This window comes from Pongo pygmaeus, chromosome 13, assembly GCF_028885625.2.
Source record: "Pongo pygmaeus isolate AG05252 chromosome 13, NHGRI_mPonPyg2-v2.0_pri, whole genome shotgun sequence".
Classification (NCBI taxonomy): domain Eukaryota; kingdom Metazoa; phylum Chordata; class Mammalia; order Primates; family Hominidae; genus Pongo; species Pongo pygmaeus.
In genome coordinates this window covers 120,094,578-120,163,028 of record NC_072386.2, presented here as the reverse complement: position 1 = coordinate 120,163,028, position 68,451 = coordinate 120,094,578, and the positions used below count along the sequence as shown (strand labels likewise).

At 54.4% G+C, this 68,451-nt stretch overlaps 1 long non-coding RNA gene across 1 annotated transcript; it reads right to left on the bottom strand.

Annotated features, from left to right (window-relative positions):
* Positions 1-29,255: 29,255 nt before the first annotated feature.
* LOC134737977 (uncharacterized) lies at positions 29,256-39,534 on the bottom strand. The gene is made up of 3 exons (XR_010123454.1): positions 38,016-39,534; positions 37,806-37,906; positions 29,256-30,036 (listed from the first exon to the last, which is right to left on the bottom strand). It is a non-coding gene; the product is annotated as an uncharacterized LOC134737977 (long non-coding RNA).
* Positions 39,535-68,451: the final 28,917 nt, after the last annotated feature.

Sequence of the window (68,451 nt, the reverse complement as noted above, 5' to 3'; positions counted from 1 at the left end):
TTTCAGTGAGCTGAGATCATGCCACTGCACTCCAGCCTGGGTGACAGAGCCAGAAGCTGTCTCAAAAACAACAACAGCAACAACAACAACAACAACAACAACAACAAAAAAAAAAAGAAAGGAAAGGAGAGGGAGAGGGAGAGGAAAAAGGAAAGAAAGGCTATATTCTAAGTGCTTATGTGTATAAATATCTATAATGGACATGGCAGTCCTATGAGAAGGGTGTTTATTTGTGCTATCACTCTTGTTTTAGAGATGAGGACACTGAGGCTCAGAGGGCCGACATGCCAAGCCCCAGGGCACAGGAAGGCAGGCCTCTGCTTCCACCTCACATCCCCCAGTGCCTCTGGAAACCGCAGCCTGTGGAGGGCCTGAGGTCGCTCATCACCTGTCTCTGCAGCTCATCCCTCAGCAAAGACTGAGGGTCCTTGACGCTGTCCCCATCCTTATGCCAGGTCTCATCTCAGAGGCAGGCTCAGGAAGGGAGCTGGGAGATGCTGGCAGAGGGCCCAGGAGAGGCACGCTGCCCACCAGCTAGGAGCTGCTTCTGACCTCAATGGCCGATGGCCGGGGACCCTGGTCCCGCCCAACCCCAGGGACACAAAGCAGAAGATCCCGGAATGGGGTGGGGAGAGAGGACCATCTTGTTCAACTTCCTCATTCTATACCAGGAAAACAGGCATCGGAGAAGGGAAGAGATACCTCAAGGTCAACGCCAAGTCCAAGCAGCTGCTGCTCTCCTGAGTCTTCCACATGGACTTCTTCTGCGTTCTCACATCTCATTCCTCCAATTTTTTTTTTTTAATTGGTAGTAGTAGCATAATACTAAGAAAGCACTATTCAAAGGAACAAGAAGACACACCGTGTGTGGAACGGTCACTGTGCACCAGGCAACGTGACCCGCAATTTTCTCTACTGTAAAATGGGGATGAGAACAGGGCCTCCCCTGCTGACTCACGGGAAGGGGTTAAGATCAAAAGTGACAGTGGACATGAATCAGCATTTTATAAACCACAAGACATTGTCACCATAGCTATCTTTGGTTTTTATTATTTATTTTTTAATTTTTTTAATTTTTATTTTTTGAAAGCAGGGTCTCACTCTGTTACCCAGGCTGCAGTGCAGTGGCGCAATCATGGCTCTCTGCAGGCTCAAATCCTGGGCTCAAGCAATCCTCCCCTCAGCCTCTTGAGTAGGTGGGACTATAGGTGTGTGCCACCTTGCTATTAAATTACCTGCCTATGGCCAGGCACAGTGGCTCACACCTGTAATCCCAACATTTTGGGAGGCTGAGGCGAGTAGATCACTTGAGGTCAGGAGTTCAAGACCAGCCTGGCCAACATGGCAAAACCCCGTCTCTACTGAAAATGCAAAAATTAGCTGGGCACAGTGGCGCATGCCTGTAATCTCAGCTACTAGAGAGGCTGAGGCACAAGAATCGCTTGAATTCGGGAGGCGGAGGTTGCAGTGGGTCGAGACTGCCCCACTGCACTCCAGCCTGGGTGACAGAGCGAGACCCTGTCTCCAAAACAAAAAATAAAATAAATAAATAACCTAGTTAACTGAAAAATTTTTTTTGTAAAGACAGGGTCTCAGCCAGGTGTGGTGGTTCATGCCTGTAATCCCAGCACTTTGGGAGGCTGAGGCGGGCGGATCACCTGATGTCAGGAGTTCGAGCCAGCCTGACCAACATGGTGAAACCCCGTCACTACTAAAAATACAAAAATTAGCTGGGCGTGGTGGCGGGTGCCTGTAATCGCAGCTACTTGAGAGGCTGAGGCAGGATAATCACTTGAACCCTGGAGGCTGAGGTTGCAGCCAAGATCGCACCTCTGCACTCCAGCCTGGGCAACAAAAGTGAAACTCTGTCTCCAAAAAAAAGACAGGGTCTCAAGTATGTTGCTCAGGCTGGTCTTGAACTCAAGCAATCTGGCTTGGCCTCCCAAAGTGCTCGGATTACAGGCATGAGCCACCTTGCCCAGCCCCGTGGTTAGCTTTGAATCCTGGGCATAGAAGCTAGAAGTAAGCTCCTACCAGGGAAACTAGGTGGCATTTAGGGCCCAGAAACAATCAGTTCTTCCAGGTTAGATCCTCCCTGGGAAAGCACGTAGGGCCATTTACTCATTTGCTCATGGTCCACCTGAAAATCCTGCGTACAGCACCTGCTATGTGCAGCAGCTCAGCCCTGAGGCTTTGAGTGTGGGTTCTGGACTGAGCCCTCTCAGGGTTGGGTTCAAGTCTTGGCTTTACCACTTCCCAGCTAACCACAGTCTTCCTTCTTGAAGGCTCAGGGTCTGGGTTAGGATGCTGGCCCAGCTGCTGTAGCAGAACCTGAGTAACAGTGGCTACAGGAGAGAGGAGCTGATTGTTCTCATTTCAGAGGTTTTCCTCCTTTCAGTCTAGGGGATGGGAGGCTGCCCTGGGAGCTGGTCCAGGGCCCAGACTCCTTCTATCTCTCTCATCCCTGGAGGATTGCTTCTGTCCACAAGCTTGAAGATGGCTGCCTCTCCCCCTCCCCATTCTCTGTGTGTGTGTGTTTGGGGAACCAAAGGGGTGGAAGCTACCAATTTATTTTACTGGCTGGCAGGAAGGTGCATGGCTCATTGCTTGTGTTTCATTGGCCAGAGCTGATCACATGACCACACCTAGCTGCAAGGGAGGCTGGGAAAGGTAGTACTTAGCCTGGCAGTCATGTGCCTCATTACAACCTGGGAGAGGGCCATTCTGTTACCAAAGGGGAGGTGGCAAAATGGGTACTGGGCAACAGCCAGCAGCACAGCATGTGTCCCACAGGATTCATGGGGATCTTTTGGGAAGCACCTAGCACAGGCCAGGTGCGTGGAGGGTGCTCAGGGAATAGGAGGTGGTGTTGATGTTGCAGGTGAGTGCCTGCACTTTCCCAAAGGAGGCTGCAAGCCAAGCCCTGGGACTGCTCTGGCTGCTTTTTTGGGGGGTCTCCACCCCGCGCCCCACACCCTCTAGGTGGTGAGGAGAAGCACCAAGAAACAGCAACTCCCAGCCCATTCCTTCGGGGCCTCACAGCCCAGTCTAGTGAAGACCTCAGAGCTCTGCCCTCCTTTCAAAGAAAGAACAAGAAAGCAGCCTTGTCTTCAGGGCTTGTAGTCCAGGAAGAGACAAGAGTGATATTGGGGGCCTTGCACCCCCACCCCACGGCTGCCTCCAGGGACCATGGCAACTTCTGCCTCCAGTGGGGAGTGGTGGGGTTCTGCCTAGAGGCTCAGGCAGGCGTCTGTGTTCCAACCCTTCCTAAGGCAGTGCCAGCCAATTTGGGCTCAGAGATATTCCCTCTCTAAATTTTCCCCTCTGCACCTGAAGCTCCCACAGTCCAAGGAGAACTGGTGGGTGACAGGACGGGGAAGCATGACCTCCAGTGCACACAGTGTCCCAGCAGGGCCAGCTCACCCAGGAGCTGAGAGGGAGGGTCTCTCTGCTCTGTAGACACTGGGTTCAGGATCAGGAGATGAGACCCCAGATCAGATAGACCTAGACCCTGGCTCTTCCTCTTAGCAGCTGTGTGAGTCTACGTCTCTCCAGTTGTAGTGGGAATGATATGGGGAACCACGTCTCCATCTTATTGTAAAGATTTATAAAATAACCCGTGCAAGGTACTTGTGGGGAGAAATGGCTCAAAGGACGGTGCCTGCTCCAATCACGACTATGACTATTGTTTTTCTAATCCGTGCCACAGACCTTGACGTTCTGCCTCCCACACACACCTCCCAGCAGGCAACGCCCTCCCTTCTGGCAGTTTACACTCTAGGCCTTTTCTGAGCCCCTAAAACTGGGCGGGTCCCCTATGCACTCTGGCTTTCTCCTTCCCAACACTTTCCAAAATCATGATGAATTCATTATTTGGCTGCAGTGCTGCCCTCCAGGCGAGGAATCTCGTGACAGCAGGGACTGCGATTATTTCATTCGTTGCCATAGAACTCGTGCCCGGTGAAGGGTGGCGTGGTGTGGCGAGGATTCACGGTGAATGCTGCAGAATGGGTCCTTCATTCGCTTAGCCATTCATTCATTTACTCAGGGCTAGATGAATTTGACTCTCCACCTCCGTCATTTACTTTCTGGGTGACCTAGAGAAGCATCCTTCTCTTAGCCTCAGTTGCCTCATCTGTAAAATGGGGCTAGCGCGGCCCTCATAGAGAATGGCAAGGAGTCATTGAGATAATGGGGCTATGACACACAGATATTTTGAGCATCTGGCATCTAGCAGTTGTTCAATAGCCACTGGCTGTAGTAAGAGTCTTATTTTGGCAATTGTTACTGTTATTGTTCTCCCTGAAACTACAACAGGAGTTTGCTGTGCCCTGTCATGTCAAAATCCACTGGACTGAACCACACTCCTGACTACTGGAAAGGCCAGGAATGGCTGATAAAAGTTCTTTCCTTCCTCCCTTCCTCCTTTTGCTTTCTTTCTTTCTTTTTTTTTTTTTTTTTTGAGAGAGTTTTGCTCTGTCGCCCAGGCTGGAGTGCAATGGTGTGATCCGGCTCACTGCAACCTCCACCTCTCAGGTTCAAGCAATTCTCCTGCCTCAGCCTCCCGAGTAGCTGGGATTACAGGCATTCGCCACAACACCCAGCTAATTTTTTCTATTTAGTAGAGATGGGGTTTCACCATGTTGGTCAGGCTGGTCTCGAACGCTTGACCTCGGGTGATCCACGCGCCTTGGTCTCTGAAAATGCTGGGATTATAGGCGTGAGCCACTGTGCCCAGCCAGGCTAATATATTTTTTAAAATGTTTTGTAGAGGCAGGGGTCTTGCTATGTTGTCCAGGCTGGCCTTGAAATCCTGGCCTCAGGCAGTCCTCCCAAAGTGCTGAGATTCAGCATGAGCCACTGAATCATTCATTCATTCATTCATGCACACAGTGAATCCACATTTTCCGAGTGCCCCCCAGAGGTTGGGCCCAGGACTAGGTGTTGGTGGTTAGAGGCAGAAATGAGGGTCCTGGACTGAGGGGAAGCCATCAGTTTATCCTCTGTGCAAAGGGAAGTAGCTGAGCCCTCTGCCTGCATCCTGTCACCCCCATCCCCCCATTGGCTGGTCCATCTGTGTCCTTTTCCTGAACCACTTTTATCCTGGTCTGGGCAGGGGGCTTGTCACCCCCACCCCACCCTGCAGCCATTTCCTGCCCTCCTGTCATCTGCTTCCTTCGATCCTTTTGTCAGAAGACTTTTGGAAGCCTCTGAGCCGTTGGCAACCCCGTCTGCTGGGCTGGGGCTGGTGACCCCACAGGGACTGTGCCCGAAGTGGCTTCTCTTGGGATCCTGCTCTGGGAGGCAGATGGATTCTGACCACATTTGTTCATTCACTCATTCATTTATTCATTCACAGGTTCCAGGCTCTGTGCTGGGCCCAGGGGCCACAAAGTAAGCAAGACAGCCATGGTCCCTGCCCTCATGGAGCTCCAGCCCAAGGGACAGCAGTTCATCCCACGCCAAGAGGCTCCTCTCAAAATTCCCACAGCAGTAGTGATCTAAAGGACCTGGGCAGGGGCACTGGACTTCAAGTCCCAGCCTCTGGCGAGTGTCTTTACTCTCGATCCCCAGTTCCATACGTGGGTGCTTGTGTAGGGACTGGACCCCATATTCCCTAAGGCCTTCCAAACTCAAAGACTGTGAGGAGATGCAGTGTGGCCAGGACACTGCTAGAGTGAGCTTCCTGGATGCAGGAAGGGGGCTCTGGGCCCAGCAGAGAGGCAGGGCGAGGAGGCCAGAAGTGTAGGGGTCCCAGTTTGACGGGAGATGGAATACACATTGTCATTTTGATTTTTTTCTTTTTTATTTAATACTGTTGATGCAACAGTAAGAATACACATTGTTGATCAGAAAGTGAATAGAGCCTTATCCCCAAATACAACAAGCCTCTTCTCTTTATCTTGTATGGGGCCTCCACAGCCGGCTCAGGACAGGAGTTCAGTCCTTGCTGGGAAGGGGCTACCATTTATTGAGCACTTACTATGTGCTAGGGATGCTGGGCTGAGCTCTTCATGTCAGGCATGAATCCATGGAATCCCCACTCTGGTCCTATGAAGCAGGTGCAATCATTCTTCCCATTTTACAGATGAGAACAGGGAGGCACGGAGAGATGAAGATTGCCCAGAGTCCCACAGCTTGCAGATGCCACAGCTGGGTTTTGAACGCTGTTTGCCTGGCTTCAGCCCCCACACTGTTCTGTTGCCTGGTGACTGAATGGAGGGACCTCCAGGCATCAGGATGCTGGGCTACACAAGGTAGCAGACTTGCCCTTTCTGGGGCCTGCCTCAGTAGTTCCAGCCGGGTGGCTGGGTTGTTCACCCCCTTTCCCCCAGGGGGTAGAAAACAGTCAGAGAAGACAGCAGGAGGCCCACCTGCCACAGGAAGTCCTTCAGAGGACAGCAGTAGGGACTCCTAGAATGGCTTCCCCACCCACCCTCCAGGGCTCCTGGAGTCCCAGCAAGGCTGGCACCAGCTCCCTCAAGCCCTTTTAGGAATTGCCAGTGGCTGAGCTTCTCCCAGTTCTTGGTGTGATGGACTCCTATAGAGCCCTCAACACCCTGCTCAGGTGCCCCTCAACTTCCCTAGGAGGACTCAATCCCTCCTCTCTCAATGCCCTCCTCTGCATCTGATACCCTTTCCTACACACACGGCGACTCGTACTGTGGAAACCTGCAAACGTGTGCTCGTTGTTGACAGTACAGCAATACCAGCCTCTTCAGACAGCGTTTTTTCTGTGTCAGGCCCCATGCCATGTGCACAACCCTCACCAGCACCTGGGACTGTTCTTACCCCCACTTTACAGATAAGCAAGTTAAGGCACAAAAAACACTTAGGTGTCTTATCCAGTGATCCAGGGAGGCCAGGCACTGTGGCTCACACCTGTAATCCCAGCACTTTGGGAGGCTGACAAGGGCCAATTGCTTTCGCCTAGGAGTTTGAAACCAGCCTGAGCAACATGGCGAAACCCCATCTCTATGAAAAATACAAAAATTAGCTGGGTGTGGTGGCACATGCCTGTAGTCCCAGCTCCTAGGGAGGCTGAGGTAGGAGGATCACCTAAGCCTGGAGAGGTCAAGGCTGCCGTGAACTATGATTGTGTCACTGCACTCCAGCCCGGGAGACAGAGTGAGACCCCATCTCAAAGAAACAAAACAAAACAAAATACAAAACTGTGACCCAGGGACCACCTGCAGAGAGTGCTTGTCCTGGCCACGCCTGGATTTCTAGCCCCATCCTTAGTGTCTGCCTTCTGACCTCTTGGGTTTTACTGTCTCACAACAGGCCCTTTAGGAACAATTGTTTTGTTTTGTTTTGTTTTGTTTTGTTTTGTTTTGTTTGAGATGGAGTCTCGCTCTGTTGCCAGGCTGGAGTGCAGTGGTGTGATCTCACCTCACTGCAATCTCTGCCTCCCAGGTTCAAGTGATTCTCGTGCCTCAGCCTCCTGAGTAGCTGGGACTACAGGTGCGCACCACCATACCGGGCTAATTTTTGTATTTTTAGTAGAGATGGGGTGTCACCATGTTGGCCAGGCTGGTCTCAAGCTCCTGACCTCCAGTGACCTGCCCGCCTCAGCCTCCCAATGAATAATTTTTGAATGAATAAATGAATGAGAAGTCAATTTTCTCCAAGGTGCTTGTGGCTGACTTGTCCCGCCCCAGACCAAGCAGCTCCACTGCTCCCGTTTCCCCGCACATCTCCCCACGGATTTGGGTCCCACTGAGTGGCAGAGACCAGAAGCCCTGCCTCGCCTCAGCCTGGACTCACTGTGTGACCTTGGTCAGAGGGAGCAACATCTCTGGGTTTCTTTTCTTTTTCTGTGCAGGATTCCCTGCCCAAACCACATCTTCTCTCTCTTGTGATGCCCAGACCAAGGAGCAAGCCGTGGGGTGGGAGGACCTCCAGTTCCTGGGAGGAGCAGGGGGTGCTTCACACACACTGCGGCGAGGCTGAGACCACGTTCTAGGGGAGGAGGGTGGCTCTGGGCCTCGCGACCTCACACCCTCCCTGTAGGTACCGAGCTATGCATCCCCGCCTGGGTGCAGCTTGTGTTGGAAAAGAGTCCCTGCCATCCAGAGGCCCCAGAGCCCTGCCGACCCTACTCTGGCTGCAGACCCTTTCGGCATCTTTGGCAGCCTCGCCACCCCTGGGCACAGCAGGAGCAACCCCAGTGCCCAGGGATGAAGCACCTACCGTGTATCAGGCCTTCCTGGAGCCCCAGCTCACTGACCCTAACAGTGACCTCCTGGGGCAGTCCTGTTTTTATCCCCAATTGGTGGGTGGGAAAACAGGCTCAGAGGGACCAGGTCACCAAGTGTCACAGCTCCCAGGAGCACGTCACAATTGCATGGGGAAGGCGGAGGGGTTGCTAAATGCCCATTCCTGGCATTCCTGGGCCCCTCCCCATCAGCAGAACGAGCCTCTGGGCTGGCTGGGAAGCTGCGGTTTTCCTCAGGTGCACTGCTCATGGGAGTTTCATGTAACCTGTGGTCCGTGGAGGCACAGAGAAGAAAGGGCCAGGGCCAGGGTCCCACAGCAGGGAAGGGCCAGGGCTAGGACCTTGGCCTCCAGGCTGGAGGGCTTGGCACATCTCAACAGCCAGTGGCTCTATCCCCATGCCAGGATCTGTCCCCTGGTTCCTCTTCCTTACCCACAGGAAAGGACACATGGCTGCACTCAGGCAGTCTAGACATGTGTGCACGTGTGCACATACATTCAACACAGTGTCACGCCGGTGCACACTGTCCACACGCGCACACACAGGTACACTCTGCACACATGCAGAAACACTGCGCACACTTGCACACAGTTGCACACTGTGCACACACCTACATGAGACACACATGCACACTTGCACACATATGCACTCTCCACCTGCACACATGGTGCACACTGCACACACACATGCACACAAATATTCACACATACACACACCCACACCTGCACATGTGCCACTGGTGTTGCCTTCTGTGACCACCCACTGGCTGCAAAGTCAGAGCCTTCTCCAACCCTAAGGCAGCGGCTGCCAATTTATGTGCTCCTTCACTCAGGCACCTGACAACAGTGCACACAGGCGAGCAAGAGAGGCCAGCGCCTGCCCTCAGGGAGCTTCCTGTAGGGCAGCCCCAAGTAGTTTAGGTTTCAGAAGCGTTTTGAAGGCTGCAATGATGGGGGGAAGGCAGAGCATGTGGCCTGGGCCAGAGCCTCCCTGGGAGAGGTGACGTCCAAGCTGAGATCTGAAGGTAGGGGCAGCCCTGGGAAGAGCTGGGGACACCCAAGTGGCAGGAGCAGCAAGTGCAAGGCTGGAGGAGAGGAAGGGGCGGAACTGTGGGAAATAGAAGGAGGCCAGGGGCTTCGGGCAGGAGCAGATCAGTGCTGGGAGATGACCTTGGCAGAGCCTTGGGTGGGGCCGGTGCCTGGACACGTGGGGCCTGACGCAAGCCCAGTGCATCTTTAAAGGGTCCCTATAGGCTTCCCTGGGGCTACACTGAGGAGGTGGGAGGGGAGAAGGAGGCAGGACGCCCAGGGAGGCTGGCGTCCTGCGAGAGATGGTCCAGCTGTACTTGGGGGTGGCTGGGGGGAGAGAGGGGGACAGCTTTGGTGGCAGAGGCAGCAGGACTTGATTATGACTGGGTGTGGGGGAGGGAGTCATGGAGGACCCCACATTTTGGGAGCTTCACTTTTCAGGACTTGGAACCAAGGAGCAGGGGAGGTGAGGAGGGCAGGGGGTTGGGGTGAGGAACCAGCCATAGGCTGGGCACCCCCAGGACTGCTGTTCCGCTTCTCTTCTACAAACTCCCCTGGGGCCTGTGGGCTCTGACCGCTGCCACCCCCCACCCCCTCATTCTCCTGTGACCGATCGAGGCGCCGTGCAGCGTTTGCTCAGCCGCCAGGCCCTCTGGGGCGGGTGGCCGAGTCTGTCCATCTGCATCTACCCATCTCAGAGATGAGGAAACCTAAGGAACAAGAATGGGGGGCCGAGAGAAACCCCCACTGCCCAGGGCAAGGCCCTCCTCTGCAGAGCTTGGGATGCCTCATCCGGGAAGTGGGAAGTCCAGGCAGAGGCTTCCGTCCTCTGCTGGCTGCAGACAGGGACCCCATGTCCTGGGACTTGGCCCCAGGACTGCCAGCTGTCTACCCACGAGGCCTCTGCCTGCCACAGACCTGTGGGTTTCCATCCAGTACAGCTCCCCCCTGCAGCCTAAGAAGGGCAGTTCTAGGGGCAGGACTGTACTGAGGCACCCAGCAGAGCTGTGGGAACTCAGGGCCATGGAGAGTCCCCCTACCCACTTCTCTTTTGTGGGCTGCCTCAGAGATGGCCCCCCATCTAGCCCATGGCCCACCCTCTTTGACCCTCACATCCTTGTCCTGTCAGATCTACCCTCTATACCTTCTTTTTCTTTTTCTTGTCTTTTTTTTTTTTTTTTTTTTAGACAGGGTTTCACTCTGTCACCCAGGCTGGAGTGAGTGCAGTGGCGCCATCACAGGTCCCTACAGCCTCAACCCCCTGGGCTCAAGCATTCCTCCCATCTCAGCCTCCCAGGTAGCTGGGACTACAGGACCACATCACCATACCTGACTAATTTTTGTATTTTTTGTAGAGACAGGGTTTTGCTATGTTGCCCAGGCTGGTCTTGAACTCCTGGGCTCAAGCAATCCTCCTGTTTCAGCCTCCCAAAGTGCTGGGATTGTAGGCGTGAGCCACTGCATCTGGCCTACTTCTTTTTAATCACTTCCCTTCCCCACCTTTTGCCGCCCTGGTCCAGACCCCCATTATCACCCGGATGTCTGCAGCAGCCACCTTGGTGGTCTCTCTGCTTCTGCTTTGCCCTGCAATCCTTCTTCCTAAGGATAGCCAGAGCAGTCTTTCTGGAAGGTGCTTCTGAATATGTTACTTCCTGCCTAAAACTTTCCATGGCTCCCCATGACCCCTCCCACCCCGTGGGATATTGAAACTAACATGCCTGCAAGCCGTGTTCTAATGAGTCCTGTTCTTCTCGCCCCAGGCCTTTGCGCACAGTGTGTGCCCCTTGCCAGAGCATCCCACACCCTCAGCCTGGCTGACTCCTATTCAAGCTTTGGGTCTCAGGTTAGACCTGCTCTTCTAGAAGCCTTTTGTGCTCCCTCCTCCTAACAATAGGCAAGGTCAGGAGCTGCCTCCAGCCTCCCATAGACCCTGGTGCCCCCGTTATACTCCTGACCACACTGGGCCCGTCTTCTCCTCTGGTGCCTCTCCATGCCTGGCACACAGTAGGTGCTCAGGAAGGACTTGTGGATATCGGAGAAGCCTCCAGGGAAGGGTGGGGGGATTGCTGAAAAACAAGCCCTGCTCAGACCTCCTGGCTACATGTGGAGGGCAGAGAAGGAGGGGCCCTGGAGCTCACACCAGAGACACAGCTCCTGCGTGGGCAGGACCTACATTCCTCAGACTCGGGAAGCCATTGAATAATAATTGTCGTAGCAAATGGAATTCCTCATCTATATGTTCCCAACACAGTTCCATGAAAGATCTTGATCCATCACCACCAAGGGAGGACGTGCCTGGAGGGCACTGCCCACAGAACCCCACAGAACCCCACAGAACCCCACGCCCTGTGCTGAGAGCTGCACCTGCTCAAGCTCATTCTGTGCCCGTATCACCCCCACTTTACAGAGGAGAAAACCGAGGCTCTGCGGGTGGGTGACTCGCCCCAGGCCGCTGAGTCACAGTGCGGCTGGGATGGGAATCCAGGCACTACCCAGGCTCTGGCTGCCCACGTCACTGCCCACCACCTGGCTGGCTTTGGGCCCTCCACCTAGACTCTCCGGCCTCAGTTGTTATTCTGTAAAGCGGACATCTGAATAATAATTAAGATTTGTGAAATCAGCCGCTCAAAAGTGCCTGGCAGGTTAGTGTGATGGCAGGCAGTTTTCAGAAGAGGAGGTTCAGAGAGGGGCAGCGAGATGGCTGTGGTCACAGAGCATGGGTATTTGGGTCAGCCTCTGAGGGGGTGGAATTTGGTGAGATCTCTGTTAAGCTTCTCTCTGAAATCACAGGCGTGGGGCTGGCCACGTGGGTGAGCCGGTTCAGCCATGTCACTAGGAGAGAGTCCCAGAGGCTCAGTGATGTCAGGGCTGTGGCTTTGGTGGGAGGGGAGGGTGCATGGCCAATCTGCTGGTGAAGGGGGCTCGGAAGGGGGCCATGGAGACCCCAGCCACTCCAAGGCCAGAGCCCTCCTTCTTGGCAAACGCTACCGGGTCTCAACCTAGCGCTTCATCCTCCTCCCCGGCACAAATCTGGGAGGCGCTGGTGTGAGTCTCAGCTGCAGAAAAGGAATTCAGAGCGTCTGCAGCCTGGCCCAGCCCTGTGAGATGAACTGGGATGTGACCCCAAGGTGGGCTCTGGGCTGGTCCTGCCATGTCACCTGGCCCAGTCATGCCCCTCTCTGGCATGGGGTGGGAACTGGCCAAGCCCCTCCTGGCCTGGTCCCTGTGGGAATCTTAGTTCAACCCCATCCCACCTTGCTGGCTTTGGTGGGGAAGGGATTGTCTGTAAGGCAATAAGGGCAGCTGGTTCTGGGGCTTCAGAAAATCCCCTCCTCTTCAAGGCTTCATTCTCTCTCTCTCTTTTTTTTTTTTTTTGAGATGGAGGCTTGCTCTGTTGCCCAGGCTGGAGTGTGGTGGTGCGATCTCTGCTCACTGCAACCTCTGCCTCCAGGGTTCAAGCGATTCTCCTGCCTCAGCCTCCCAAGTAGCTGGGATTACAGGCACATGCCACCATGCCTGGCTAATTTTTTTTTTTTAAGTAGAAACAGGGTTTCACCATGTTGGCCAGGCTGGTTTCAAACTCCTGGCCTCAGGTGATCTTCCCACCTCGGCCTCCCAAAGTGCTGAGATTACAGGCATGAGTTACAATGCCCGACTGAGGCTTCATTCTCTAATGAGCAAAGGATGAAAACCGGCTGGTGAAAGCTGTTCATAATTACAGCTCAGAAAACCAAGAAAATAGCCCACGCTGGCTCTAAACTTGAGAGAAGGCCCCAGCCTGGAGCTGAGGGTGGAGGTTATGAAGGTCTCAACACCTCTGGAGAGCTCCTGGGATCCTCACCTGCCCACCATGGAAGAAGTCATCTCTTTGTCTTCCAACCAGACAGTGAATCCTGTGGAGGCAGGGGCTTTGTTCCTGCTACACAGGGGACTCCGTTCACCTCCTGAGATAGTTATTGGGTCCCTGGGCTGTGCCTCTGTGCCAAGTGCAGGGGCTCAGAGAGGAGGGGCTGCAGGCGCTGCCCCCGGGAACCCACAGTTGGGCTGGGAAAGTTACCCAGAGGCTGAAAACTATAACACAGTGTGACAGACGCAAGGGAGTTGGACATAACCCAGACCTCCAAGCACCGAGCTCTGTGTCAGATCTCATCGGGGGTCCTTACCCCCATTCACTAGACAGGGGATCTGAGGCTTACAGGAAGTAAATGGCAGTGAAGAGGGAAGCTGGAATTTCCACCAACACAGAGCCAACGCCACAGCCTCCTCCAAGCCGCATTCAGGGGCTTGGCACCCTCACAAGACCCCGCGCTCACCCCTGAGCAGATCCCACAAGAAGCTGCATGGCAGGGCCAGTCTGTGCCCTGCCTGCTGCCCCCACTTCAGCCACAAAGGCCCTTCCTGTGGATTCGGGGATGTGCCGCAGTCCCACCAGCACAGGCCCTTTGCACGTGTCTGGAACGCTCTTCCCTAGGTCGCAATTGTCACTCTTTGTCTCTGTCACGCCAGCCAGCCCACGAGGACGGAGTTAGGGCTTGTTCCCCCCTTATTAACCCAGGGAGTGGCCAGGCCTGGCACGGAGCAGGGGCTCCCCTTCTGATGGGAGGCCATGAAGGAGGTGGAGGCCGAGCTGAAGCGGCTTTGTCTTGCAGTCCTGCAGTCCTGTTATCTGCCCTGGATCAGGCACCCATGATTTGCCCAGGATGGAGCCGAACAATCTACCAACACTGTGTAACTGAATTCTCAGAACCAATCCAGGAGGCTGGTACCATCCTTCTTCCATTGTCATGAGTGAGAAACGAGGTGACCAACCTAACATCAATGTGGTGGAGCAGGAATTTGCTTTTTCAATGTATTGAGGCATAATGGACACTGGATACCTGCACATATTTAAATCGCACAGCTTGATGAGCTTTGGCATAGGTGCAGCACACCCCTAAAACCATCACTACCATCAAGACGGTGAACACACACACCCCCACCCAACCCCACTGCCTCCTGTCCCAGCAAAAGTTTCCTCATGCTGGCTGGGCACAGTGGCTCACACCTGTAATCTCAGTGCTTTGGGAGGCTGAGGCAGGAGGATCATCTGAAGCCAGGAGTTTGAGACCAGCCTGGGCAACGTAGAGAGACCCTGTCTCTACAATAAATAAATAAATAAATACATACATACATACATACATACTTACATACATACATACAAACAAAAATTAGCCAAGCATGGTGGCATGTGTCTATGATCCCAGCTACTTGGGAGGCTGAGACCTGAAGTCAGGAGATGGAGGTGGCACAGTGAGCTATGACTGCGCCACTGCACTCCAGCATGGGCGACAGTGAGACCCTGTCTTAAAAAAAAAAAACAGAAAAGAAAAGAAAAGTTTCCCGGTGCCAATTTGTAGTCCTTCCTGGCCCCCAGCATCCCCAGGCAACCACAGAGCTGCTTTCTGTCATTACCGATGCGCATGCATCTTCCGGGACTTCACACCGACAGAATCCCCCACGCCTTGCTGGTGGCTGCCGGCTCCTCTCCCAGTCATGGTGCTGTGGTGCTGTGTGCACGGTCTTTCCAGCTCCTCTCCTGGTCATGGTGTTGTGGTGCTGTGTGCACGGTCGTTCCTGTTGGTGAGTTGCCTTCCATGGGACGGATGTGCCACAACCGTTGCTCCCTTTGCCTGTGGGACCGAGCAACACTGTGCTATCTCCAGTTTCCGCCTTTTACAAATAAAGCTGCTGTGAACATTCATGTGCAAGTCTTTGTGTGGACGTGAGTTTCGTTGTTTTCTTTTTTTTTTTTTTTGAGACATGGTCTCGCTCTGTTGCCCAGGCTGGAGTGCAGTGGCGTAATTTTGGCTCACTGCAGACTCAACCTCCCTGGCTCAAGCGATCCTCTCACCTCGGCCTCCTGAGTAGCTGGGACTACAGGCGTGTACCACCATGCCGGGCTAATTTTTTTTTTTTTTTTTTGAATTGAGACGGAGTTTTGCCCTTGCTGCCCAGGCTGGAGTGCAGTGGTGTGATCTCAGCTCACTGCAACCGCCGCCTCCCAGATTCAAGCGATTCTCCTGTCTCTGCCTCCCAAGCAGCTGGGATTATAGGCATGCACCACCACGCCTGGCTAATTTTTGTATTTTTTGTAGAGATGGGGTTTCACCATGTTGGCCAGGCTGGTCTTGAACTCCTGACCTCAGATGATTCACCTGCCTTGGCCTCCCAAAGTGCTGAGGTTACAGCCGTGAGACACCACACCCAGCATATATATATATATATATATATATTTTTTTTTTTTTTTAGACTCTCACTCTGTTGCCCAGGCTGGAGTGCAGTGGTGCATCTCTGCTCACTGCAAGCTCCGCCTCCCGGGTTCAGGCCATTCTCCTGTCTCAGCCTCCGGAGTAGCTGGGACTACAGGCGCCCACCACCATGCCCGGCTAATTTTTTGTATTTTTAGTAGACACGGGGTTTCACCGTGTTAGCCAGGATGCTCTCAGTCTCCTGACCTCGTGATCCGCCCGCCTCAGCCTCCCAAAGTGCTGGGATTACAGGCATGAGCCACCGCGACCGGCCAGTCTTTAAATATTTTGTAAAGACAGGGTCTCACTATGTTGCCTAGGCTGATCTTGGACCCCTGGGTTCAAGAGATCCGCCCGCCTCAGCCTCCCAAAGTGCTGGGATTACAGGCATGAGCCACCGCGCCGGTGGAGATTTCATTTCTTGGAGATAAATGCCTAGGAGAGCCATGGTCAGATCCGTGGTAAGTGTATGTTCAACTTTTTAAAAAGGTGCCAAATGTTTTCCAAAAGTAGTAGAACCAATTCTCATTCCTGTCAGCGGTGGATGAGGGTCCCACTGGGGTGTGGGATTTGAACTCAGGCCCAGTCCACTCCAGAACCTGTGTCTGTCCCTGCCAAGCTTCAGGGATCCTCTCTCCACTGGCCTTGGAGAAGGAACCAGCAGACAGCCGGCGGGGGCGGTGCTGGGATGCGGGCTCCGGCCTCTCTGCATCAGCCGGGGGCCCCTCTCTGTAGCTGGGTCTGGCTTCCTCCTTGAACAGAGTGCTGCCTTCCCAGGGGCCTAGGGGCTCCTGGAGGGCAGGGGTGGGCACACTGTGGGCACCAGGCCCACGAGGGGCTCCAGACCCTCCGCGGACCCTTGTCCCTGGCTGGGTTGAAGATGCCTGGTGTGTCCCAGGCAAATGCCAAAGGCTTGTGGGGGTGGGGAAGGGTGCGAGGGTTTCACCGGGCACGCGCCAGGGAAAGGGCTTGTCCCTTGAGCTCCGACAGACGAGGAGGAAGGAAGCCACCAGAACCCAGGCAGCGGCGGGGGGGAGAGCCAGAGAGTTTAGCAGCCAAAGCGGGGAGGGGCGAGCCTCTCCTTCCAGACCCCAGGGAGGTGGGCAGAAATTGGGAGGGGCGCGAGAAGGGAGCAGGGATTCTTCATTAAAACTGAACCCCCGGAGCCGGGCCCGCGGCGGCCGAGCAGCCGGGCTGCAGGCGGCCTCCCTCTCGCGGCGCACAGAGGCCCGCGCCGGCTCCAGCCGCCCGCGGCCGACCTCGCGCGTCCTCAAAGCCAGCCTGTCCCACTTCCCCCGCCGGTTGCTACAGCAACTGAGCTCTGAGTAATCAGCTGCACGGTGACCTTTCTTCCCCCGGAGAGCGGGAGGGAGGGAGCGGGAGGGCGGAGGGAGGGAGGGAGGGGAGGAGAGAGGGGGGAGGAGGAGGGAGGGAGGCTGGAGGGGGGAGATGCAGGCAGGGGAGGAGGGAGGAGGAGCAGGGGGAGGCTGAGCTGCTGGTCAAAGCTGTAAATCCCTGCAGCTGGGGTCTGGGGGCTTTGCGGGGAGGAGCTGGCAGTCAGAAGGCGGGAGAGAGGAGGGGGCGGCCGGCAGCACCGTGGTGGGGGGAGGGAGGGGTAGCCAGGGAACTGACCTGGACAGATTCCCGCCCAGGCACCCCTGGCGCCCACTCCAGCCCCTCCCGGGATGCTCCCCCGAGTCCTCCTTAGTAGAGAGGTGCGGGGACTGTGAGACAACGGCAGGTCCCCAGTGCTCTCTGGCTCACAGGACAGCCCTCCTGCCTCCGCAGCCTCCTTGATTCCGCCATTCCCCAGATGGGAAAACTGAGGCTGGGAGGCTTGTTTACAGTGTCAGGGACCCGAGCTTGGCCCCTGGGACAGCCCCTCACCCCACAACCGCCACTAGCTGGCAACCAGATGGAGGAAAGTTCTGGTCCACGCCCAGCCTTCCCACCTCCCTGATCTCTGACCTCAGTTTCCCTGGTTGTAAAGCAAGGATCCCCACGGCATGGGATACGCTGCAGTGGCGGGGGAGTGGGGGGCGGGGGCTCCACGGAGCTTCTCACACCCCAGTGTTGATTTAAGATTCTCTAAGCGCAGCAGAAGCGCGGTGGGGCGAATGTGAAAGGGCCGGGACTGGAGATGCTGGGGATGGGGTGGGCATAGTTAGGAGAAGGGGCCCCACAGGTTCCGAAGCGGCCAGGTAGCTGGAGCACCACCCAGGCCCCCTCAGGCGCGGAAACCTTCCTGCTACCTGGTATCCTGCCTGCCTACCCCCCCAGCTCGGCCGCCCTGGGGCCTCTCCGGCTCCAGCCCTTGGCTGGGCCTCGGTGCCAGCACAAGCCCTATCACCCGCCGGCCCTGGGGACCCGCCAGCCGCCTGTTTACGAGGCCAGCCAGCCCCCCGTCACAGCCGTGCCCACGGGGTGGGGGAGGGACGACAGATGGCGGAGGTGCCATTTTAACCAGCGTCTGCAGCCGTTGGGGAAGGAGAGGAAGTAGCCCAGGGCTGGAGGGAGCTGGGACCTTCTGTTGTCGCTGCCCCTGGGGCGCCTCCATCTTACCCCCTCCGCACGGGCACCTCTTCTGAGCTCAGGTCTGAGGGGCACAGATCCAACAACCTCGTCACTGGGGCTGCCTAATCTTCCATGGACTCTGTGGGTGCCCCTTGGATCAGCGAAGCGTCCGGGGTCCCCCGGGAGCAGGGGCTATCTATAGGGGCAATCTCTTAAGGCTCCACTGTGAGGAGGGCCCCATGACTTCTCCCAGCCCACAGCAAGGATCCCCCCACCCCCACTACTGACTATGAAATGCAGGCTGCAGGGAGTCGCAGCAGGAGGGACCGTGGGCAGACTGGGTTGCAGAGCTCAGCCTGCCTCGAGACTCCAGCAGGGGAGCTCAGGACGGGTTGGGACCAAAGTCTGGGAGAGGGAGAGGGGCTCCCCCCAGGCGTTCTGTGCTTTCATCCCAGCTCAGCACCCATGTCAGCCCCAGAACCTCCCCAGGCTTCCACATTCAAAGCTCCAGCTGCAGAGGGTGCTGACCTCGCCCCTGGGGGGAGGGGGCGAGAGGGGCAGTGGGGGCAAGCCAGATGGTGATGTGGAGACAAACTGCATAGCTCCTCGGTAACTCTCAGGTCCGTGTTTCACAGGTGAGGACACCAAGACCAGGGGGGTGAAGCCACTGGTCCAGGGTCACCCAGCTGGTGATGGGTGCGCCAGCCCCTGATGGTCCAGGATGAGGAGCACGTGACGCTCTCAGGCCACAGAACGACCGCACTGGAGGCAGCAGCAGTGGCTGTGAGCCTGCCTGTTCCCCAGGGTTCTTGACTCTCTGGAAGCTTCCCTATGTGGGAAACCTTTGTGCACCCAGGCTTTTGGACAAGTGACACTCGTTTGTACAAGCAGGAGTGGTTTGGATCAAGGGATCGGGGTGATAGCAAGAGCCACTCTGCCTCCCTGAGCACCCGCAAAGCCCTGCTCTGGGCCTCACATGTGTGGTTTTTGTTTTGTTTTGAAACAGGGTCTGGCTCTGTCACCCAGGCTGGAGTGCAGTGGCGCGATCACGGCTCACTGCAGCCTCAACCTCCCAGGTTTACACGACCCTCCCACCTCAGCCTCCCGAGCAGCTGCGACTTTTTTTTTTTTTTTTTTTTTAATTTTTTGTAGAGATAGGGTCTTCCTGTGTTGCCCAGGCTGGTCTCAAACTCCTGGGTTCAAGTGATCCTCCTGCTTTGGCCTCCCAAAGTATTGGGATTATAGGCATGAGCCACCACACCAGACCCACATGCGTTTTATCACGGGACGTCCTGGCTATCCTGGAAGGTGAATGCTGCTATTGTATCCGTTTTCAGATAGAAAAAAATGAGGCTTAGAGAGATGTGGTGACTTGCCTCAGATCTCGCAGAACCAAGCATGAGAACTAGGATCGGAATCCACTTTTCCTTGACCTTAGAGATGGTCTCTTAACCCGACTTGTATCAGCCAGGTTTTTCCAGATTCAGGAGTGTGGATGTTTTCCACGTCGGATTTTGCTATGAATAGAATTCTGGGTCTCAAACAGTGTGCTCTTTGCTGTATGCCAATGCTACCTCCACCTGCCTACTTATTTATCCACCCATCCTCCCATCCATGTATCTGCCCCTCCACCCACTCATCTGCTGATCCATCTGCTGATCCATCCATCCACCCACCCTTCTATCCACCCATCCGTTCACCTATCCACTCAGCCACCCAACTATCCAAGACCCTACTCACCAATCCATCTTCCCATCTACACATCCATCCACTCATCCATCATCCATCCATCCATCCATCTATCCATCCAACCATCCACCCATCTACTCATCCATTCATCCACCCCTCCATCCACTCATCCGTCCGTCCACCCACCCATCTACTTATCCATCCATCCACCCATCCATATACCCACTCATCCATACATTCATCCACTCAACACTCACCCATCCATCCATCCATCTACTCATCCATTCATCCACCCATCCATCCACTCACCCATCCATCCATCCATCCATCCACCCACTCACCCATCCATCCACCCACTCACCCATCTATCCATCCATCCACCCATCTACTCATCCATCCATCCATTCATATACCTACCCATCCACACATTCATCCACTCACCACCCACCCGTATAGTCATCCACCCTCCACTCACCCATCTATCCATCCATCCATCCACTCATCCATCCACATATCCACCCATCCATTCACCTATCTATGCACCCATCCATCCAGACATGCATCCACTCACATCACCCACCCATCCATCATTCATCCACCATCCATCCATTCAACCATCTGTCTATGTACCCACCCATCCACACATTCATCTACTCACCACCCACCCATATAGTCATCTACCCTCCACTCATCCATCCGTCCATCCATCCATCCACCCATCCACCCATCTACTCATCCACCCATCCATCTACCCATCCATCCACCTATCTATTCACTCACCCTTCCACACACTCATCCACTCACCACCCACTCATATAGCCATCCACCCTCCATTGACCCACCCATCCATCATCCATCCATCCAGCCAACCATCACCCATTCACCCATTCTCAATCCACGCATGTTTCCATCCATCCACCTACCACTGCCCACCACCCATTCATTTTATTTTTATTCTGAGCCTTGCTCCTACACCTTTTGGTTCTGAAACATATGCTTCTGTGAGCTGACTGCTGATACTGTCCCTGTGGAAGTCACTGATCCCACCCCTGTTGTGACACCAGTTGTGACAGGTCCCACCAAGGCTGCAACTCCCACGTAAGAGGTTCAAGCCCCCCATCTTCCCGCCTCACCTCCACTTGGGTGGGAATTAGACTCTGGGTTCTTTTCCTTCCTTCCTTTCCAGAGTCACTCACTTCTCCACCTGGGTATTTCAGCCCCAAGATAGAGGTCTCAAAAATGTGGAAAAAGAACAAGCCACTAGCTCACTCTCAGGGCCTCACCACCCTGCAAAAGGACATCGATTATCAGGGCATAGGGGAGCATGCCATGGGCACCTGAGCCAGTCCTGGGACCAGGCACTAGCAGGACAAGCTGGTCTGGAACTGGGCAGCCTCCACAACTGCTTCTGACCTGCTGTGTGGCCCTCGGCAACAGAGTAAGAATAATTGCTCCTGTCCTTCTGAGGGCTGGAAGGGAAAACATGGAGGCTTTAGACAGTGAGAGCCCTTCAGTCCTTCAGTGACAGGGCATAGAAAGCCCTGGGGGAGGAGAGGGAAGGGCGGGGGAGGAGAGGAAAGGGAGCGGGGAAGAGGAAGGGACTGACTTCCTTGAGTACCTACTATGTGTCTGCAAGGTAGCAGGTGTTCCCATCTCTTCATCTCACTGGATTCCCCAACAACTTTACGCAGCTGGCATTCTATCCCCTAGCACACATGTTTCACTGATGGGAAAGCTGAGGCTCAGAGAGGGCCGGCAACTTCTCCAAGGTTACACAGCTCCCACATGCTAGATCTGGGACACCGGCCCAGGCCCCTCGGTCTGACTCCAGAGTTTGGCACCTTTGCCCGTGTCCCCACCCTGAGCATCTCCCCCTGAAGGTGGTGGCAGGGCAGAAAGCACCGTCAGCACTTGCCTCTAAGGCAGGTTTGGAGGTTCATGCAGCCATTCAGTTAACCAATATGTATCCACTCCCTCTCTGGGTTAGGCCCCTCCCCTCCTTCTTGGGGCTCCCTGATGCGGGCTGCTGTAGGGACTGATCTCAGCTGGCAAAGCCCTGCTTCACCCAGGCTCAAAAAAGAGTCCTGCTGCTGTCCAGCCCAAAAGAGTGGGGGCCACAGGCTCCCAGAACCGAGGCTGGGGAGGCAGGAGGCAGAGCTGTCAGCTCGGAGCAGACTCCTCTCATCAGCATGGGGCCTCAGCCTCCCAGCTTAAAGATCGCCTCAGGCGCTCTCTTAAAGATGCTAACGTTGCAGCTGACATTTGGGAGATCCTGGCAGCCGATCAAACCCAAGCTGAAAATCGGAGCTGCCGGGCAGACGGGGTGGGCACCAGGCAGTAGGGACCTGCGCTGGCTGGGCCGGCTGGGGCGGAAGGCAGCAGGGCTCGGGTGGCTGGTTGCTGGCTACGGCTGTGCCTTCAGCCTGGCCCAAGCCATCTGGGTATCCTGTGCTTTGCTGGAAAGACATGGGAGGAGGAGGAGGAGGCAGAAGATGAGAAAAGAAGCAGGAAGAAAATGGATGTGTAGAGGAGACCTGAACTTCTTTCATCCCCAAACAGCAGGTTCTCACCAGTAATCAGGCCAGTCAGCAAAAAGATACCCACGGGTGAAGAGTTGTGGGACATGGATAAGATGGAGGGAGGTTCCTGGTGCCAGTTACATCTCCGGCTGCAGTGGCCAGTGGGTCCCATCCAGTGTAGGGTGTGCCCCGAGGAACCTGAGGGGTCTGAGGAGGAGTCAGGAGAGAGAGATTCCTACTCATTCCGCCCATCCATGGTGGGGGGATGGAGAGACAGGGCAAACCTCAGCCTGCCTGAGCCAACCTTGTCTCCTTTCCATTCATTCACCCTGCCACCCACCACCTCCACCACCCACCACTGCCACCCACCACCTCCTCCACCCACCCACCTCCACCCACCGTCTCCACCTCCACCACCCACCGCCTCCACCACCCACCACCTCCACCACCTCCACCCACAGCCTCCACCTCCACCACCCACCACCTGCCCTTTCCTCTGTCCAGTCCACTCCTCCCCTGCGCTTCCACCTGCCCAGCCTGCCTGTCAGCCCTTCCGTCCATCAACTGCCTGTCTGTCTAGATCTCGTCATCCCCCTATCCATCCATCCATTAATTCATCCATTCACCACATATCCCCATCCCTCCATCCCCATTCCCATATTCCTATCCCCCATCCCTCCATCCCCCATCCCCCATCCTTCTATACCCTGATCCCTCCATCCCTCTATCTTCCATCCTCCCATCCCCATCCCCCATCCCTCCATCCCCATCCCTCCATCTTCCCATCCCCCATCCCTCCATTCCCCATCTCTCCATCCCCTGATCCCCTCATCCCCCATCCCTCCATTCCCTATCTTCCCATCCCCCGTCCCTCCATCTGCCATCCCCCAATCCCTCCATCCCCATCCTCCAATCCCCCATCCCCCATCCCTTCATCTTCCAATCCCCCATCCTCCATCCACCATCCCTCCATCTCCCATCCCCCATCCCTCCATCCCCCACCCTCCATCCCCGTCCCTCATATTTCCATTCCCCATCCCTCCATCCTCCCACCCTTCCATCATCCATCCCCATCTCCTCATCCCCCATCCCTCCATACCCCATCCCCATCCCTCCACTCCATCCCTCCATCCCTCTATCCCCCATCCCCCCTCCTCCACCCCTCCATCCCTCCATCCCCATCCCTCCATCCCCTATCCCTGCATCCTTCTATTGCCCATCCCTCCATCCCCCATCCCTCCATCCCCCATCCTTCCATCCCTCCATCCCCCATCCTCCCATCCCTCCATCTCTCATCCCCATCCCTCCATCCCTCCATCCCCATCCCCCATCTCCTCATCCCCCATCCCTCCATACTCCATCCCTCCGTCCCTTCATCCTTCCATCCTTCCATCCAAAGAACATTTCTTCAGCACAGGAGAGGTGCACCCAGCCCAGTTTCAGGGCTAGGAAAGGCTTTTAGGAGGAAGAAACCTACGCTGAGACAGGAGAATGAGTCGGAGGCTCCTGGGCTAGAGAGGAAGAGAAGGTATTCCCAACAGAGGACAGGAGGCAAGAGGCCTCTTAAGGGCCATCCAGTCACATTCTGGCAGTCACTTCAGAGCGGGTGGCCCACCAGAGCACAGGAGAGGCTAGTTAGGCTGGAGTGGGCAGCAGGGCCAGGCCGTGGAGCTGGGACAACCTGCCTGGCATGGAGCAGGGCCACGCGAGAAGGGAACGTGGAAGGTACAGAAGGCCAGGTCCTCGTCCTCCGGCTGTTTACCACCAGCCCTTCCAAATAGGCTTGTCCCCCACGTCCCTCCAGGCTCCCCAATCCTTTGAACTCCCAATATGCTCATAGTTAAAACCTGCTGTTCCACCGCTGCAGGCTTTCTGTTGCCGTGTGTGGATTCCAGCTTCTTTGGGCAGGGCTGTGCCTTATCTTTCTTGGTGTCCTGCCCCATGGACTTGGCCAGAGCCCCCCAAATATTCAAGAGATAAAAAATACAGGTGGCCAGGCAGGGTAACTCATGCCTGTCATCTCAGCACTTTGGGAGGCTAAGGTGGGAGGATTGCTTGAGGCCAGGAGCTTGAGACCAGCCTGGGAAACAAAATGAGAACCTGTCTCTCTATAAAAACAAACCAACAAACAAAAACACACAAAAAATATGAAACCTCCCCCTAAAACCTCCCCCTCCTCTTCTTCCTCTTGGGGCTCCTGAGTGTCGGCCTTATTCCCTTCCTCTCTCCCCAGCGCCCCGCCATATCCAGTCACCAGGATCTAACGATTCTGCCCACAGCACACCTGGACTCTCCACCATCCTCGCCCTGCCTGGTCACCTACATGGGTGGGCATGGCAGCCGCCTTCTCGCTGCCCTTCCTGCCTCCAGGCCACACACACAGTGCCGTCAGAGGAGTCTTTCTAACACATGAGCTGGGCCACGTCCCCCCCTCCATTGTCATGCCTCCCGCTGCCCTCTGGATAAAGTCCTAAATCCCCGCCACAGCCTGAATGACCCTTCCCAGGCTGGCCCATGTCCACTCCTCTGGGCTCCAGGTTCATCCCTCTAAGACATGAGAACCATCAAGTTCATTGCTGTCCACACTGCATCTCTGAATCCACGGTCCTGGCTCCCGCCCCTGGGCCGCCTTGGCTAACAGCCTAGAAGAGTCCCGAGTCTTCAACTGCCTGGTCAGACCCCCATATCATCCCGTCCCCGTGAGCCGGGAACCAAGTCCGTGTCCTCCACACCACGTCCAACAACTGGTTGGCCCTGGGGCAACAAAAAATCTTGCTCTGGCTGCCCGAATATTAGAGTTCACCCCCCAGGCCCTCCCTCCCTGGGTCTGACCGTTCCGTTTGCTGTTTGTGCCTTAAACCAAAGCCAACTGCTTGGCCTCTTCTCTGCCTACAAAACATTTTTACCGATTTTATGGCTGCGAAAATTTCCTTCCTGTCTTCACATTCACAGGAAAGAGAGAGCCCTGGCCCTGACTCAGAATTGGATTCTAGCTGGAGGCGTCCTCTCCGAGCAGGCTCCAGAGAAAGGGTTTATCTGTTTGTTTCTTGACCTTGAGCAGCCGCTGAGGCAGCCAGAAAGAGGAGAGGCAGGAGCTGGGAGGAGAGCGAGGAGCAAAGCTGGGGACCCTGCGCTCTGCCCCAAGGGACCCGCCAGCCAGGTGACCGGAAATAAGTCGGAGGGAGGAGGCAGCCTTGCTGTGTGCAGGGCCAGGGCCACGGAGGCCCAGGGGGACGTGAAGCAGCGCCTCTCTGCCGTGGCTCTGCAGGTCCGGGGGCTGTGCTGCCTGCCTTTCTCCATCCCTGGTCCCCCTGGAAACTGAACAAAGAACTGGAAGGAGACGTCAGCCCTCCAGGCAGGAGCTGACCCTGCCCAGCCATCCTGGGGCAACTGTGGCTGTCACAGACCCTGCCCCAGTGGAGGGAATAGCCCTAGGCAGTCTGACTTGTCCACAGCGAGCTTCCACACTAGGGGCGGCGGCACCGGCAGGGACAGGAGATAGAGAAAGAGACAAAGAAAAGGAACCCTTCTCGGAAAGGCCTCTTCCTCCTTTCCGCTCCTGGTGCGTGACTAAAATGTAACCCAGACATTTATTGAGCACCTTTGTCTGTGGTATCCTTACCCTCAATGGGCCAACCATCTTTTCTCCAGCTGAATTAGGGGCAGGCTTAATTTAAGTGGGAACTTTCTTATTTTTGCCAAAATAATCTCATTCTTATTACATAAGTAATGCATGCCTATTGTAGATATTGTAGAAAATATAGATGAATCCAATGAAGAAAATATAACCACTCACTCTTTTTTTTTTGTATTAGACGAGGTTTTGCCATGTTGGCCATGCTGGTCTCGAACTCCTGGCCTCAGGCAATCCACCCGCCTTGGCCTTTCAAAGTACTGGGATTACAGACGTGAGCCATCGCACCCGGCCTAATACAACCACTCTTAATCCCATCCCTCATCGATGACCCCATTTGGTTGGCCCCCTTTGGTATTTGGAGGGGTTGGGTCTCCTCCTGGTCCTCCATATCTGACATTTGCTTTGAGCCTTGCACACAGTGGACATGGAAGATGACTTTATGGCTGATCACTTATCTGTGTATTCATTCTTCACTAACCCCAGGAGTATTCACTAAACCCTCAGGAGGTAACTAGTGGTGTTTTAAATTCTTTGGGAGAGGACTGGGCACATTGGCTCATATCTGTAATTCCAACACTTTGGGAGACTGAGGCGGGTGGATCACTTGAGCCCAGGAGTTCGAGACCAACCTGGGCAACAAGGCGAGAACTTGTCTCTACTAAAAATACAAAAAAAAATAGCTGGGCATGGTGGTGTGTGCCTGTAGTCACAGCTACTCAAGAGGCTGAGGTGGGAGGATTGCCTGAGCTTGGGAAGTCGAGGCTGCAGTGAGCCGAGATCGTGCCATTGCCCTCTTGCCTGGGCGACAGAGTGAGACCCTATCTCAAAAAAAAAAGAAAAAAAATGGCCAGGTTCAGTGGCTCATGCCTGTAATCCCAGTACTTTGGGAGGCCGAGGTGGGCGGATCATTAGGTCAGGAGTTCGAGATCATCCTGGCCAACATAGTGAAACCCTGTCTCTACTAAAAATACAGAAATTGGCCAGGCGTGTTGGCACACACCTGTAATCCCAGCTACTCAGGAGGCTGAGGTAGGATAATCGTTTGAACTCAGGAGGCGGAGGTTGGAGTGAGCTGAGATCACACCACTGCACTCCAGCCTGGGCGACAGAGCAAGACTCCATCTCAAGAAAAAAAAAAAGTGATAAAATAAGCATAAATAACTTATTTGGGAGTTGAGAGAGATGTGTGGAAACCCAGACTGGTGCCCGTGTAACCCAAATAAAAGCTGGGCTTCCACATAGCTCAGTCTCTGCCTCCTGGGACCTGATAATCCAGCAGTCACAAGTCATTTAAACAAACTTTCTGAATGTCCTTGTGACACCCGAAGAACCTCAAAGGGGCCGAATTCAAACCCCACAGCAACAGCTCTCACCAGCGCCCATTTCCTTGCTCCGGTTCTCTCCATTAGACTGGCTGTTGTTTTGCGCATGCTGGAGGCTTCCTGACAGTCCTGACACCAGCCTGCGTTCTCCCCCTTCTCCCTCGAATATTTGTTATGTAATGTGCTCAGTGGGCAGACCCTTCCCCGCCCCTCCGCATGATCCATGCCCCTCTGGTGAGTGGTTCAGAGCCCACGCTCTGGAGCGAGACCCTCTGGGTCCAAATCCTGGCCCCGCGAGTCACACGCTGTGACTTGACCCCGTGCTACCCAAGGCGCGGTCCGAGGATCAGTGCTGGGCCACACACTGTTTGTGGACACGACACGCTAAGTATAGAACTGAGAATAAGCATTTAGCAACTTTCATAGCAATTTGACACTGCCTACATCCCATTGTGACTGTGTGTATTATAAAAATATCATTCCTGACAGATTGGAACATTTTTTCTCGAAGTTCCTTCATCACAGATAGTTTGGGAGGCACGAATTCAGCCTACTGTGTGCCTCAGTTTTCTCACTAGTGAAATGGGAATAATGATGGTCTCTAACCTCACCACATCCCTGAGAAGATGTAAAGGAGTAAAATCAGGGAGGGCTCTGAGGCTGGGGGCTGGGCATTGCAATCTCTCAGTAAATGTCAGTGTCACTATCATTTTGACACATTCTCCAGATTCTGCATTACAAACACTAGATTCTCCTCTGAGGGCAGAGGAGGGAAAGTTGGGAAGAGAGTGGACCCATTCAGTGTATCCTACCCCACCCCAAGTTCCTATGGCTTTTAGCCAATCCTTGAGATTGGAACACCTCTATCACTGCATCCAAAACCTTTCAGGTTTCCAAAGGAACCACTGGGTAGTTTATTCATCCACTTAACAAATATCTAGGGCCAGCACCATGGCTCATGGCTGCAATCCCAGCACTTGGGAGGCCGAGGTGGGCAGGTCGATTAAGCCAAGCAGTTTGAGACCAGCCTAGGCAAGATGGCAAAAGCTCATTACCAAAAAAAAAAAAAAAAAAAAAAAAAAAAAGCAAAAATGACTGGGCACAGTGGCTCACGCCACTTTTTGGGATGCCGAGGAGGGTGGATCACCTGAGGTCAGAAGTTCAAGACCAGCCTGATCAATATGGAGAAACTCCGTCTCTACTAAAAATACAAAATTAGCTGAGTGTGGTGGTGCATGCCTGTAATCCCAGCTACTCGGGAGGCTGAGACAGGAGAATAGCTTGAACCCGGGAGGCAAAGGTTGTGGTGAGCCAAGATTGTGCCTTTGCACTCCAGCATGGGCAACAAGAGCAAAAGTCCATCTCAAGAAAAAAAAAAAAAAAAGCAAAAATTAGCCGGATGTGGTAGTGTACACCTGTGGTCCCAGCTACTCAGGAGGCTGAGGTGGGAGGATCACCTGAGCCCAGGGAGATCGAGGCTGCAGTGAGCCATGATTGTGCTGCTGCACTCCAGCCTGGATGACAGAGAGAGACCCTGTCTCAAAATAAAACAAAGTAAAATAAAATAAAATAAAATAAAACCAAATATCTATAGCCCATGTACAGGGTGAGAGCCGGAGAGTCTAGTGGTTAAGAACTTTGGAGCAAGATGGCCCTGGGGTCCAGTCTTGGCCCTGCCACTTACTAGCTGTGTGACCTTGGGCAACTCACTTAACCTCTCTGAGCCACAATGTTCCCAGAAGATAGCCAGGAGGAGTCCTAAGCTCAGGACTCAGTTCAAGGCTGAGATTTGGCCTTCAATGTGCACATTCCTGCAGAAAGCCCGGCCACCCCAGACACTCACTACATCTAGGCTCGGATTTGCAGGCTGTGGTAACCTCCCAGGTTCCCTACCCTCAATGAGTTCCTGTGGATTAAGAAGGAACGGGTGGTGCCTTGAGATACCAAACTTGCCAGGTGTTACTTCTAGAAAAATAAATGAATTTAAGGGCTTTGAATATTTGAGAATGGAGATATTTAAAAATATAAAGGTTTCTTAAGATGGATAGAAGTCTTACCAATTGGATTTGTATTCTGTGGAACAGGGAGGCTTGTGTGAGGCCCCTCTCTAGAAAACACAGCTCTGTTTAAAGGGAAAAGTGCAGGCAGGCTGGCCAACCCACGTGATGACTCTTGAAGCTTCTCCTTTGAATGGCCTGCTAGGACTTGGGCTCTGGATTCACTGGCTAAAGCAAGTCACGTGGCCAAACATGATTTGGTGGGGAGGGGAAGTGTACCCAGCACTGGAAGCTCTGCATGTCACGTAGCAATGGGGCAGGATGGATAATCCTCTCACTGGGAGGATGGTGAATAACTGGAAACAGTGACCAATCTGCTGCCGTTCACCATCTTGGTTGCAAATATCACTCCCGTCACTTGCATGGGCGTGGTGGATTGGAGATGGCTGCAGATTCTTAGTCATTCTTCTCAGCAAGACCTGGAGTCTTTTCCTCCTCCCCTTGGATCTGGGCTGACTCCAGGACTGGCTTTCATCAACAGGATGCAGCAGAAGCAACGCTGTGTGATTTCCGAGGCTGAGGCTGCAAAGATTTGAGGCATCTGCTCTCACCCAGCTTGAAGTGCTTCCTCTTGGAAGCCAGCCACCGTGAAAAACCCCGCCATGCTGTGAGGAAGCCCAAGAGAGCTGCATGGAGAGAAGGGCCTGTGGAAGAGCCCTGAGGTGCCACTCACATGAAGTGAGCCTTTGTGGACCTTCCAGCCCAGCCACCAGCAAAACGCAACCCAGCGAGTGTCCCCAGTCAATGCTTCTCTCTATAGGAGACCTGTAAATGGGGTGGCGGGGGGCGGGAGGAATTTTCTGGTCTCACGCAACTGTGATGGGTTGAATTGTCTCCCCACCCAAATTCATATATTGAAGCCTCCACCTCCAGTACTTTACAAAGTAACGTATTTGGAGATAAGATCTTTTTTTTTTTTTTTTTTGAGATGGAGTCTCACTCTGTCACTCAGGCTAGAGTGCGGTGGTATGATCTTGGCTCACTGCAACCTCTGTTTCCCGGGTTCGAGCGATTCTTGTGCCTCAGCCTCCCGAATAGCTGGGATGAGAGGCGTGGTGTTGCATGCTAATTTTTTAGCTTGGACTACTTTTTTTGTATTTTAGTAGAGACCGGGTTTCACCATGTTGGCCAGGTTGGTCTTGAACTTCTGACCTCAGATGATCCTCAAATTTTTTTGTAATTTTTTAGCGTGGGCTGGTTTTTTTGTATTTTTAGTGGAGAGGGGGTTTCACCATGTTGGCCAGGCTGGTCTTGAACTTCTGACCTCAAAGGATCTGCCTTTCTTGGCCTCCCAAAGTGCTGGGATTACAGGCATGAGCCACCGCACCTGGCTGGAGATAAGATCTTTAAAGTGGTAATTCAGTTAAAATGAAGTCGTCAGGGTGGGCCTTAATCCAATGTGTCTAGTGTCCTTATAAGAAGGAAATGTGGACTCACAGACTGAGACGTCAGGCAGGTGTGTACAGGGAGGAGGCACGTGAGGACACAGGTGAGCCAGGGAGGGAGGCCTTGGAAGAAACCAACCCTGCTGGCACCTTGATCTTGGACTTCCAGCCTCCAGAGATGTGAGAAAATAAATTTTTATTGTTCAAGCCACCCAGTACGTGGTATCTCGTTATGGTGGCCCTGGCAAAGTAATATACACACTCAACATACGATGGTGGAATAGGATGACCCACAAACACTCTCTGTTAGAAAGGAGAAGAACAAGGCTGGGTGCAGTGGCTCACGCCTGTAATCCCAGCACTTTGGGAGGCTGAGGCGGGCGGATCACTTGAGGCCAGAAGTTCAAGACCAGCCTGGACAACATGGTGAAACCCATCTCTACTAAAAATACAAAAATTAGCCAGGCATGCTTGCATGCACCTGTAATCCCAGCTACTTGGGAGGCTGAGGCATGAGAATTGCTTGAACTCAGGAAGTGGAGGCTGCAGTGAGCCAAGATTGCACCACTGCACTCCAGCCTGGGTGATACAGTGAGAGCAAAGAAAAAAGAAAGAGAGAAAGAGAGAGAGAGAGAAAAGAGAAAGAAAGGAAGAAAGGAAGAGAAGAGAAGAGAAGAATTGAGGCGGTGTGGTGACTCACACCTGTAATCCCAGCATTTGGGGAGGCCAAGGTGGGAGGGTTGCTTGAGCCCAGGAGTTTAAGACCAGCCTGGGCAGCATAGCGAGATCCTGTCTCTACAAAACAATACAAAAATTAGCCAGGTATGGTGGTGCATGCCTGTAGTCCCAGCTACTCAGGAGGCTGAGGCAGGAGGATCACTTGAGCTGGGAGGCTGAGGCTGCAATGAACTGTTATCACACTACTGCATTCCAGCCTGGGTGACAGAGCAAAACACTGTCTTAAAAATTTAAAAAGGGCCGGGCGTGGTGGCTCACACCTGTAATCCCAGCACTTTGGGAGGCTGAGGCGGGTGGATCACCTGAGGTCAGGAGTTCAAGACCAGCCTGGCCAACATGGTGAAACCCCATCTCTACTAAAAATACAAAAATTAGCTGGGCGTGGTGGCGGGCACCTGTAATCTCAGCTACTCAGGAGACTGAGGCAGGAGAATCGCTTGAACCCAGGAGGCAGAGGTTGCAGTGAGCTGAGACTGTGCCACTGCCCTCTAGCCTGGGTGACAGAGTGAGACTCTGTGTCAAACAAACAAACAAACAACAACAACAACAACAAATTTTGAAAAAAGAAAGGAGAGGGGTGGAGCAGTTCAAGCTACCCAGCAAACAAATGCTGGTCCTCATGAGTTCTGAGTCCTACTGGGTGGATTCAGCAAGTGACACCTGCCCTGGGGAAAGAGACCCCTCAACCAGGCCCCATGGTGCTCTCTGGAAATTACTCCCGACTCCCCTGTTCTCCTGCCCTTGGGCCGTCCTCTGGGAGGCCTCCTTTTCTATAACCTCCTTTGCTACACAGGATGAGGACCCTGGAGAAGAGAGTCTTCCTGGGGGCTGAGCAGCTTCCTTGGGCTGCTTCCCCGTTGGCGCCCAGAGGTGGTTTTGTGTTGTTGACGATCACAGTCTCTTTTAATCCAGCTGACAGCTCTGCAGACAGTGCCACCCTCTTCAAAACTTCGTAACTTTTGCCCAGTTGTTGTCACTCAGCTTTCATGCCAAAGATACACCCAAGGCCAGGTGCGGTGGCTCACGCCTGTGATTCCAACACTTTGGGAGGCCAAGGTGGGCGGATCACCTGAGGTCAGGAGTTCAAGACCAGCCTGGCCAACATGGAGAAACCCTGTCGCTACTAAAAATACAAAATTAGCCGGGCATGGTGGCGCATGCCTGCAATCCCAGCTACTCGGGAGGCTGAGGCAGGAGAATCTCTTGAACCCAGGAGGCGGAGGTTGCCGTGAGCTGAGATGGCACCATTGTACTCCAGCCTGGGCGACAGAGCGAAACTCCGTCTCAAAAAAAAAAAAAAAAAAAAGACACACCTAACTTTCTTCTAGACATGGCTTTCTAGATGGAACTGTGGGCCTGCGAGCTTTTCTGAGATTTCAACAAAGGGCATGATGGCCACACCCTTGGTATGATCTTTACCCTGAGACTGAGTCTTAACTGGGCTCTATCACACAGAGTGTTTCTTAGTTTTATTATTATTATTTTCTTAAGCCTAGAATATTCTTTATTGACTATTTGTAGAGTACCCATTTTAAAGAGTCTTCACAGAAAGTTTAAAATTCATGATTAGCTGGGCATGGTGGCACGTGCCTGTGGTCCCAGCTACTCAGGAGGCTGAGGAAGGAGGATTGCTTAAGCCCAGGAGGTCAAGGCTGCAGTGAGCTGGGATCACGTCACTGCATTCCAGCCTGGGTGACAGAGTAAGACCCTGTCTCAAAAAAAAAAAAAAAAAAAAAAAAAAAGAAAAGAAAAGGAAGAAGAAGAAAGAAAGCTTAAAATTCACAATTAGACTTCTCAAACAATACATTTCTGGGGACAGACAAAGTTAAATTTAAAACTCTTATCTGCTCCAAGATCATATTGTGTGTTCCAAGCACAAATATGTCAGAAATTTTTTCTAAAATGTCATTTGGCACTTGAGTCTTGCAGAAGCGACAAACTGCCAGAGGGGCAGGGACTGTGTCTGTTTTGCCCACTTATTATGCAAAAGAGCAGGATTTTCCAAAAATGGCCCTGGGTGCTCACTCTAGGTTGTCTGGGTGATGAACTGGCAGGATGGAGTGGAGAATTGGATTGCACCTTTTTCCAACTCGGGGATAAGTAGTTTGTGCCCAAGCACAGCTTCCCTGGCCCACCCCAGCCTTCTCCCAGCTGGGGGAACAGCACCCAAGCTCAGCCTCCTGCAGCACAGGTGGCCTCCTGCACGTGACAGTGTCTGGATCCTCCCACAGACTATGGACCTTTGGGCACTGGGTGCTTGGAGCACTCACTTAGTTGTTCTTTCATTGGACTGAGATGAGGAATAGTTGCCTTTTTCTGCAAATCCAACATTTCTGGATTTTCTCTTTCCCTTTCATTTCTGCTTGCAAGTAGGTTAATTCCCTTAGAGCACATCTCCTGTCTGTAGGGCCCTGTGAAATGTGGCGTATTCGTTTGCTAGGGCTGTGGTCACAAAGTCCTCGGTGGCTGAAACACAGAAACACATTGTTTCACAGTTTGGGAGGCTGGGAATCCAAGATCAAGGTGTCAGCAGGTTGGTTCCTTATGAGCGCCGTAGGGAAGGATCTGTTCCAGGCCTCCCACGTTGGTTTATGGATGGTTGATTTTTCCCCGGGGTCTCCATGTCATCTTCCCTCTGAACATGTCTGGGTCAAATCGCCTCTTTTTTCTTTTTTTTTTGAGATGGAGTTTCACTCTTGTTGCCCAGGCTGGAGTGCAATGGTGCGATCTCAGCTCACTGCAACCTCCACCTTCTGGGTTCAAGTGATTCTCCTGCTTCAGCCTCCCGAGTGGCTGGAATTACAGGCACAGGCCACCACACCCAGCTAATTTTTTTTTTTTTTTTTTTGTATTTTTAGTAGAGATGGAGTTTCATCATGTTGACCAGGCTGGTGTCGAACTCCTGACCTCAGGTGATCCACCTGCCTCGGCCTCCCAAAGTGCTGGGATTACAGGCATGAGCCACTGTGCCCAGCCTTTTTTTTTTTTTTTTTTTGAGACAGGGTCTTACTCTGTCACCCAGGCTGGAGTGCAGTGGCACAATCATAGCTCACTGCAGCCTCGAACTCCTGAACTCAGGCAATCCTCCCACCTCAGCTTCCCAAGTAGCTAGGACTACAGGTGTAGCTTTTAAAGCTTCTGCTGGCCACTGATGTGTGGTCACTTCTGCTCACATTTCATTGGCCAGAGTAAGTCACATGGCCAAGCCTCGTCAGAGGGCGTGGAAGGACGTTCTGGGGACAGGATGGTATAACCTGCTTAGGAGAAGGAATTGCTGGGCACAACGGCACCATCTATCATCCGGTTGGCACTGGTTAAGTCTTACCATGTGTGGGGCTTTGTGCCAGCAGCTTCACATCCTTAGCTCATTGACTCCTCATGTAACCCCATTTTATAGGTAAGAAAACTGAGGCTTTGAGAGGGAGAGAGACTTGCTCATCGATCATAAACAAGATTGACTGACAGACTGAGAAAATCCTGAAGGTCTACAAGCTTCTCAGGTCTTACCCCTGTTCCATCTTCTTCTTGAGGCCAGAGTGAGAAAATGCTTGGCCTAGGATGTAGCCCACGCAGAACACTCACAAATGGTAGTGGAGTTAAAGATCTGAGTTGAGGCCAGGCACGGTGGCTCACGCCTGTAATCCCAGCACTTTGGGAGGCCGAGGCAGCCGGATCACCTGAGGTCAGGAGTTCGAGACCAGCCTGGCCAACACGGCAAAACCCTGTCTTAACTAAAAATACAAAAATTAGCCAGGCATGGTGGTGCATGTCTGTAATCCCAGCTACGTGGGAAGCTGAGGCAGGAGAATCGCTTGAACCTGGGAGGCGGAGGTTGCAGTGAGTTGAGATGGTGCCATTGCTCTTCAGCCTGGGAGAAACTCTGTCTCAAAAAAAAGATCCTAGTTGGGTGTGGGGGTGTCTTGAGCCAGCAATGCAGCTGCGCACCCCACCAGGGTGCCGGAAGAGCTTGCTCTGGGGAAGCCCACACCCCACCTTTCAGCTCAGCTCTGCCTCCACCCTGCCTGCAAATCTAGGCGTTCCCCAGAGCGCACAGGGTCAAGGGAGGGCAGGGATTTACATAAGGAAATCCAACTCTTCCTGGAGGAAAGGGAGAGAAGGAGCCTTGTGCATCCCAGGACCCTGTGACCCTGTGATCACTCCTTTGCGGCTGAATCTCCCAGGCTCTAAGTGCCTCTGGGGGTTGTGAATTTCTTGTCTGCTTGTTTGTTTCAGCAGATCTGGGCAGGGGGCAGAAAAACCTTATGTTCTTTTTATTATGCTCCTCATTTTACAGATAGAGAAACTGAGGCCCAGGGAGGTTAAAACCACTTCCCACAGCAAGGGGTGATGATAGAGCCAGGACTCAAGTGCAGCTGGGGCGGGTGCTGGGAGGACTGGACACTGAGGCCCCAGGTGAGCCTGTATTAAGGAGGCTGAGGGTGGGGCTGGATGGGAAAGTGGTGGTGCGGACGGGGTTGGGGGGTGGGTGCTTCTCCTGCCAGGCCGCCCAGGTCTCGGAAGGACAGAGAGGGCAAGACAGTGATTCTTGGAGAGATGGATTTAGTCTAGGTGGTCCCAGATAGTGAGAAAGAGAGAACCAGGCAGGGGCCCGGGCCCACGTGCAAGGGACGGTGTGAGAAGGAAACACACACACACATCCCACCACAGACTTTTTCTGGTTTTGACACCCAACTCAGAGAAGGCCTTTTTACATTCAGATTTCTGAAAATGTCATTATTAGAAACAATAACGACGATGGCAAGCCTTCCCTGAGACCTCACAGCATTTCAGGAAACTCGCTGAAAGGCTTTGCCTGGACTCCCTCACGGAGCCCTCACAGCTGCCCTGTGAGGTGGGTGCCATTACTGTCCTCTTATTATAGATTGGGAGATGGAGGCTCTGAGGTGCCAGAGCTTGGAACCGATGGAGGTTGGCCAGACTTCATGAGCCACACTCTGAATGTTCCCTTTGAGGCACAAACAATAGAATCAAGAAGGAGGCCAGGCGCGGAGGCTCACACCTGTCATCCCAGCACTTTGGGAGCTGAGGTGGGTGGATCACTTGAGGCCAGGAGTTTGAGACCAGCCTGGCCAACATGGCGAAATCCCATCTCTACTAAATATACAAAAATTATCTGGCTGTGCTGGTGCACACCTGTAGTCCCAGCTACTTGGGAGGCTGAGGCAGGAGAATCGCTTGAACCTGGGAGGTGAAGGGTGCAGTGAGCCGAGATCACACCACTACACATCAGCCTGGGTAACAAAGCAAGACTCTGTCTCAAAAAAAAAAGAAAGAAAGAAAGAGAGAGAGAAAGAAAAAGAAAGAAAGAAAGAAAGAAAGAAAGAAAGAAAGAAAGAAAGAAAGAGAAAGAAAGAAAGAGAAAGAAAGAAAAGAAGGGAGGGAGGGAGGGAGGGAGGAAGGAAGGAATCAAGAAGGAAAGCCCTGCCTGCCTTGCCACAGAGCTCTAGGCCTCCCACCCCTCCTCCCTGCTGAGTCAGGTGCCCACTATGGACTCGAGACTTTGGGTTCCGCCAAGATGGCCAGATAGGGACTTCTATGCTGGTTTCCCTGACGCCATTTCCCTCCCAGCCCTGGCTTTCCAGAGCCCTAAACTGCCTTTCCCTATGAAAGGGAATGGAGCTTCCCACAGCCACCCGTGCCTCTCTGTGACTATCAGAGCAGGGGCCCCACTGACACCAATAATGATGCCTGCTGTATGAGGCCAGCCTGTTCTCTGCAGCCCTGAGGTCAGAGGACAAAACGAGACACCACCTATGTGCCCATCCTCTGGGGATTGGATAACCATATACAGGTGCGTGTGCACAATGGAATACTACGCAGCCAGGAAAAATAATGAGGTGCAATAAATTGCCAAACAGGACATATAATATTGACTGGCATTTTTAGGCAAGCGTGGTGGCTTACACCTGTAATCCCAGCACTTTGGGAGGCCAAGGTGGTAGAACCACTTGCACCCAGGAGTTTGAGACCAGCCTGGGCAACATAGTGAGAGTCTATATCTAGAAGGAATAAAAAATTCGCCGGGTTTGGTGGCCTGTGCCTGTAGTCCCAGCTGCTCGGGAGGCTGAGGTGGGAGGATGGCTTGAGCTGTGATCATGCCACTGTACTCCAGCCTGGGCAAGAGAGCAAGACCCTATCTCACACACAAAAAAGTTTCTATAAGTATCTGTATTGACAGAAAAACTCCAACCCTGAATATGCTAATTACCCTGATTCGACCACTACACATTGTATAGGTGTACTGAAATATTACACGGCACCCCATAAATATGTACAATTATTATGTGTCAATTAAAAATAATAATACAAGCCAAAAAATAGGACGCTGCACTAGAGGCTGAGGTTACGCGGATGAATAAGGCATGTGGAAACAACAACAACAACAACAACCTCACTTCAGGCAAAAGTAGGAGGCTTCCTCAACACAGCCCGGGGTTCTTTCCTCCGCTATGGAGGGCATGGGCGCTATGCGGTGTCTCAGCGCGACTCCCCTAAGTCAGGAACAAGCGAATTCCGAGATGAACGGCGCAGTCCTGGCCTCGAGGGGCCTGGAATCTACGGAGTGGGGCAGGTGGGCACATAAATAAAAAACATCATCACCTGAATGGCGTGAACCCGGGAGGCGGAGCTTGCAGCCTGCCGAGATCGCGCCACTGCACTCCAGCCTGGGCGACAGAGCGAGACTCCGTCTCAAAACAAACAAACAAACAAACAAACCATCATCACAATGACCGGGGGTGGGGGCTTCTCCAAGTGCTTGATGCTCTGCCAAGGAATTCACTGGCATTATTAACTCGGGGACCCCTGACCATAAGTGAGTTTTCTCATTTTACCAGTGAGGGAACCCAGTCTCAGATAGTGCCCTGGGGAGCAGATTCCGTCTTGCCCTGGGGGTCTGGGCCTCAACTCCGGAGCCTTTTCCGGGAGAGAATACTCTAGCCGCTGAGCTAGCGGCTAATCACCCCCCAAAAGCAACAGAGACAAAAGGCAAGGAAAGAGGTTGCACAGAGGGTGGAGGTAGGACAGGTCCCGGTGGCTGAGCCGCCTCCCCCCACCTCGTGCCAAACCACGCACAAGTGGATTTGGTCCTTGAAGCACACACCCCCTCCGGAGGTGCCATGGGCTCCATCTGAAGGTCAGAGAGGGGACAGTGGCCAAGGCCATCTGGAAAGTGCCGTGGCAAGGGTTCAAACCCTGTCGGCCTGATTGCAAAGGCCCTGTCGCCCAGCGTGGGACCCAGCAACCGGCGCTGTCCAGAGACCCCGGTCCTTGGCCCCCGCACAGGCTTGGCACGGAACACGTGCTGGATACGCAGTCGGCCTCCTTCCTTGTCCTCCTTCCGCCATCATGTGACCTTGGTCCCACCGTTTTCTGTTTCCAGGCCTTAGTTTCCCCATCTGCAGAGGGAGGGGGTTGTCCTAGGGGTGCCCTGGCTCCCCTGGAAGCCTCCAGTATCTTAGATTTCCACTGGGGAAGCCAGGAAGGGCAGGTAGGGCCCCCTGGGGCTGGAGCAAATTTGGGGTTCAGGGCTGTTTTCTGGGGTGAAAGCTTGGAGCCCGAGGAGAGCCTCGCGGACTGCCCCAAATTCCCCAAGCCAGCAGCCCCGCTCAGCGTTCCTCCCTCTGCCACCCAGAGCCCCACTGGACCAGATTCGGGCCCCCACCCCGGAATCGCCCGACACCCCTGACCCTGGCGGGGGGAGGCCCCCACCGGGCCGGCCGGAGCCCCCAGCGCCTTGAAAAGCCTCTGGCCTCCCCCCCCCGCCGCCAACGCCCGACCCGCGAGCTGCGCAGAGAACGAGGGGGAGCGCCGGCGAGCGCGCAGCGAGAGTGGGGGAGAAATGCAAATGCTTTTTATCCTCCTTTCTTTTAAATGCTGAAACCAGCCTTGACAGCCTCTGAAAATAAATGGCACCGACTCGCTGGGATTTCAAATTCCGTGATTAAGGGCTGAAGCAAATACTTTTTCCCTCCCTCCCCCGCCGCCCTCCCTCCGTGGGCTGATAGAGCGGCGGCGGGCCGGGGACAGCTTTTTGCGAGCCTGCCAGGAGCTCTGATACGCAGCCTCCCGCCCGGCTGCGCGGCGGCTGGGCTCCGGGCTGTTTATCAGGAGCGCTCACGCCGGCAGCAGCGAAAGCAGCTTTAAGTCCCCTGCCCGGCCTCGGCGCCCCCTCCTCCCGCCGGCACGCACGCCGCGGTGAGGCACGCGCGCGCGCGCACACACACACACACGCACAACATAAGGCACACGCATGCACGTGTGCACCTAACGCACTCCGCACGATGCACACACGCACGCGTGCACACACCCACAGAAAAACATGCATGTTATGGGCGCATGCATACGCGTGCACCCTGGCACATATACACACACGTGAACACCCGGCCCTGGTGAGCGTCTGCCTGTTCCCCAATGAAAGCAGGACAGCCAGGGAAGGCTGCAAAGTTGGGGGGATGAGAGGAAGGAGAGGACGGGGCCAGGAAGAGAGAGGCTTTTCTGGGTTCACAGTTTGCAGGGGCTGCCTGAAGGCAGCCTAGCGTGGGGGGCGGCTCTGAGGCACCCGCCAGCCGTGTCCTCCCTCCTTCCTCTCCACAGGGCTCAGTGCACTCCTCACACCCACTACAGTGATTCTGAGCTGCCTCAGTCTCCCTCCTTCCCTTCCGGCTCAGTACTCTCTGCCGGGGGGTGGGGGGGGTGGAAACACAGCTCCGAGTTATTATGCCTTTTTAGGGCTTGGATTCCCCATCTGGGAGACCTCCAGGCAGGACGCCGCACCCCTCCTTGAACCTCACCTGTGAGGAGCCCACTCAACCAGGGTCACGCAGCTAGAAAGAGGGACGGTCAGGATCCTCGCTCTGAGGCGTCTAGGGGGAAGGAGTAGGACCCAACAACCTTCCTCTGATTCTGAAAGAACCACCTCTGCTCAGACAACCCTCTGAGTGCCCCCTCTCTCCCCCCTGCTGGGCTCCCTCTGCTGTCTAGGGGCAGCTGACAGATGGGTGATAACAGGTACACCCAGGTACCTGCTAGAGGTGGCTCCACTCCCTGGACAGTCAAGCTCAACTCATGGAGCTCCGACAGCGGGCGAGAGGTATGGAAGCAAGACCTCGCGGTGTCTGCTGGCCGCGTTACACAAACTGCCCAGCAAAGGGGAAGGTGGGCAACCTCTGGAGAGGCACGGATGGAGACCTTCAGACACACACGTCGAGGTTCAGCAGCGCTGGGGCAGGGGGATGGGGGTGAGGGGACATGGGCCATAGGAATGCCGTGGTCTCCAGCCAGCTCTACAAACACGGGGTGTCCCCACCATCACTTCCCCTCCATATGCACCCTGAAGCCTGCACCTTCCCAGAGGTAGCCGCCTGCAGGAGACAGGCAGGGCAGGCTGGAGTTTGCAGAAAGCCACGGAGATAATGATGATGCTGGTTCTGTTTGCCTGGCTTGGTTCTGCTCTGGACACGCAGGCCTCGAGGAGTCCTCACTGTGACCACACCCACTTTACAGGTGAGAAAAAAGTGAGGCTCAGAGAGGGAAAGTGACTGGCCCAAGGTCTCCTAGCTGGGAAGAGATGGAGTGAGGATTCAACCCCCCTGCCGTTTACCCCATTCTGTCTCCAAAAGGCTGAGCTGTGGCAGGAGCCCCATTTGTTCTTTATGTGAAAATGATGAGGCTGGACTGTATGTAAGTGCTGATATGTAACCGCTTTGGCCTGTCAGAATGCCAGTGTTGTGCAGCCCAACCCAGGAGCAGCACTCTCTGCACAGCGGTTCAGTTCAGCGGTTTCAGTTCTGAGGCTGAGACTCCCACCGCGGGGTTGCCAGATTGAACAAATAAAAATACAGGACACCCATGCTGGGCGCAGTGGCTCACACCTGTAATCCCAGCACTTTGGGAGGCCGAGGTGGGCGGATCACGAAGTCAAGAGATCAAGCCCATCCTGGCTAACACGGTGAAACCTCATCTCTACTAAAAATACAAAAATTAGCTGGGTGTGGTGGCGCGCACCTGTAATCCCAGCCACTCAGGACGCTGAGGCAGGAGAATCACTTGAACCCGGGAGGCAGAGGTTACAGTAAGCTGAGATGGCACCACTGCACTCCAGCGTGGGTGACAGAGGGAGACTCCGTCTCCAAAAAAACAAAAAAAACCAAAAAAACAAAACAAAACAAAAAAACAGGACACCCAGTTAAATGTGCATTTCTAATAAACAACCAGTGACATTTTAGTTGAAGTATGATATGTCCCATTCAAATACTTACAGTACAAACTCATTCATGGTGTATCTGAAACTCACATTTAATTGGGTGTCCTTTATTTTATCCGGCAACTCTATCTGGGGGTCTTCCTTTGAAGACAGACTTTGAAACCGGGTGCTTTTGGATCCAGAAACCCAACGACAGGTGGGAAGCAACACTGTTATCACTGAAATCAGGCCTAGTCCAGAGAGATGAAGGAGCCCAGGCTTGGGGGCTGAACCAGGCTCCCCCTATTCCTGCTTAAGTAACCGAGCACTGAAGACCACAGTAAGTCATGGGAGCCCGTGATTCCACACACAGACTTGAGGGTGAGATGAAATGAATCAGCCCACGATGGACAGATGGGAGATGCTGGGGTGGGTGGGAGATACCACTGACTTTGAAGGTTGCCACCGTTAGAACACAGCTGAGACTTTCCAGTAAACTGTCTGTGCAGTCTCTCAAACATGCATTCCAGCCCCCTTCCCACTGGCCTTCTTCTATCATAGAATGCAGAAAATTAAAATACTCAATTTCCCAGCTTCCTTTGCAGCTGGTGGTGAGCATGGGACCCAGCTCTGGCCAATGAGATGAAGGCAGATGATCCAGAGGATAGTTTCCCTTCCTGAATTAAAAGGCAAAGATTCCAAGAAAAATATACTTGCCTGGAATGTGGACGTGATGGCTGGAGGTGGAGCAGCCATCTTATGACTATGAGGACGAAAGCCAGACACCAAGGTGGCAAGGAGGAAGCCAGGGATGCCTGGATCTTTGGGAACTCTTGTATCAAGGCTGCCATAGCCCCAGACCACCTCCCTCGACACGTTCCACACACAGAAAGAAACTTTTCATTTGTTTAAACCATGCTTGGTGGAGTTTTCTGTTGTCTGTAGCCTAATGCAAATTCTGGCAGATTCATCCATCCTGGGGCCTGAGGGAGGATCCCAGACCCTACAGGCCACAATTTAGACATGGGTGAAAATTCATTGTTTTGTATAAAGTGTTTGCCAGGCACTGATGGCTACAGTGACCCTGGGACAGATGATCCCAAGTGCTCCATTAGGACTCAGTGCCTGGTGCTTGGCTGTGGCAAAACTTTCTCAGGCCTCCAGCATGCGACACGGTGTGTTGTGGTCACCAAATGTGCTTTTTGGGGGAGGATGTTCCTTTATTCTAAGATTATGTCCTTCATACTTTTTGGGCTTTAAAATGAAATTTATTTCATGAAATAATGGGATGGTTGATGATGAGATTTTTTTTTTTTCCTTTTTTGAGACAGGGTCTTGCTCTGTTGACTAGGCTACAGTGCACTGGTGTGATCACTGTTCACTGCAGCCTCGACTTCTTGGGCTCAAGAGATTCTCCCACTTCAGCCTCCTGAGTAGCTGGGACTACAGACGTGTGCCAGCACGCCCAAATAATTTTATTTTTTGTAGAAATGGGTCTCACTGTGTTACCCTGGTGGATCTCAAACTCCTGGGCTCAAGTGATCCCCCTCATTCTGTCACCCAGGCTGGAGTGCAGTGGCCCAATCTCGGCTCACTGCAACCTCTGCCTCTTGGGTTCAGGCGATTCTCCTGCCTCAGCCTCCTGAGTAGCTGGGATTACAGGCGCCCGCTACCACACCCGGCTAATTTTTGTATTTTTAGTAGAGACAGGGTTTCACCAGGTTGGCCAGGCTGGTCTCGAACTCCTGACCTCAAATGATCCGTTCGGATGGTGAGATTTTTTATGTGTGTGGTTTTCATTTTGTTTTTGTAATAAAAACTTGGCATGGTTGTTATCAGTCCCCCAATTTTCTCTGGGAGTTGCAAAGGTCCCTGGGAGTATGCCCAAGAATCCTTCAGGTCTCATGCACCCAGGCCCAGCTGGGAGCCTAGAAAATAGGTAGGAGAGGCAGCCCCTGCCAGGAGCCGGCATCAATGGCAGTGGGGGTGGATGGCCCAGGGGCAGGTGAGCATGGTTCCAGATGCCTGCACTTTGGGTCCCAAGGGCCTGGCACTGGGAGAATGTTCCCAGGCTGTCTGTGCCTCCTGCTGTCCATGCCCCACCTGCTGAGGTGTCCCCAGAGGAGCTGGAACAGTGTGTTACAGCTCCCCAGGTGGTATGGCCCCTGAGCACGCTGTGTTCTGGAGGCCAGCGAGGGTGTGCCAGGCTCTGGCCAGTGGACCGTGGGTGCACACCTGCTCCAAGGCCCAGTGGCTTGGCAGGTCCCTGCCAGGAACAGCAACGCTCAGCTCAGCTGGACAGTCAGCCCAGCAAGCTCAGAGATGGCCAGGGACAACAGGAACTCATAGGAGAGTCCAGGCCATCCCAGGGGTCTTGCAACAGGCCCCGAAGACCCAGTGATGGGGAGGAGGAGCGTGGAGAGAGGAATGGCAGAAGCAGTACTTGGGAAACTGCTCAACCGGGGAGATAAAAGGTGAACACTGTGCTACACTCACAGCATTTTAAACCTTGCAGCTCCCAGCAACTCTGCCCTAATGAGAAGCAGGAAGAGCCTCGGCAGGCAGGGAAGGGAGTTGCTTGGAGGCGAGGAGGATGGGAGGGCAGAGAGCTTAACCAAGTCTCTGTGCCCTGCCACCCTGGGAGCCATCCTGCCCCACAGAGACCCCCGCAGAGGGTTTTCAAGCAGGCGAGAGCAACCAGAATCCCCAGGCTGCATTTTGGGCTCTGGTGATACAGACTGGAATGCAGCTGAGGGTTAGAGCCATGAGTGGGAAATGCGGGGTACAATTGTGGGGTGCGCCCACCGCACCACGCATCATGCCGAAAAGGTCCTGCAGCGGTTATAGTGGGACCCAGTGCCCCTGCCTCACCCCATGCCCAGATATCAAAAACATACAGATATCAAGATCATACAGCTGGGGAACAGCAGAGGGGCCCCTAGATGCTCTTCTTCAGGGTGAGGCCGGCTTCATCCACTTCAGGGATGTCTAGGGCTGGATGTTATAGCCACCTCATTAAATGTGTCTGCTTTTTCCAGCCTCATCCTCATCCCTAGCCCCAGCTCCAGGCCCAGCCTGCTTTTAACAAGACAGTGAAGAGTGGCAGTTAAAGGTCTGGCTGGCATCAGACAGTGCTGAATTCAAACACCAGCTGAGCTGAAAACGGCCTGGCTGGGTGACCTTGAGCAAGCAGCCTGCCCTCTCCGAGGCTCAGTTTATTTTCTGGAAGGGAGAAGACGGTGTCTACTTCCAACGACCGCCATGATGTTTCAGGTTCAGCCCGAAGGGTGAGCAGCCAATAAAGAGTGCCGAGAACGGCCTCTGGCCTGCCGGGTAGAGAAATGACCTGATTCCTTCCAGAAGTTTCCAGTGTTCCCAAGCCGATGAGGCTCCTGGGAGACGCCTCCAGATCTCTTAACGTTCAGGGAAGCATGGGCTCTGGTTGCATTAGGGAGGATTTATTTTATTTTTAAAGGAGTTGAGGCCACTTTGCAATCAGAGCCTTCGTGGCTGGAGCTGGGCGAGCTGGGGAAGGGGTACTAATCAAGGCGCTTTAAGGACATGCAAATCAGGAGAAAGCTCAAGTGATTAGGGTGTGATGGGGCCTGGAGTCCAGCCTATATCCCCATCTGAGAAGAGAGAGCCAGAGTGCCAGGCAAGGTGGCTCAGGCCCAGCTGGGGGCGGCAGCCAAGGGGCTGCCATGGGGCCGGGAACTGTGGGTTGGGAGCAATTGGAGGCGGAGGGAAGGTAGCCACTCCAAGGTGGCTGAAGGGTCCCTGATGGCTGCGCTGTCCATGTGGTACTCTGGCTGGCTTCCCCGCCTCCCCCACAGCTGCAGAGGGGCTGCTCTGGCAGGATCCCCTGCCTGGCTGGGACAGGCCCCTCTTCCTAAGGATACAGAATGGTTATTTGGGTGAGAGGGGCCCACCGGCGCTGCTGGGGGCGGGATGGGGAATGTGTTGTCAGCGATCTGGGGTATCTTCAGGGTGACAGCAGTACCCCCCGCGTGGGACCCAGGGCTCCACATCTATAGACCTGACCCAAGGAAAGACGCAGGCCTGTGCGCAAGGATGCCATCTTGGGGATTGCATGTTCATAAGAAGCTGAATCAAACAGTGTCCAACAAGGGGAGTTTTTCGAGCTGGTTATGGGACGTGTTTACCATGGACTTCCAGGTCCTCCTGAGAAATGACGACCTAGACGTGGGAAGATGGTTGCAATGTATTGTTCCGCAAAGGAGAAAAAAAAAAGCAGGTTGCAAAACCCTGGGAACTGTCTGTCCACCTTCAAAAAGTCAGTCATATATCTAGAAAAATCTGGAAGGGTAGCCACAAAAACATCATCAGTAGGTACTGTGGAGAGGTTATTGTTACTTTCCCCTTTTATGTTAATTTTTGTGCAATAAACATATGTGTATTTGTAATCAACAAAGCCACTTTCTTTTCTCTTTTTAAGAAAGCTGCTCTCTGGCCGGGCACGCTGGCTAACGCCTGTAATCCCAGCACTTATGGGAGGCCGAGGAGGGCGGATCACGAGGTCAGAAGATCGAGACCATCCTGGCTAACACGGTGAAACTCCATCTCTCCTAAAATACAAAAAAATTAGCCGGGCGTGGTGGTGGGCGCCTGTGGTCCCAGATGCTCGGGAGGCTGAGGCAGGAGAATGGCGCGAATCTGGGAGGCGGAGCTTGCAGTGAGCCAAGATCGCGCCACTGCACTCCAACCTGGGCAACAGAGTGAGACTCCGTCTCAAAAAAAAAAAGAAAGAAAGAAAGAAAGCTACTCTCTTGCTTGGCCTCATACCTCCCCCAATCTCCTTAATACTAAATGAAAGATCCCAGTGGACCCTGAGAGGGACACCCCCGAAACCCTCTCAGGTGTCCCCTTGCTAGCACAAAGCAGGTCTCCACCACCCAAGGGGGCAGGCAGACCAGGTATGGGGGTCATTGACAGACCCTCACTCTGCCCCATGCATTTTTTGGATGATACAGAAAAAAAAAAAAAAAAAAAGGTACACAGTGATCATTCCATACAAGGTATTGGTATAGGTCCTATGTGGGTCCAAATTTCTTCTCCTAAGCCTCTGAGCCAGAGGCGTTAGGGACTCAGGTTGTTCCGTGTAGAGGTGTAAAACGATGCCTATAGCATAGATTAGGTTACACCTTAAGCAGGGCTGGGGCAGTCCCCATAATCAAACATGTTAATAGCTCTGCAGTGAAATGTACAAATGTTCACATCAAGGGGAATAAATAAAACTATAAATAGCTTCCTGTCAGCTGAGGTCAGGTTTTGCCTCCAGATGAATTTACCACCATCTTAACAAAAGGACTTTGGTTTTTCAGACTTTTTGTTAATTGTAGAATTCCAGTTAGGGGATGGGGACCAGATGAGGATCGGGGCTCTCAGGCGCGTTGGTTTGGCTGTCTCCCTGCAGGGTCTCCCCGGCAGCGGGGCTGGCTCTGTGGGAGAGCCACTTCCACGGTCACCCAGGGCCCCATACATGGCTGACTGTTCTGTCGTCACCATCTTGAAATTCTCAATAATTGTAATTTTACTGCCCCAAATTTTCCTTTTACACAGGGCCCGGCAAATCACATAGCCAGTCCTGCCAGCATCCAGAGCAAAGCCCAGCACAAGGCAATTGCTGGATGGATGGATGAATGAATGAATGAATGAATGAATGAATGAATGAATGAATGAAATGTCATCCCATTCCCTCTCCACTCAGCCCCTTCCTGATTTTCCACTATCCATCAGTGGAGACTCAGCAGGGTTCCTGAGAGACCGGCTCACCTGGAGAGAATGTGATTCCCGCACAGGTCCCTGGGCACTCAGACCCAAAAGCAGGATTCCAGAGGGGTCCCTCGGCTTCTAACTCACACCTCGAGTGATTTGGACACAGCTGGCATTCAAAAGCAGTTGTGGTTGTTTCAGAGGCCAGCTTGCTCTCCCTTCTTTTCTAGCTGTGTGACCTTAGGCAGGTTGCCAAGCTTCTCTCAACTTCCCCAAATGGGCAAGGGGTCATCACTCACTCACCCTTAAACCCTAGCAGGCCATTTAGGAATGAGCCCCTTCCTGCCAGTCATCGAGGAGCGCCCTGCAAAGGTGGGCCCTGAGTCTGTCCTGGTCCCTGTGCGTGCCCAGCACCCAGCCTGGGGCCAGGAATGTGGAGGGCTCAGGAGCCGCCTCCTGCATGGGTGGAAGGGGAAGGAGGGTGGTTCCCCCACCTCATAGGGCTTTGTGAGGACGGGGGAGGGTGGGCAGAGGGCTCTTCAGCATAGCTGGACAAGCAGTAGGTCCCACATAAACACATAAACGGAGCTGTTGTTGTTGGTGTCACACCATCCCCCTGGGGCTGTGGCCTCAGCTGCTGCACCTTCCCCAGGGGTGGGCGGCAGGTGAGCCCTGCCAGGGGCTAGAGGCCAATGGGGTGGAGGGGGAGGTGGCAGAAGGGGATGAAGGCAGGGGCCTGGTGGACGGAGTCCAGACACGTCCTGATACCAATTAAGGCAGCTCTGGCGCAGGGGGCCTTGGACGGCATTTATCAGCCCGCCAGGGAGGGGCCGGCAAGCTGTCCTCCGGCTGACGGATTAGACAGCGGACAATTAGGTTTCAGGCGGGTGCTCTCCTTCTCGCTCTCCTCTCTCTCTCTCACACACACACACACTCCACACACCGCCCCCCCCCGCCCCCCGCCACACACACCCCTTTCTCCATCAGTCTAGTCTGCAAGGCCCAGCGGCAGAGCCCAGCTGGGTCTCTGCTGAGCCTCCAGTGGTAGGAACAAAATAGACACAGAGCCCTTCCCTGAGGGGGAGGGTCCTCAAAGATAAGAAGGGAGCCCCAGGGACTTCCCCACCCAAAGCTATGCCTGTGGGGATCACAGCTCAAGACCCCACAGTCTCAACCCCAAGCATCACTTCCAATAGGACCAGGAGTGGGGGCGTTCCCGAGCAGCCAACATGCAGGAGACAACAGCGACAGTGATTTCCAAAGCTGAGGACATAGAGCTGAGCCAACCAGGGGTCCCTTCCTCCCCTGAGAAATAGACTCTTCCCTTCGCAATCGGAGCCTTTGATCCACGGATCACAACAGGAGCAATGTGTGAGGCAAGGGCAGCGACGTTGAAGGGCTTCTCAAAGCTGCAGGAAAAGTCCTCAAGATTCTAGAATGTTCGGCATTGCAGATGCTCCGGGATGAGTCAAGAATACTAAGAGGGAAGGATGTCCCGAGCCCTGCTTTGGGAAATGCAGAATCAGGTGAGGCCTTCAGGCAGCTGGAACCCACGGCTGTAGGTCATGTCTCCGTTCTGCCCCGAAGGCAGGCTCAACCTCTCTGAGGGGTCTTAGATGCTGTGGCCACCGGTGGCTGCAGGGCCTTCCCGCTAAGACCATCCCAGGCGCCGGACACTGGGCAGGCTCGTAGCTGAGCTCATCAACCTCCCCACACAGGCAAATGGCACCATTGTCACCCCAAGACCCTGTCTAGAAAGCAGATTTTGACTTCATCTCTTCCTCTTCCTCAGCTTTCACAGCCTTCACCATCATCATCAACTCCTGTCCCTTGACCTCTAAGACAGCTTTCAAACCCACTCTTCTCCAGATCCCCAGGACCGCCACCTTCACCCAGCCTGACCCCAGCCACCATGTCTTGTCCAGATGCTCCCTCAGCTCCCAGCCTTTCCTCCTACTCCAGTTCCCCATGCAGCAGTAGAGGTGTCATCTAACCCCCCGTCCATCTCGCCATGCCCCTGCTTCAGAGCCCTCCGTGGCTCCCACTCCTACCCACCTCAGGAGAAAGTCCCAGCACCTGACTGCAGTTTCCAGCTCTGTCTCCCCACCTACGCTGGGGTCATTGGCTTCATCCATTCTTCACACTCGGCAATGATCTTGTTTATTTATTTGGTTACTTAGTTGATATTAGCTCCCCTCCATCTCCCTCTGGAACATCATTTGAAAGGACAGATCTCTTTTTTTTTTGAGACAGGGTCTCATTCTGTTGCCCAGGCTAGAGTGCAGTGGTGTGATCATGGCTCACTGCAACCTCTACCTCCTGGACTCAAGTGATCCTCCCACCTCGGCCTCCTTAGTAGCTGGGATTACAGGTATGTGACACCATGCCTGGCTAATTTTAAAAAAAATGTTGCAGGGAGGCCAAGGTGGGCGGATCACCTGAGGTCAGGAGTTTGAGACCTGCCTGACCAATATGGCAAAACTCCGTCTCTACTAAAAATACAAAAAATTAGCCAGGTTTGGTTGTGCATACTCATAATTCCATCTACTTGGATGGCTGAGGCAGGAGAATCACATGAACCCAGGAGACAGAGGTTGTAGTGAACTGAGATCATGCCACTGCACTCCAGCCTCAGTGACACAGCGAGACTCTGCCTCAAAAAAAATTTTTCTTTTTTTTGAGATGAGGTCTCCCCATGTCACCCAGGCTGGTCTTGAACTCCTGGGCTCAAGTGATCCTCCCACGTCGGCCTCCCAAAGGGCTGGGATTATAGGCATGAGCCACTGAGCCTGGCCCTGGCAGATCTCTTTTGCTCACCCTTGTCAGCATCTGTCACCTTGCTGGAACTCTGCACCTATGGAGTGAGCGAGGACATGGGTCCCACCCCTCAGGCTTGTCCCTCGATGCTGTTCTCTCAGACTCCCCACGAGGACCACATCCCACAGCCGGCTCTTTCCTGAAGACCACACTCGTCTCACCCTCTGTCCCAAAGTCCGTGATGTACCCAGGCTCATCATGCCACCCTTCAGCCGCCAGCTCCTGTTCCCACCTCCAACCTCAGCAGAGAGGCCACTCCGTCCCGCATGCACCAGCTGGACCCATCCATCCTGGACAGCCGCTGAGGCAGGGTGGCCAGCTCACTCACTGGCCTCTCCCACCTAACAGAGGCTTCTTGGGGCCACCTCTTTCACTCCGCCTGGCACACAGTAGGTGCTCAATAAATATCTGTCTAACAAAGCTACTGGGCCCAGAACCCTGGCTCTAATCCCAGCACAGTTTCTGCTTTCCTCTGGCCTGGGCTCCCATCTGCCTGGGCTCCCAGGGGTCAGGGGCCAGTGTGGATATGATCAGGTACCAAGCTGAGTGAAACACACAGAAGGTGCTCTGGGGACACCTGTAACTGGGGACTTTGCACGGAAAGGGGGCAAAGGCTTCTGGGATGAGCTGGGCTTTGATGGGCAGGAGGACAGGCTAGGGAGAAAAAGCAAAATATCTATTTTATTTTATTTTTTTTAGAGATAGGGTCTCTGTATGTTGCCCAAGCTGGTCTCCAACTCCAGGCCTCAAGGGATCCTCCTGCCTCAGCCTTCTGAGTAGCCTGGATTATAGGCGTGGGTCACCACATCTGGCTCTAAAGAGCAGAGACTCTTATGTTCATTAATGAACAGTTGCATGCCGGACACTGTGTCTGGCACTTTATACAGGTTCACGTGTTCAATTCCTGTGACAGTCTTTTGAATAAATTTTACCTCCACTTTCCAGAAGAAGGGCAGCTGCAGAGACATGAAGCCACTTATCCCGGATCCCACAGCTGCCTGCAGCAGATCCTAGGTATGGCCGGTCCCAGGATCCTTGTCCTTTCGCTGTCTACCATGCCACCATCTATGTGCCAGCTCCTACCCAGGCAGCATCCACCTCACTGGTGTCTGGGCAGAGGGAACCCCTGTGAGCAAAGGCCCAGGGGCTGGATAGAGCCTGCTGAGTGGGAGGCAGAACACACCTAAGAAGGTTGAGAATTAAATCCCCAAAAGTCAGCAGCAAAAGCCTGGGGGAAAGTGGGCTGGTCCCTTGCCCTCTCTGTGCCTCAGTTTCCTCAACTGTAAAATGGGGACATAACAGTACCTACTTCATAAAGAGGATAAATATCTTAAAGCACTTAGAATGGTGCCTGGCACAGATAAAACACTGTAGAAACAGTTTCAAATAAATAAACATGGTAGGAACATGGTGGGCCTGAGTCCAGGCGGAGGGCCGAGGAGCTCTCCAGCTGTCGCTGGACCGGGAGGCTTGGCAGGCCCTTGGCTGGCTGGGGGTGGGCAGCCATGCTTTTCTTCCCCCCCGCCAGTGGCTGAGGCAGGTCTTTGGAGAACTCTGGACAGGCTCCATGAGGCCCCCAGGCCTGAAGACCACAGGCAGCCCACTCTCCCCTGGTTACTGGAGGCTGGAGCTGCAGGGAGGTCCCTGGGCCTCACTCCCTTTAGGGTCCAGGGTGGGAGAGGAGTAAGTGCCCTTCTTCTCTTCACTTGAATGAGCCACGTGTGCAGCCAGGTTCCTGGGTCAGACCCCTAGGAAATGAGTGGGGGGAGGGGGTGAGGAAGCTCCCCTGAGGATTATAGGTTGTTGGGGTCGGGGGGATAATTTCCGCATCAGGACCCACCCCAATAAAGGTCCGTAAAATCATCAAGACACTCCAAGGTGGGGGGTGGTGGGAGATCTTGATTAGAGTCACAAGGCTGTGTGTTTTTGTTGTGATTTGTTTTGAGCCTGGGTTTCACTCTGTTACCCAGGCTGGAGTGCAGTGGTGCAATCTCGGATCACTGCAACCTCTGCCTCCCGGGCTCAAGCGATCCTCCCATCTCAGTCTCCTAAGTAGCCCCTGTTGCTTTTCTTAGACCTGACAGAATCACCAAGGTCCCCTAAGCACGTGTGCTGTGATGAGTGAAGCCATTTTACAAATGGGAAACTGAGGCCCAGAGAGATGCTGTGTTTTGCTGGAGCCTCACAGATAACCCTACTCATCCTTCAGGTCGGCCTTAAACATAGTGGTCTCAGAGGAGGCTGCCCTGACTCTCGGGTGGAGCTCAGGGCCCTGTTCCACTCTTGCACACATCCTGTACTTCTCCTTCAGGGTCGGAAGGCAATGACAATGAACCAGCTCACTGTTTCACTGTCTTCACTGTCTGCCTCCCTCCCTGGACTGTGAGTCCTCCAAGGGCTGGCAGTGTGTCTGTGCACTCATAATCGAACCCCAGAGCCCAGGTAGGCCTGGCCCATGGTGGGTAGGTGCCCATTGTTTGTTTGTTGAATGAGTGAGTGAGTGAATGAATGAATGATGGAGTCAGAATGAAAACATACAGCCTGCCAGGCACAGTGGCTCACTCCTGTAATCCCAGCACTTTAGGAGGCTGATGTGGGCAGATCCCTTCAGCCCAGGAGTTCAAGACCAGCCTGGGTAACGTAGTAAGAACCCATCTCTACAAAAAATACTAAAAAATTAGCCGGGCGTGGTGGCTCACGCCTGTAGTCCCAGCTGCTCAGGAGGCTGAGGCAGGAGAATCACTTGAACCTGGGAGGCAGAGGTTGCAGTGAGCCGAGATCACGCCACTGCACCCCAGCCTGGGCAACAGAGCAAGACTCCATCTCAAGAAAAAAGAAATGAAAGGAAAGGAAGGGAAAAGAAAGTAAAGGAAAGGAAAGGAAAGGAAAGGGAAAAGGAAGGAAAGGAAAAAGAAAAGGAAAGAAAAGAAAAGGGGCCTTTAGGAAATCCTGCACAGGTACTGATTTGCTCTGTTAATTCCTCCAATGGTAAAGGCATGTTGCTAGAGGCAGGAGGCACAGTCATGACACAGGGATCAGGGATTTGACCCCAACAGGCCAAGGTCAAAGGCAGAGGTCAGGAAGTCAGATCCCACGGAGGCCTGTGGCCGTGTCCCCCGGCCCTCTGCAGGTCCCCTGGCTCAGAGCCCTCTTCTCCCGCTGCCCCCTGATGTTTCTCCAGTCCCTTCCCCTCTGTCTCGTCTCTCTGTCCACCTTATCTGTGGTGGCTGAAAATCCCCTCTTGAGCTGTGGGTGTCATTCTTGTCTGATCACCGCCTCCCCCACCACACACACCGCCAATCCCAAATACAGAGCCTCCACAAAGCCCCTTATTAAGAAATTGGTCAATTTCCTGCTAATTAAAATAAATACTATGCCACATTAAAGGCCAATTAATTTTCAGAGCTGCCAGGGAAACATCGCCTGGAAAATGTACACCCCCCGCCCCACCCCCTCCTCAGCAAAAGGCAGCCACGTGGCACCCAGCAGCAGCGGGGAGAGCCTGGTGGGTCCCGAGCTTCCCGCAGGGTGGGGAGGAAGGGATGACCAGCTGTGGACAGGGCTGCAGGCAGGCGGAGCTTCCTGTTTCTGCGGGGACTCCACTCACTCAGCCCAGGAGCTCTGAGACCCCATCCCTCCCCAGGAAACCCAGGCCCTGAGGCCAGGTCTGCCTGGCTTACCTCACAACCACAGGCGAGCACTTTCTCCGGAACTGGGTCCTTAGTTGGTGAGCAAGATGGACTTCTGTAAGGCCTGCGCTCACCAGGCTCTGCACCCCGAGGTTGTCTCACTGAGGGGCACAGCAGCCTGCAGAGGGAGGTGCCATTGCTCCCATTTTGCAGTTGGGCAAGATGAGGCCCAGAGACACCAAGCCCCTCTCTTGAATCACAGCTTCTGGGGGCAGAGCAGGATGTACGCCTGGTCCTGCCTGACTATACCCAGAGAAACCCACAGCAGGCCCTTCTCCATCACACGTGGTCCTCCCACAGCAGCACAAAGGTCAGGGAACCGCTATGTCTACATAAAAGCAAATGTCGTCAGTTGGATTTGTTCAAGGTGAGGCTTACCTGCTTCCTAATCATATTGAAAGCTCCTGTTGATTGAGAGTCAGGGACGTGCCAGGAGTCCTGCCAGGCCCTGACCAGTTGTCATCTCACCGAATCATCACCAGCACCATGCGGCTCAGCGAGGTTATGTAACATACCTAAGGTCACACCACCTGGCCACAAATTAGTCATAGCAATCGCCTGTCTTCAAGGTCCAAGTTTTGCTTTTTCCTCAAGGTCAAAGCCAAGGTCTTCTCTTGTCCTGGAAGGACATCAAGCCATAGACAGAATGCTGGGTTCCTGGTATGACCTCTGACAAGCCTCTTTGCCTCCCTGGGCCTCAGTTTTGTCATCTGCCAAATGGGAGGGCTGGACTCACTACTCCCTCGGACTCTGTTTAACTCGAGCATCCTGCAGGGGCCCTCAGCCTGGGGCAGGTGGCGTCAGAGGGCAGATGGCCAGGAGCAGAGCCAGATGAGAGCAACAGCCTTCCCTCTGCCAGGACAGGGAGACCTGGCTGCCTTCGCAGTGAGAGGTCTGGCAGCCAGGGAGGGCAGTGGGGACAAGGGCCTGGCCAGGGCTGGTCACGGAGCATATACCCCCACCTCCAGCTGCCCCTGTGTTGAAGACAACTCCCAGGGTGGCGAGAGTGGCATCCTGACCCCAGCAGCGCCTGTAGGACTGGGCACCTGCTGTCCACCCACCCCCTGCCACTTGCTCTCCCTTCCTCGCCCAACCCCAGGAGCTCAATGCCTGCTCAGGGCAGGAATAAGAGGCAGGGGAGAGGCGAGGAGAGGAAGGGGTCACTGGGGCCTTGCTGATCCTTCGTGGGGCCTCCATGTCCCCATCCCTCATGCAAAGCACCAACTTGGAGGCCGAGCATTTCATCGAAGCGAAGCGTCTCCCGCCGGCATCGTCGGAGAAGTGCTGTGGCGTTCCGTTTCTCCTTGAGGCTAAGGAAGGAGAACACAGAGCCGGAGCGGAGAGCGATCTGCGGTCCCTGAGCTGAGCACGCCCACCGTGTTGGGGATTGATTGCTTCCATCCTTCAGCCCACTCTACGGAGCACCCACCGTGTGACAGGCGCAGCGCTGGGCACCGAGGACAAGAAAATGAATAGGCCACGACATGCGCGCCTGAGAAGTTGCAGAATCAAACGGGAGACAGACCCAATGCCACACACCAAGCTCTGGAGCACACAGGACACTGAGTAACTCCTTGGGGGTGAGGGGGTTCCCAGGGCACTCGACAACCGACAGAGTCTGGAAGTAGCCTGGAGGGGAAAGGGCATTCCTGGCAGGGGCACAGCAGGAGCAAAGGCCCAGTGACATAAAAAGACCAGGGAGCATTGAGGGAACAGAGAGCAGCTTGGTGTTGGGGCGGCATCGGCGGGTGGCGCTGGAGCTGATGAGAAAGGAGAGGCCAACTGTGGTTCAGGTGGCCAGGACCTTCTGTGCCATGCTCTGCCAGTTACAGCCAGCAGTGGTGGCGAGCACAGCCACTGGGCATTGAACAGTGACAGTGTGGCCAGCACTATGCTAAGCTCATCTCAGTCATTCTCTCACCACATCCTCCAAGGAGCCCGTGAGGCCCAGAGAGGTTAGGCGAGTTGCCGGTGGTCACACAGCCAATAGTGGCCAGGCTGGAACTTGGACTCAGGCTCCCAACTCTCACCCACCAGCATGTGCTGCCTCTGAAGAGTTTGAGATTCCCCTTCAGGGCAACTGGGAGCCACAAGGGATTTTTAAGGGGGGTGGGTAGTACAGTCTCAGTGCCCTAAATCCCCAAGTCACGCTCGTGGAGAACCCGCTGCGTCCACCTGGGAGACGTGGCCGGTCTGTTTTCAGGGTCTGAGGGTTACTTTGGCCTCCCCGGGAGCTGCCCTGGTCTGCCATGCTCCTCCCTGAGTACTGGGGCTTGGCCTGTGTCTTCTACCCCAGCCTGTGCTGCTCCTAGGTTCAAGCCTTAGGACCAGGGGTCATTGCTGCCATGGCCTCTTCAGAACCCAGGTGCCCACCTGTCAGGGTCTCAGCCCCTCCAACACTCCCTGGGGCCCCCACATTGCCCACCCTCTCTTCCCTCCCTTCCTTGCTTGGGGATAGCACCTGGGATGTGGGGTGCACAGGGAAGCGCCCCCTGAGGGAGCTGGACAGCCCTTGGGAAGATCCAGCAGCGGTGGCCTCTCACCCTTTCCCACATCCTCCTGGCTCCCTCTGCCCACCTAGCTTCCATACGGGGTACTGGATCATTCCTTCCCACCATCTTCCCTCCAGGGCCCCGCTTTCATTCTGCTCCCCCCACCCAAGGTCTCAGCATTGCAGGCATCACAAGACAGTGGATTCCAGAGGCCCTACAACACTTCCACCCTCCAAGCACCCACTGAGCATATGGAGAAGCTGAGGCCCAAGCAGGGCCAATGGCAGAGCAGCTGGAAGCCCAGCTCTCCTGTGCTCTCACCACAGCTCAAGCTCCTGGTCAGCCGCCCACCAGGCATCTGCTGAACGCTATGTGTTTCCATACAGGGGCATCTCACACCTGATCCTCACTCCAGCCCAGAGCAGGCTGGGTTAAAGCAGGAAGGCTGGCCTGTCCAGCTCTAGCTCCTAAAAATGCAATGAGTCCCATGTTGGCATCTCTGCCTTGCAAACAGGTAAAATGAGGCAGGCAGTAGCTCAGTGACTTGCTGTCCCTGGTCATGTGTCAGGCAATCACAGTCACAAGGGTCTCCTGTCTGAAATCCTGCCTATTTTTAGTGTTAGGGCCAGGAAATGCGTTAGTATAGACTCCTCTCCCTGTGTCCATGGCAGACATTACTAATTGATCACAGCACTCTTTTCCTGTAAGCCCAGATGTAGTCTCAGAACCCTCAACACAGCCTCTATCAACTGAGGAGCTGGTAATCAAGGTGACACCTGTTCACTGCCCTCCCTGGACGGTAGGGTCCAGTCTTATCTAGTATCTTCCCAGCACTTGGCTCAGGGCCCAACACATGGCACAGATCACAGTAATAAACTTTTTTTTGTTTTGTTTTTTGAGACAGAGTTTTGCTCTTGTTGCCCAGGCTGGAGTACAGTGGCACAATCTCGGCTCACTGCAACCTCCGTCTCTGGGGTTCAAGCGATTCTCCTGCCTCAGCCTCCCAAATAGCTGGGAATACAGGCGCCCACCACCAGGCCTGGGTAATTTTTGTATTTTTAGAAGAGATGGGATTTCACCATGTTGGCCAGGCCAGTCTTAAACTCCTGACCTCAGGTTATCTGCCCGCCTCCACCTCCCGAAGTGCTGGAATTACAGGTGTAAGCCACCATGCCTAGCCACAGTATTAAACTTTTTTTTATTTTTTTGAGATGGAGTTTCGCTCTTGTTGCCCAGGCTGGAGTGCAACGGTGCAACCCAATCTTGGCTCACTGCAACCTCTGCCTCCCAGGTTCAAGGGATTCTCCTGCCTCAGCCTCCCGAGTAGCTGGGATGACAGGCATACGCCACCACACCCGGCTAATGTTGTATTTTTAGTAGAGATAGGGTTTCTCTATGTTGGTCAGGCTAGTCTCGAACTCTTGACCTCAGGTGATCCACCCGTCTTGGCCTCCAAAAGTGTTAGGATTACAGGCGTCAGCCACTGCGCCCCGCAGTGATGAATTTACTGAGTGAGTGGGTAAACAAATGGTAACCACCGAATGAATGATGCCTCCCAAAGCCAGTGGCTCTAAGCAGCTTCTTTTGTAGCAACAACATGACAGCAATAATTATAACAGTAATGCCCCCAACAGCTGATGTTTCCCAAGTCTTTAAGGTATTTCATCTGAGCTGATGGACAATTCCGGGATGCCATTTCCCCAGGGTCACACATCATGGGACAGAGCCAGGCCCCGCCCCTGGTCTCCTGCTTCTGAATCCAGTGCTCTGCCCCAGCCCCCACTTCTGCTAGTCCCACTGCAGCTTGTCTGGGTCAGTCAGAGTTGACCTGGACCTCAATCTGGGGACCCTGCAGGTGTTGAAGGCAGATCCCAGGGGCTGGGGTGGGAATGGGTTCTCGGGGGAGTAGTTAGTTGGATGCTTCCTCACCTGCTTGGAATTGTAGAAATACAGAACAGGAGACGCCACAATGCACCACCTTCGCCATGACCTGACCCCCCCCAACCCCAAAATTCATATGTCAAGACATAATCTGCCCCAAGCACGGTGGCTCACGCCTGTAATCCCAGCACCTTGGGAGGCTGAGGCAGGTGGATCACCTGAGGTCAGGAGTTCCAGACCAGCCTGGCCAACATGGTGAAACCCTGTCTCTACTAAAAATGCAAAAATTAGCCAGGCGTGGTGGCACACACCTGTAATCCCAGGTACTCGGGAGGCTGAGGTGGGAGCATTGCTTGAACCCAGGAGGCGGAGGCTGTAGTGAGTCAAGATCACATCACTGCATTCCAGCCTGGGTGACAGAGGGAGATCCTGTCTCAGAAACAAACAAAAACAAAAAACACCATTGTCTGCAATGTGTATTAAGAGGTGAGGCTTCTGGGAGGTGATTAGGTCATGAGGGCTCCATCCTCATGAATGGGATTTGTGCTCTTAGGCAAGAGGCCTGGGGAGCCTGCTCACCCCTTCCACCATGTAAGGACAAGGCTGTAAGGCACCATCTGTGAGGAAAGGGCCCTCATCAGACACCAAATCTGCAGGCACCTTGATCTTGGACTTCTCAACCTCCAGAACTGTGAACAATAAACTTGTTTATAAATAACCCAGTCTAAGGTATTTTGTCACAGCAGCCGAATGGACGAGGACACCCTTTTTTGAACAGGTAGAAGAGAGTGGCCCCCAGGGAGTGTGATCTGCCCAAGGTCACCTGGCGAGCTTGGCTGAGGAAGGTGTGAGGAGCCCAGTGTCAAAGCCCCCGAGACGCCCTCTCCTCTCCTAGTGCCCCGTGCATTTGGGCTTAGTTGTTTTGCATCCTTTTGAGAATTTGGGTCCCTCAGAGGGAGGAACCTGGGCATGTCACATAAGACTTGGCTCAAGGTGGGTGCTCAGTAAACACTGGATGGACAGATGGGCAGAAGGAAGGAGAGAAGGAAAGGAGGAAGGGAAGGAGGGAATGGGTAAGTGAGTGGATTCATGGATGGATGGATGCATGGAAGGCAGGGAGGAAGGATGAGTCACTGGGAGAGGATGGATGGATGGATGGATGGATGGATGGATGATGGGTGAATGGATGAAAGGAAGCAAGCCAGCATAGATGGAATGAGTGATGGAATTGATTGTCCCCTGCACCTGGAAGCCTCCAGTGACTCAGTCACAGAGGTCAGGAAGCTGGAGACCTGAGCAGGCGGCTCACCCCATGGTCCCCTCCCCCTCCCCACCCGATATTTTCATTAGGACACATCTGCTGCACCTGGCCCCTCGGCCCCTGCCCTGCAAAGCTGCAGACACCTCTGCTGGCTTTATTAAGGACCTATTAACCCAGCAGCTCCAGGCAGGGCTAACGATGCTGTCACTGCAGACGCTGGTTTGGTAGAGAGCCTCAGAGGGCCTCAGTAGGGAGGGCCAGGAACCTAAGGTTACAGCGAGGTCTTTAGAGCTGCACAGGCCTGCCGGATTTAATCCCAGTTCTTCTGCTAATTGGCTGTGTGGCCTTGGGCAACTTACTTCCCTTCTCGGAGTGGGAGCTTCCCCACCTATAAAAGGGTCATAATGTGCTTCTTGTTTGAGGATTCACTGAGCTAAAGCATTACAACACCTAGCCCAGAGTAAGAACTTGTTATAACCAGCAGCATATCCGAGGACCCCCCGGGAGCGAGGCCCAAGGTAGAGCGCTCACACACAGCAGCCCCCATCTTTAGGATCAGGCAGGTGCTGTGACCCACCCTATTTCACAGATGAGGAAACTGAGGATAACAGGAGATGAAGTGCTTGGCCAAAGCCACCGTGCCAGGCAGTGACAGGGCTGAGATTCAAACGTGGGCCGTGGAGACTGTGACTGGGCCACTTCCTGCCGGCTACTGAGCAGGAACAAAGGCCGGGGCGGGAGGGCAGGGCTGGAGAGGCGCGTCTCCCACCAGCTCCTGGAGGTGACAGCACGGAGGAGGGGAGGGGAAGCTGGGACAATCTCGCTGATTTACGGCTTCTAGCGGGATTAACTGCACCATCTGGAGGCCACGCGTCCACCCGGGTGTGTTAGGAACCCCAACCCTTTGGTGTAAATGGCAGGGGGAGACACAGTGGATGGCAGATCAGCTGTGAGCTGCCGGGTGGACTGTGGGGACCATGTGGGGCCCACCTGGCTTTCTTCAAGCCACCATCTACCCCTGAGGATGTCTCCCACTGAGGGGGCTGGATCTGCACCAGACTCAGAAGATTCCAGAATGGCTGGATCCAAGGGTTCAAAAACAAAGGGAGGACTGTGGCTGGAGCCACGGAAAAATAGACGGGGGGAGCAGGAAGGGCAGGGGAACAACAGACAGGAGCAGCAGCTGGACACTCGCTGTCAGGGGTGTGTGACAGTGACTGCACCATCTTCCAGCTGTGTCCCCAGCAAGTGGCTTCACCTCTCTGAGGCTCTGTCCCTTCATCTGTGAAACTGGGATCATCATGGTCTTTACCTCACTTGGTTGTTTTGAGGGTGGAATTAGATAAGGAAATGTACAGACCTCGGTGGAGTACCTGGCACTGAGTAAGTTCACAATCAATGGCGGTTGTGATTATTATCCCCATTTACCAGATGGGAAGACTGACGCTCAAAGCAGCTCAGGGACTTGCCTCGGATTACACAGTGGGTTGGTGGCAGAACCCCTGGCCTCTGCTTCTCCTGACCCCAGTCCAGTGCTCTCTTCCTGGAGGCTGGACCAAAGATGAACCTGCCTTGGCACACAGCCAGCCCCAGAGTGTCAGAGACCCAAGGTGGCCATCCTGGGTCACACCAGCTCCAATGACAGCTTCCATGTTCTAGCACCTACTGTGCACCAGATGCCATGCCACGAGCTTGTGTGCACCACCTCCAGGAGCCATCACCACCTGTGACAGGGGCACTGCGCTATCCCTGTTGTCCAGATACACAAGCTGTGGCTTTGGCAGAGCCGGGATCCACCGATAGGACTGTCTGGTCCTGGAATCCCGGTTCTCAGCACAGGCTACTGCTGGGCCAAGGTGGGGCTTCTCTAGACTGTAGCAATAGCTCCCAGGCACCTTCTCCCTATGTGTTCATCTTCTCCTTCAAGGAGAGATGGCAATATGACACCCAGACCCCCAACGTGGACCCTAAGTCTTCTGGACACCAGACAAGTTTCCCCTGCAGGGCTGGGTTCCTTTCTCACATCTGGAAAAGTAGGGGGAGGAGGGAGGAAGAAACAACAGCCCTAGCCCCTCCCTCACTTCAGCCAGCACAGGGCCGCAGTGGGGGCTCAGGCTGCTAGGCGATGGGGAGGAGGTTTGAAGCATGCGGTCCCCCTTCCCCGCACACCCTCTCTACATTCCCATCTGGTCAGCCTGCTCGCTGAAAGTTGAAGTCCGCCTTGTACAAAAAACAAAAAGCCTCCCCTTTCCAATGCGGAAAGCCCTAGAGACCCGGGCCACTCTGCTTGCCTTCTCTCTTGGCCAGCGTGGCCAGGACAGGGGCCGGGAAAATGACACCTGCCCTGCCCAGGGGAGAGAGATCCCAGTCCTGGCTTGGGTCCTCTTTGGGGCCGCACCCCAGGAGCAGCCCGCGGAGCCTGTCCCCGCTGACTCCCACCGGCCACCGCCGGGAGCAGGGCCAGATGCGGCGGCTCCGGCTCCCGCCTCGCCCGGCAGCCCAGGCCCCGCGACCCCTCCCCCCTAGGACCTCCCGGCCTGGCCATCCGAGATGACCCTTGCCCCTTCCCCACAGAAGCCCAGACCTCTGACCCTTATTAAAAACAAACCAAACAACATCTGGAGAGAAAAAAAATTCTCCACAAACAGCCTGAGAGATGATCGCGTGTCCCCGGCGCACGTACACACACACACACGCACACACACCCCAGCCTCAGACACGCGAGGCCGCCTCCACATAAACACGCTGCTGGAGGGCGGGTTTTGTTTATGAAACGTCCAGGTTTCTCTCAACTTTGGGAGGGGTGTGGACTGTTTCAGAGTTTTCTGCGGGATGAGGGAGCCTGGGGGCGGCAAGGATGTATTTTCTGCTTTGCGCTCTTTGCTAGTTCAATCCGGGGAGGGGGGTACGTAAACAAAAGGACCAGGAAACCCAGGAAGGGGGCCCCGGGGCAGCACCCCCACCCCCAGGGGAGGTCGGGCTCCGGGAGGGCAGCCCCGGGGCCTGGGAAGCCCGGACTGGGCCTGAGCTCCGGAGGGTAGGGCTGCTGGCCGGCGTCCCCGCGCTGGGCCCAGGGTCTGTCGCTCCGAAAACGTCTGGGACCGCTGGGCCGGGGTCCTTGCCCCCTCCTCTCCCGGCCTACAGCGCCTGGAAACCAAGGAATCCGCCCGGAACAAAGGCGGGCCGTCTTTCCAAAGGCAAACAAGGAACGATTTGGCTTTTCCCTCCCCCGGCCCCCGAACCACTGCCCAAGCGGGCGGCAGGGGCAGGTCTAGGGGTCCGGGTGGCCCCGGCGCGGCGACGCCCTCGTGGGCCAGGCCCCGCTGCGCATGCGCGGGTTGGGGCGCAGGAGGCCGCGGCCGCCCGCGCAGCCTCGCTCTGGCCCGGTCTCCGTGGCAACGGGCTCGGGGGGAGGGGCCGGGCGGCGCGGGCCGCGGCGGCTGCTATTTCTGCCGCTTCCTGTTCCTCGCGGCCACGTCGCCATGGCAACGGTGTTACTCACCGCGGCCGCTTCCCGGCTCGGCTGGCGCGCGTGACCCCGGCCGCTCGCGCCCCCTCGTCTCTCACTTGCTGTGTTTTCCCCTCTTCCCCCGGGCGTCCTCCTCCTCCTGCACCCCGGGCCCCCCAAGCAGCGCGCCCCGGTGCCCCCCACCCTTCCCCCTCCTCCCCGGTGCCCACGGCCCGGGACGAGGGGGAGGGAGATTGATGGGGGACGCTTATTAAAAAACATTGTAACCGTTTCCGTTTTTATTACGTTGACAAGGGAGCGTTATTTACTGTTATTGTTTGCCGAGCGGGCCGCGCCAGAGCGCGGGCGGCCCCCCGGGAGCTCACCTCCAGGCCGCGGCGGGCGGGGGGCAGGGCGCGAGCGGGGGGCGTCGGGCGGTCGCGCACCCCGGGGCCCTGCTCCTCGCCTCTTCCCCCGCCAGCCCGTCCGGGCCCCGCGGCGGGGCGCGTTGGCGCGGGGAGGGACTGCAGAGGCCCGGTGACTCGCGTTGAAGGAGAAAGGCAACAAAAAATAAAAAAGGAACAGATGACTTCATTCTCGGGAAGGCTCCGTCCTACACGGACCAATTTCCTGGGGACTGTGGTGGAACAGCCCCGCTGCCGTTGGAAGCACTTAAAACTAAACCAGATAAAGACCAGAACATTCTGGGCCCTGCTGAACCAAGCCAGGGCAGGCTGCCGGGGCATGCGATTTCTGGCCACATGGGGAGGTGGGTGGCCTCCCTCCACCCTCAAAGGGCGCCTGGCTTGCAGTGTCCCAGGATTGGGGGGCTTGTGGGGAGGTGTCCACCGGGATCAGATGGGCCTGAAGGACGCCCCCAATCCCCTGCTGGGATGTTAATGTCATCCTGCTAATTAAAGTTTGTGATTCTGTTCCTAACTCAGCTCCCCACTCTTGGACATTATCAGCTCAAATGCAAACAGTTGCTGCTCTGGACAGGGAAGCCAGAGGAAAAAGCCTCTGCAGTGCACACCACAACATGGGTTCAGAAAAACAAATGTTGGCCGGGCACGGCCCGCCTGTAATCCCAGCACTTCGGGAGGCCGAGGCAGGAGGATCACTTGAGGCCAGGAGTTCGAAACCAGCCTGGTCAACATGGCAAAACCCAGTCTCTACTAAAAATACAAAAATGAGGCGTGGTGGCGCACGCCTGTAATCCCAGCTACTAGGGAGGCTGAGGCATGAGAATCACTTGAACCTGGGAGGCAGAGGTTACAGTGAGCCAAGATCGTGCAACTGCACTCCATCCTGGGCGACAGAGCAAGACTCCATCTCAAAAAATAAAAATAAAAAAATGTTTACACTTACAAACAACTCCTAGTGAACAACCCAGGTTTTGGAAACAACTTTCAGAGACCCCTTTAGCCTGTTTCATGTTTTCTTTTTCTTTTTTTCTTCCAAGGACATGCTGTTAGCCTTTGGTCACGGAGGCCTTTGCCCTTTCAAGATAAAGTGATCTTCAGCTCTGTTCCCAGCACCAGCTGCTCTCAGCTGCACAGCCCTCCCTGAATGTGTGAACCAAAGTCACCGGTTCCAAGAAGAAAGAGCATCCTCCATCCTCACCCCACTCCCATCCCCACCCCACCCCAGCGCTTGTGGAGTGTAAGACAGAGGTTCCCAGCCCTGAGATACGGACAGGCATCGGGCAAGCCTATACCTCCCTCCACTCCGAGTCACCAGCACTCATCCCACAGGCTGACCGTCCATGCAGAGCTCTCTGGCAGCTGGTGGTGGGTTCAGAGAGTTTAGCTGATGCGAGAGTCGGAGCCCTGGGCAGTGTTTGTGACAGAAATGACAGTAGACACCCAGCGTTGCAGAACCCCAGATCTGGGAGGACTTTGGAGATTACCCAGACCAACTACCCCCACTTCTTGTTTTACAGTTGGGCAAACTGAGGCCTGGAGAGGGGAAGGAGATGGGGCTAAGATGCTCCACCAGCTGGTGATAGAGCCTAGATGGCACCGTGGCGCTGTGCCTTCCATTCAGGTGCTGGTTGCCCCACTCTTTCATCTGTGGAATTATCTGTATGATCAGAAGTTTGGGGCTGGGGGCAGGACAACTGTCAGTGAGGGGCCACTGACACTAGAGTGCCAGGGTTCAAATCCTTACTTCTAAGTGAAGCCTTGGGCCAGCGAGTTCTTCTCTCCAAGCCTTGGCTTCTTTATGTGTTAAGTAATGGGGATAATAACTGACCCTGGGCGGGATGTGGTGGCTCATGCCTGTAATCCCAGCACTTTAGGAGGCTGAGGAGGGCAGATCACTTGAGGCTAGGAGTTCAGGACCAGCCGGGCCAACATGGTGAAACCCCATCTCTCCTACAAAAATTAGCTGGGCGTGGTGGCGGGCACCTGTAATTCCAGCTACTTGGGAGGCTGAGGGAAGAGAATCACTTGGACCTGGGAGGCAGAGGTTGAAATGAGCAGAGATTGTGCCACTGCACTCCAGTCTGGGCGACAGAACGAGACTCTGTCAAATAAATAAATAAATAAATAAATAACAGAGCCTATTCTGAGTTTGTCTTAAGGAAGAAAGGCCATGATGCAGGTGAGGGCCCTGGACTGACCTGGTACTTTCTAGAACTTAACTGATGCTGGCAACCATGGCGATGCTGGTGGTGGTGGTGGTTGTAGTGGGTTAAATGGTGCACCCCCGCCCCCCAAAATATGTCCACACCCTAATCCCTGGAACCTGTGAATGTGACGTTATTTGGAAAAAGGGTCTTTGTTGATGTCATTAAGTTATGGATCTTGGGAGGAGGTCACCCTTGATTACCTAAGTGGGGCCTAAATGCCATCACAAGTGCCTACGGAAGAGGAGAACCTGTGTGTAGACGGAGGCAGAGGGTGGAGTGATGCAGCCACGAGCCAAGGAGCACCTAGAGCCGCCAGAAACTGGAAGCAGCAGGAAAGGTCCTCCCCGAGCCTGGGGAGGGAGCCTCCCCCTGCTGACTTCGATCTCAGACTTTTGGCCTCCAGAACAGCAACAGAATCATCTGTGTTGTTTTAAACCACCACGTTTGTAGTGATGTGTTCCTCAGCCGTAAGGAAGGAAACAAATACAGGAGTGTTGAGGTTGAGGATGAGGATAGGGTGATGATAATGATGGTGGTTGTGATGTTGATGGTGGTTATATAAATGAATACGGGGGTGTTGAGGATGAGAATAAGGACAGGGTGATCATAATGATGGTGGTGGTGATGCTGATAGTGGTTGTGATGCTGATGGGGGTGGTGATGCTGATGGTGGTTGTGATGCTGATGGTGGTTATATAAACGAATACGGGGTGTTGAGGATGAGGACGGGGTGATCATAATGGTGGTTGTGATGCTGATGGTGGTGGTGGTGATGCTGGTGGTGGTGGTGATGCTGACGGTGGTGGAGATGGTGATGCTGATGGTGGTGGTGGTGGTGATGGTGGTGGTGATGGTGGTGGTGGTGATGGTGGTGGTGGTGGTGGTGGTGATGCTGATGGTGGTGGTGGTGGTGGTGGTAGTGGTGGTGATGCTGATGGTGGTAATGGTGGTGGTGGTGATGGTGGTTGTGATGCTGATGGTGATGGTGGTTGGTGATGCTGATGGTGGTGGTGATGGTGGTTGTGATGCTGATGGTGGTGGTGGTGCTGATGGTGGTGGTGATGCTGATGGTGGTTGTGATGCTGATGGTGGTGGTGATGCTGATGTGGTGGTGGTGGTGATGGTGGCTGTGATGCTGATGCTGATGGTGGTGGTGATGGTGGTGGTGATGCTGATGGTGGTTGTGATGCTGATGGTGGTGGTGATGCTGATGTGGTGGTGGTGGTGATGGTGGCTGTGATGCTGATGCTGATGGTGGTGGTGATGGTGGTGGTGATGCTGATGGTGGTGGTGATGCTGATGGTGGTGGTGGTGGTGATGGTGGTTGGTGATGCTGATGGTGGTGGTGATGGTGGTTGTGATGCTGATGGTGATGGTGGTTGGTGATGCTGATGGTGGTGGTGATGGTGGTTGTGATGCTGATGGTGGTGGTGGTGCTGATGGTGGTGGTGATGCTGATGATGGTTGTGATGCTGATGGTGGTGGTGATGGTGGTGGTGATGCTGATGGTGGTGGTGGTGATGCTGATGATGGTGGTGGTGATGGTGGTGGTGGTGATGTTGATGGTGGTGGTGGTGATGCTGATGGTGGTGGTGGTGATGGTGGTGGTGATGGTGGTGGTGGTGATGGTGGTGGTGATGGTGGTTGTGATGTTGGTGGTGGTGGTGGTGGTGATGGTGGTGGTGATGTTGATGATGGTGGTGGTGATGGTGATGGTGGTGGTGATGTTGATGATGGTAGTGGTGATGATGATGGTGGTGGTGATGGTGGTGGTGATGGTGGTTGTAATGGTGGTGGTGGTGGTGGTGATGGTGGTGGTGATGTTGATGATGGTGGTGGTGATGATGGTGGTGGTGGTGGTGATGGTGGTTGTGATGTTGGTGGTGGTGGTGGTGATGGTGGTGGTGATGGTGGTTGTGATGGTGATGGTGGTTGTGATGTTGGTGGTGGTGGTGATGTTGATGATGGTGGTGATGTTGATGGTGGTGGTGATGCTGATGGTGGTGGTGATGCTGATGGTGGTTATATAAATAAATACAGGGATGTTGAGGATGAGGATGAGGATGGGGTGATCATAATGATGGTGGTGGTGATGTTGATGGTGGTTATATTCACTTGCTAGAGCCGTCTGATGGTTCCGGAGGCCCGAGGTCCACAGTAAGGGCGTGGGCAGGACCATGCTGCCTTTGAAGTCCCCAGGGAAGTCTCCGTCCCAGGCTTCTCTCCAGCTTCTGGCAGCCTTGGCATGTGGCCGTGTCACTCCTGTCCTCCGGTCCTCCCATCCTCCTGCCCTTTGTCTTGACGTCATCTTCATTCTGCAGTGTCTGTTCACTTTTCCCCTTTTTATAGGAACCTCACTCTTATTGGATTAAGGCTCCCCAACGACCTCACCTTAACCTGGTTACCTCTGTAAAGACCACATGAAGCCACATTCTGAGGGACTGGGGTTAGGACTTGAGCCTATCTTTTTTTTTTTTTTTTTTTTTTTTTAAGACGGAGTTTTGCTCTTGTGCAGGCTGAAGTGCATTGGTGCAATCTCAGCTCACTGCAACCTCTGCTTCCCGGATACAAGCAATTCTCATGCCTCAGTCTCCCAAGTAGCTGGGATTACAGGCACCCGCCAACATGCCCGGCTAATTTTTTGTGTTTTTAGTAGAGCTGGGGTTTCACCATTTTGGCCAGGCTTGTCTGGAACTCCTGACCTCAGGTGATCCACCCGCCTCGGCCTCCTAAAGTGCTGGGATTACAGGCATGAGCCACCGCGCCCGGCCAAACCTATCTTTTTGAGGGACACAATTTCCCTCACGACAGTGGTGATAATGGAGGTGATGGCAGTTGGTCACGGAGGTGATGACTGTAGTCATGGAGATGACAGTGACCGCCATGGTGATGGTCCTAAG